This window comes from Setaria viridis, chromosome 9 (assembly GCF_005286985.2).
Source record: "Setaria viridis chromosome 9, Setaria_viridis_v4.0, whole genome shotgun sequence".
NCBI classification, from domain to species: domain Eukaryota; kingdom Viridiplantae; phylum Streptophyta; class Magnoliopsida; order Poales; family Poaceae; genus Setaria; species Setaria viridis.
Window position 1 is genome coordinate 15284369 of NC_048271.2, and position 60948 is coordinate 15345316.

The 60948-nt window shown below is 44.0% G+C and overlaps 6 protein-coding genes across 6 annotated transcripts; 3 read left to right on the top strand and 3 right to left on the bottom strand.

Annotated features, from left to right (window-relative positions):
* Positions 1–17241: 17241 nt before the first annotated feature.
* On the bottom strand, positions 17242–29526 carry LOC117840975 (uncharacterized). Its single transcript, XM_072290589.1, has 5 exons — positions 28219–29526; positions 25462–26204; positions 25303–25385; positions 24134–24376; positions 17242–21109 (listed from the first exon to the last, which is right to left on the bottom strand). Exon 1 carries the CDS (start codon positions 29435–29437, stop codon positions 28241–28243), a length of 1197 nt encoding a protein of 398 aa, XP_072146690.1. The 5' UTR covers positions 29438–29526; the 3' UTR covers positions 17242–21109; positions 24134–24376; positions 25303–25385; positions 25462–26204; positions 28219–28240.
* Positions 26002–27480, top strand: LOC140221104 (putative GEM-like protein 8; the record flags this gene model as incomplete). Its single annotated transcript, XM_072290428.1, has 2 exons — positions 26002–26216; positions 26290–27480. Coding segments are annotated over 2 exons (399 nt in total), but the record flags the coding sequence as incomplete, so codon positions are not given.
* A 1675-nt stretch (positions 29527–31201) lies between the features above and the next one.
* Positions 31202–32376, top strand: LOC117840976 (putative GEM-like protein 8). The gene is made up of 4 exons (XM_034721535.2): positions 31202–31414; positions 31515–31592; positions 31690–31964; positions 32087–32376. The coding sequence occupies exons 1-4, from the start codon at positions 31303–31305 to the stop codon at positions 32261–32263; spliced, it is 642 nt and encodes a 213-aa protein (XP_034577426.1). The 5' UTR covers positions 31202–31302; the 3' UTR covers positions 32264–32376.
* A 3889-nt stretch (positions 32377–36265) lies between these two features.
* LOC117840977 (putative GEM-like protein 8) lies at positions 36266–42567 on the top strand. The gene is made up of 4 exons (XM_034721536.2): positions 36266–36523; positions 36617–36694; positions 41802–42076; positions 42204–42567. The coding sequence occupies exons 1-4, from the start codon at positions 36412–36414 to the stop codon at positions 42378–42380; spliced, it is 642 nt and encodes a 213-aa protein (XP_034577427.1). The 5' UTR covers positions 36266–36411; the 3' UTR covers positions 42381–42567.
* Positions 42568–44484: 1917 nt separating this feature from the next.
* On the bottom strand, positions 44485–47667 carry LOC117840978 (putative pentatricopeptide repeat-containing protein At5g52630). The gene has a single exon (XM_034721537.2). It carries the CDS (start codon positions 47567–47569, stop codon positions 45473–45475), a length of 2097 nt encoding a protein of 698 aa, XP_034577428.1. The 5' UTR covers positions 47570–47667; the 3' UTR covers positions 44485–45472.
* Positions 47668–50765: 3098 nt separating this feature from the next.
* LOC117837948 (myosin-1) lies at positions 50766–60395 on the bottom strand. The gene is made up of 23 exons (XM_034717769.2): positions 59584–60395; positions 58720–58821; positions 58492–58635; positions 58265–58415; positions 58158–58185; positions 57479–57644; positions 57347–57410; positions 57226–57239; positions 57053–57137; positions 56718–56821; positions 56483–56621; positions 55301–55419; positions 55054–55206; positions 54888–54977; positions 54586–54663; positions 53409–53567; positions 53072–53275; positions 52774–52979; positions 52565–52700; positions 52221–52350; positions 51973–52119; positions 51796–51875; positions 50766–51678 (listed from the first exon to the last, which is right to left on the bottom strand). The coding sequence occupies exons 1-23, from the start codon at positions 60007–60009 to the stop codon at positions 51019–51021; spliced, it is 3585 nt and encodes a 1194-aa protein (XP_034573660.1). The 5' UTR covers positions 60010–60395; the 3' UTR covers positions 50766–51018.
* Between the last annotated feature and the right edge of the window lie 553 nt (positions 60396–60948).

Here is a 60948-nt window from a genome sequence, read left to right on the forward strand (position 1 = left end):
GGCTGCTATGCAAGATGCACTGAGGGTGCACCTATTCTCGTCGTCCCTATCCGGATTAGCCTTTCAATGGTTTACTACACTTCCACCCAACTCCATTGTTACTTGGGCCGATTTGGAAAAGCAATTCTATAAGTACTTCTATGTGGGGGTCCACGAGATGAAACTCTCAGATCTAACCAGCCTCAAGTAAAGAAGCGACGAGTCAGTAGCCAGCTACATATAGAGGTTCAGGGAGGTCAGGAATAAGTGTTATACCCTAGTCTTGACCGATATCGCTTTCCAACAACTCCTGCTGCACATCAAAGAGAAGTACGCTTCCCAGGAGTTCGAGAGCTTGAGCCAGATCATTCACCAGCTGTCCAGCCAGGAGATGCGCCCCTTTGACCAACAAAGAAATTTTTTGAAGAAGGTGGCGTAAATAGAGGGATCCGAATAGGAAGAAGAACCAGAAATTGGCCTGGCAGAGTGGGTAAAAGGGAAAAAGCCGATATCGTGCCCATTCGGTAAAAAGGAACCAGAGACATTTGGCTTCGACACATCAGAGGCTGACAACATCTTTGACTTGCTGCTTCAGGAGGGACAGATCAAGCTCTCACCTTACCACATGATTCCGTCGGCCGAGCAGCTCAAAAAGCTGAAATATTGCAAGTGGCACAACGCCACATCTCACGACACCAATGAGTGCAAAATCTTCCATCAATAGATACAGTTAGCGATCGAACAAGGGAGATTGAAATTCGAGGTCCCGGTGAAGCCAACAAAGCCGATGAAGATTGACCAGCACCCTTTCCCTACTAACATGGTCGATGTAGGAAGGGATGCGCTCCAAACCAAAGTGCTGACATCAGAATCGGCCAGAAGGAGCGGTGCAATGGACCCTAGAAACCAAGCCTCCGCCAAAGACGTTAAAGGTAAAGGCTGGATGGAAACCAATGGCGAGGGCTCAGAAAGACCACGTCGGCCCATCACGTCCCGGGACTTGCTCAGCAAATACTAGAGGCAGCGGGAGGACATGAGACGCCACGATGAGATGAAGCGCCGACACAAGGATCACTAGAGATGCCCTTTCTTCATTCACTGCTAGGAAAATAACCTCAGATTACCATCGGCCGATAACTGCCCTGAGTGCAACGGTCAATATCGTAGCAGTCGCCCATTCAAGAGATCACGTTCCAGAGATCGAGAACTAGAGCCGATCAGCAGAAATAGGCACGAGCAAGGAGATTGGCGCGTTTCAGTGCGTGATTGGCTGGGGGGCAGAGTAGACCAGCATAATCGGCTTAGGGGCAGAACCAGCACACATGATCGGCTGCGGGAGATGGCCGACGCAAGGGTCTCAGACGAAAATTCTCTGGGGCGGGAGCTAGACTGGGAGCGTGCAAAACCGCCTAGCAAACCAATAAACCCCAGATGGTGCCCAGACGGCTTGACTAAATCCCAAAAAAGGAGGGTCCAACGTTTACGATAATGGGAGCAGCAAGAAGAGGAACAAAGGCAAGCGGTGGACAAGAGAGAGGGAAGATCTCGAGTTTGGCACCCCAGAAGGAAAGCTGACGAAGAAGACAACAATCAGGATTTGGCAGCTGACGTCAACATGGTGTTCATCTTGCCGATGGAGTTCATGGCCCCCGTTGACCGTGACGACACGACAGAAATAGAAGAGAAGATGGCACAACTGGCTTTGGAGCCAATGACCACCACATTTGAGAAACCCGAAGATGAAAAATACCAGCATCTCAAGGATCTGTTCCTCAAAGGACACGTCAACGGGCGACCGGTCGCCAAGCTGTTGGTGGATGGAGGCGCTGCCTTGAACATCATGCCGTATGCCATGTTCCGCAAGCTGGGCAAAGGAGAAGAAGATTTAATCAAGATAGACATGATGCTCAAAGATTTTGAGGGCAACGTATCTCTGGCCCGAGGAACACTCTGTGTCGACCTCATGATCGGAAGTAAGACCCTACCCACCACTTTCTTTGTTATTAATGGCAAAGGGTCCTACAATATGTTGCTCGGGCGGGATTGGATCCACGTGAACTGCTGCATCCTATCTACAATGCACCAATGCCTCATTCAGTGGGTCGGCAACACCATCGAAGTAGTCACCGCCGATTCTGCCTATAGCGTTGCCACAGCCGACGCGCAACAGTGGAGCTGCGAGCACATGAGATTCATATCTGGCAGAACTTGGGACACTGACTTCTTGAAGATGTCCAATTTCAATCTACAGCCGATCCAAGCAGTCGGCTCTAAAGAATCAAATTAAATGGATCAGTTCGTTCGAGAAGATAGGAAGCTTGGGCACGAGTTTACGTCGGCCGATTCGTTGGAGATGGTGGACCTTGGAGACAGCAGCAAGCCAAGGCTAACGTATATTAGTGCTAGACCAGACCCAGAGTACAAGCGTGAGTTAACAAGTTTGTTGAGGGAATTTAAAGATTGCTTTGCTTGGGAGTATCATGAGATGTCTGGTTTAGACCGGTCCATTGTTGAACACCGGTTGCCTATAAAACTAGGGTATCGGCCATATCAGTAGCCAGCGCGATGTTGTAATCCTAAAATTCTACCTGATATAAAGGCTAAGATTACAAGATTGATTGAAGCAGGATTTATTCGGCAATGTTGCTATGCCGAGTGGATTTCTAATATTGTGCCTGTATACAAGAAGAATGGAAAGCTACGCGTGTGTATTGACTTCAGGAATCTTAATCTAGCTACGTCAATGGACGGGTACCTGATGCTGACGGCTGTCGTTTTAATAGATGCGGCCGCGGGACACAAAGTTATCAGCTTCATAGATGGTAATGCCGAGTATAATCAAATATTAATGGCAGAAGAAAATATCTCAAAAATGGCCTTCAGATGTCCAGGCCATCTCGGTTTGTTCGAGTGGGTGGTTATGACTTTCGGATTGAAAAACGCTAGAGCAACATATCAACGGGCCATGAATTATATATTCCATAAACTTATTGGCGCTCTAGTGGAGATCTACATTGATGATGTCATCGTCAAGTCCAAGGGGCATCAGGAGCATTTTGGCGATTTGCGCAAGGTATTGGAGTGCACAAGGAAGCATGGTTTGAAGATGAATCCAAATAAGTGTGCCTTCGGTGTTTCGGCTGGTCAATTTTTGGGCTTCATGGTTCACGAGCGAGGCATCGAGATCAACCGGAAAATTATAGCTGCTATCAACAAAGTCGTGGCCCCACAGAACAAGACTGAGCTACAATCCTTGATCGGCAAGGTCAACTTTATTCGGAGGTTCATATCGAATCTATCTGGGCGTATTCAAGCTTTCACCCCATTGTTGAAATTAAAGCCCGACCAAGAATTCATTTGGGGTGTAGAGCAGCAGAAAGCATTGGATGACATCAAACAGTACATGGTTTCCCCTCCGGTATTGGTTCCTCTACAGGCTGATAAACCATTCAAACTGTACCTATCGGCCGACGAGCCAGCTATCGGCTCTGCACTGGTCCAGGAGTTCGAGGGAAAGGAAAGCGTGATTTATTACGTTAGCAGAAGACTCTTGGACGCGGAAACCAGATACCCTCCAGTGGAGCGGTTGTGCCTTTGCCTATATTTTTCTTGTACCAAGCTCAGGCACTACCTGTTATCGGCAGAATGCGTAGTCGTATGCAAGGATGACGTTGTCAAATATATGTTATCGTTGCCGATCTTGAAAAGAAGAATTGGAAAGTGGATTCTGGCCCTCTCGAAATTCGACCTGAGATACAAATTGGCCAAGGCTATCAAGGGTCAAGTAATGGCCGATTTCGTAGCCCAGCACTGTGGATTGGAAATTGTTGTTGTCAAGCCAGCTCCATGGACACTATACTTCGATGGGTCTTCATGTGGGGCCAGGTTAGGAATCGGCATCATCCTCATATTGCCTCGGGGGACAAGTTATGATTTCTCTTTGCCGATTGAGGCATCCACCACTAATAATCAAGCGGAGTATCAGGCTGTTCTAAAAGGCATCCAATTGTTGAGAGAAGTCAAAGCTGACGTGGTGAAAATTTTTGGGGATTCCATGCTCATTGTGGACCAATTATCTGGGAAATCTGAATGTGAGGATGATATTTTGAGAATTTATTATGAGGATTGCCTCCAGCTACTAAAAGAGTTTAAGTCCGCAATTATTGAGCATATTCCCAGGGATTACAATGAAGAAGCTAATAAGCTTGCCTAGCATGCTTCCGGGTATCGGCCCATTCAAGGTGCTATGGCCCTAGAGCTTGGGGCCGATGACTGGAGGAAGGAGATCGCCGATTACTTAAAGGATCCATCCAAGAAAGTCGACCGACGAATACGTTTTCAGGCTACGAAATACGTACTGCTTGAAGATGATTTGTTTTATCGGACAGTTGATGGAGTTTTGCTCAAATGCCTTGGAGTAGAGGAAGCAAAGACTCTGATGGGAGAAATTCATGAAGGTGTATGTGGGCCCCATCAATCGGCCTACAAGATGAAGTGGATGATTCGAAACAATGGTTATTATTGGCCAACGATACTCGAAGATTGCTTTAAATATTATAAGGGATGTCAGGATTGTCAAAGATTCGGCAACGTGCAACGAGCACTGGCTTCGGCTATGAACCCAATAATAAAGCCGTGGCCGTTCAGAGGTTGGAGAATTGAGCTCATCAGACAGATTTATCCTCCATTAAGCAAAGGGCATATGTTTATATTGGTGGCTACAGATTATTTCACCAAATGGGTGAAGGCGATTCCTCTCAAAACCGTGACGTCGGCCAACATGATTGAATTCCTAAAGGAACATATTATCTATCGGTTTGGTATTCCTCAGAATATCACAACTGATCAGGGAACGATGTTTACTTCAGGAGAGTTTGAGGAGTTCACTGCTGACATGGGGATCAGGTTGCTAAATTCTTCTCCGTATTATGCTCAGGCCAATGGCTAGGCTGAATCGTCCAACAAGGGGATAATCAAGTTGATTAAAAGGAAGATAGAGGAAAACCAAGGTGGTGGCACGCAACTTTGAGTGAGTCTTTGTGGGCCTACAGGATGGCTTGCCACGACGCTACAAAGGTGTCTCCTTATCAATTGTGTATGGGCATGAGGCAGTGCTACCTTGGGAGTTGAGAACTGGGTCTAGGCGCACGTCACTTCAAGATTAGTTGACGGCCGATGACTATTCTATGCTCATGAAAGGAGAGTTGGAGGATTTGGCGAGTCAACGATTGAGGGCCTTGATCAGTATTGAGGAAAATAAGAAAAGAGTCGCTAGATGGTACGACAAGAAGGTCAAGGTCAAGCAGTTTTCCCAAGGAGACTTGGTATGGAAATTGATCCTGCCGATAGGGTCTAAAGATCCTAAATACGACAAATGGTCGCCTACTTGGGAAGGACCGTATAGGATATGTCGGTGTGCACCAGGAAATGCGTACATATTGGAGACCGTTGAAGGAGAAGAGTTTACAAGGGCTTTAAATGGAAGATACTTAAAGAGATACTATCCTAGCATATGGGTAGACGCCTAGCCGACAATATAGCGTGTCGGGTCCTTGTGGCCAATTCCTATTTACTCGTGTTTGTATAGCCGATGCAGGGGGGCGTCGCCTTGAGAGCGAAGAAGCAAGAAAAACCTCTGTTCAAATAGGCCGATTATTATTCGGTACATCGATTGGGTACATGGCCGACATGGTACAAGTCGCCCTTAGAGTAAAAAGTACCAACATATTCATTAAGTTACAATATGATTAATGGAATTTCAACCGGGCTTTGCTTGTATTGATCTCTCTTTGGATCCGACCTAGTTCGATCAAGACACGGGTACTCTTTTCCTCCACGTCCGCCATGGCATCTTCAAGAGCAACTTGGCGGGGTAGTTGGTGGCTCCTCTCAACTGGCGGCTGGGGTGGCTTCCTGGAGCCGTTGGCTTCAATGTGGCCCACAATCTTCTTGATGTAGGTAGGGAAATGGTCTTTAAGTTCTTCACGATGGGCTTCAATCAGATCTTTGTCCGCCTGCGTCAGTGGTTCCTCGGAATGCATGATCTCGATAGCCCGCTCGAGACCGGGGCTAAGCCGGGTTGGCTGGAGAAACAATGGGCAATCAGTCGTCGGTAAAAACCGGTCAAGAAGCGCAAGGGTGATTTCGTACCTGATTGACGGAGAAAGAAGAAGACATCTCAACACCTGGATGGAGACCTGAGAGCGTTTAAGCAGAAGATGGAAGTATGGACGTGATGCAAATGCCTCTGGAAGGGACACGGAGATCTCATATTTATAGGAGGAAAAGATGAGGGGCAACGGTTAGTAAAAGCATTCATTCAAAGTAAATGACCGTTGGACTAAAAGGCTGCGAAGAGGAGCCGTTCAAGTTCATATTCACACAGCGACAAAAAAAAGGGCATTAAATGTTTTTTTACAAAAGCGTTCAAAGGATGTTCAATATTTGGTACATTCATCCTAGGAGGGTATTAATGGCCACGATCGCCCGCTTGCGGATCTGGTCTGCCGAGTCTAATACCCGCTGGTCGTCATCAGCCGACCTGAGGATCTCTAGCATGTTGCGATGTTGCGATGGTCGTCATCAGCCGACCTGAGGATCTCTCCTGCCTCAAATCGGCAATGACGGCTGGGAGATCGTGGAGTTTCTTTTCTTCAGCGATGGCCTTCATGACCTACTTCATCTCCTTGGCTAGTTCTGCCCTATGTCATTTAAGACGGTCTATGGCGCCAACGTTGCTTGGGCGAGAATTTTCAAGAGCGCCGATTCGGTGGTGTACTTCTTGAGCTCGGTGCTTGTAGGATTCTTCCTCTTCACGTGCCTTTGCCAGCTTGGCACGATCGGCCATATGCCGTAGAGCTCTGAACACCGGGATCTGCATTGATTCAATATATGCCGCGGGTGCAAGAGCTTCTTCTGCATCTTCTGGGACTTGACCTTTTATTTCATTGAAGATTTGCTGAATCGGCAAGACGTCTTCCACCAATCGGCCGATGTCATCCTGAAGAAGGATTCGAATACTCTGGAGCTTGGCACGAATTTCTTCGGGAATTGAGCTCAGAGCCACCTGACAAGAGGCAACCTCTTCATCATCAGAGACAGCAACCGCGAATGAAAAGAGGTTGTTGTTGGGTGTGTCTTGTTCCTGTGAAAGCAAAAGAGGAAAAGTGTTTTAGCCGACAGAACTAGGGAATCGGCCGATAAGATATTAAAGGTTTCTACCTCCTTAAAGCGAATTTCCTCTGCTTGCGTTGGTGGGAGTGCTACCCTCGTCTCAAAAATCGGCACAGCTGACTCATCAGAAGAAGAAGACTCGACAATGATTGGCGCAGTGCTCCGACCAGCCTCCTAGAAAGTGACAAAGGGAAAATCTCTATAAGTATGAAGGGATAATTGGATCTGAGAAGGAGTGTCAGTTACTTTACCTATACAAATCGTGCAGCCGATGGCTGCTGGAAAGGTATGATTGATGTGCCCAGGGTGGCCTGCGCCAGAGATCGGTCAGTTTTGTTTCAGGATTGGGAAACTCGAATAAAAATGTATATTCTTTACCTCGGCTGGAAGGATTGCTAGTGGTTCGGTCTCTGCCTGAGGGTTGGCCGATTGATGCGTGGTTCGCTTCGGGAGGATTTGTGCAGCCTAATAAGAAGTGGAATTTAATATTTATAGTATACTTAGAAAGATATGCAGCGTATAAAGTTACCTGAATAGCTTCTACCAGCAAGGATGCAGCTGCCGATCTGGCTTCTGAAGCAGCTTGAGGGTCAACCTCCTGAATGGCTGGCATATTCGGTGCAGCTGAAGACTCGGTTGGCAGCGCCGCTGATTGATCGGTCGATTCTATGCGGGCACGCACCCGGCGGCTTGTTTTCTTTAAAGAAGACATTTTCAGTTTCTGCTTCGGCGGGGTGTGAAAACTAATAATTGGGAATGAAGTATATGGATCGTGGTTCTCTATCGGCCTACCGCTTCGGCTGCTCGTTGGAGGAGGCTGGCTTTCGGACTGCAAGAAAAAGGAAAATCAGTAACAACCCTGTAGCATAAAAAATACGGTATGAAATCGGCTGGGAAAATTGATACCTCTGCGTTTGGATCAACATTAGTCGGGTCCAGCTCATTGCAATATATTGCAGGGGATGCGCAGAAGAGGTGTTGTTTCCACTCACCCCACCATAACTTGAATTGTTGGACAAAAAAGGGGCTACTAGCCAGTTGGTCAAGTCAATGGTGCTGGAGTCTAGTATCAAGCTGCACAGCCGATTGTATTCGAGCCCTCTTGAGAGCCACTCCCGGAACTTCACACGGTCGACAAAGTAAATTCTAATCGGCGCCTGTCCTAGGCCAAATTGCCGAGCTGCCACCGATGGATTGTAGAACTCGTAAGTTGGAGAGTCTTTTCCAGAAAAGAAGTTTGCTGGCAGGATCCCGGGCTTGATCAAAATATCCATGAGCTCGTTCTCAAAAGAGCTGCTGGTTGAGTCAAAGCAGTCAGGATTTTCAAAGATTCATCTCTCTGATATGGATACCATCTTGTGGATTCTTCATTAAAGCTGATGTAAAAACATCTGAAAAGTACTCGGCTGTTTTTGTCGGGGTAAATCTGCTGCCAGGAAAGGAAGACACAACCTCGCCAAAAGAGGTGCAATGCCGTTGTGACGATGGATCATCCTCCGATTCAATATTGGGGAAAGTTTTGGACTCGATTCGCTCTCTGGAGATTTTGCTCATGTACAAATTAAGCCAGAGGGTGATAAACCACCAGGGACCGCCAGGGTTCCGGATAGGCTCTCCAGATGATAACTTTACGGCAATTTAATGCATCATATAATAGGCCGATCCCAGCAGATGTTTCCCCAAGGGAATAGTGGAGCCTTTCGCTAATGCTTCAGCTAGAGCTTGTGTGTTGGAGGAAGGACCGATTGCTCTGCTGCAGAAAAAATGTTTCTCTAGCCACATCATCAGAAAGGCTGTGTACTCTCTATCGCCGATGGTTCCAATCTTCATGTTTTTTCTCAATGAAGCCTTTCCACCTGCCGATTCCTTTTGTTTCCAAACGATGAGTGGGTTTGATCAGGAAATCGAAGGGCGAGTCAAGGAGGAGACGTCGAGGCCGGTCAGCATTAGTACATCGGCCAAAGTGGGGGTCATGGGCCTATGGCTGAAAAGAAATGCATTAAGGGCGTCAGACCAGAAATAAGACACCGCGATAACCAAGGAATCATTCCTCTCCATTTGGGACAGAGATAAGTTTATGTAGTGGCCGATTTTTAGTTCATCCCAAAGAACTCTCTTAGAATTGGACATCCTCTGAAACCATTCCCTCCAGCCAGGGGTTTCATTCGGCCAAGATCTGAACGCGCCTACCCAATGGTTCAGATCCATGGTCGATTGCTTAAAGGGGATCATGTGGTTTCCAAGTTGATTAATTCAGTTTGATCTAGATTCCCCATGGGGCCAAGACCGATGAGGCCGGGTGCATCAGAAATAGGAATAGTGATCCTCTACCTAAGCCCCTGAAAGGATATGAAGGAAAAATTGAGAATAGATCTAAAAATGTGTAAAACAGTGAAAAGTGAAAAGTGAAAAAAAATTGGAGTATTTACCTCCGGGATGAAAGCCATGGTCGCCAATGGAATCGCCATTGGAGAAAATGGAGTGAAATGATCAGGAGTTAAAAGAAGAGTCACCGGAGGAGTGCAGCTAGAAGCTGAAAGGGTGCCGGGATGCGTTCGGGGATGATCCGCTGGAGAAGAAAAGCTTTTGGGTTCGGGAAGAAGAAGCAACGGAGGAGGCGAGTACTTAAAGGATGGTTCGAGAGAAGGGTAAATGTAGGATTTTACCGCGCCATCTGCGCGAATTTCGGGAAGAGCGGTTCCCTGCGAGCACTTCGTTCAAAAAAAATCGCAATCATCAGGAACGAAAAGGAGTCTTTGCCGCGCTTGCTGTTGCATTTTCTTTGGGGAAAGAGTAAAGGTCAGAAAAAAATTCGGAGCAAAACATATGTTTTACTCCGAAACTGGGGGCCATGTGTTGACGTCGGATTTTGACACGTGTTTTGAATCGGCGTCAAAGGAGAAGGGAGCGGCCGATACGGTGAACAGGAAGCTACAGTTGAGAATCGGCCAATTAAAGCTACAAGGTTTTGGCCGATTGGCGATAAGAATTAATGGAGGCTGGCCGATTGGGACTCAAAGTGGTTCGGTAGGTTTGGGCCTAAGGTGGGCCAGGGTGATGATTAGTTGAAGAAAGAGATTGGCCTGTGGAAAAATAGTAGCCAACTCCGATACGAGTTGTGTTTGTAAATATTTGTTATCTTTTAAAATTAGAGATAGATCCTAGTTGTTAGGAAATCGGTTGTAACAGGGTATAAATAGCTGCCTCGTAAGGCTTGTAAACAACAACATATCAATCAATACAACAAATCTACTTTGTCCTTGTACTTTACTTTCAAGTTGGCGACTTCGCTAAAATCTTTTCCTTTCACGAGTTCGTACGAGTTGGCAGGGCTGCATCGACACGATCTCCGATCAATTTGTAAGTTCCGCTTATCGAGTAATATCTAAGCTTTAACTTCAGGCGCATCGCTGTTGTTTCATTTAGATTTATTCACCAGTCGGGCATGTCTAGGAGTTGGTGAAAATAGTTATCACCTGTCGGGTCAGTCTTGCTGAGTATTAGTTGCTAAGCCTTGTTGTGGCTTAACTTTTCAGGTAATGTCGATAGTGTGGTTGCTGGCACCACTTGGCCTACCCAGCTCCCTCTGAGCTGGACAGTCGAGTGGGATCCCTCCTCGGACGGCGAAGGCAGGGATCATTGATGTCATGATCGGCTTCATCATGATATCGTGTATCGACGTTTAGCTTCCGCCTATTTTACTTCATCTTTGTTGAACCTTGCAAACTTGTTTGGATTTCGAAAACTCTGATGTAATAAATTGTTGAACTATGTTAACGTGATGGGAATATTGTAATCTCTATGCTACTCACCTTCGTGTGAGCAATGCTTCTCGATCCTGAGTAAGTGGTTTATTGGATGAAATCCGACGAACGACCAAGTTGACTTGCTTAAAGTGCATGATCATGTGTCAGGCGACTTAAGTGCATTTTAGTCAGATTAATTTGGGGTGGTTCCGCCACACTCCGGCCTCAGGAGTTCGACGTGCGCACATCAAGAGAGGGAAAGCGAGGGGTCAGCCTACTGGAGGCAAGGCGATCCGTGGAGGGCTGGCCGGCCGGTCACCACCAAGCGGCATCATGAAGAGAGGAGAGAGAGGGAGAGGTGGAGAGAAAGGAGAAGACAATGACATGTGAGCCGTTCACAAAGGGTAAAATAGACTATTCACAATAAGTCTTCATGTTTTTGGAGCTAGAGCACTGCAATCAGCCAAACACATACATAAACTCCATGCTTTTCTGGAGTTGGTGGAGTGAGACTGCAAAAAGATGGAGTTGGTGGAGTGGAGTTATTTTTTCGGAAGTGGAGTGTTGCCAAACACCCCTAACATTAAATTTTGTAACCAAGGAACTTTATCACGGATTCCATTCATATAAACGGTTGCAAACTCAACGATATGCAATCACCTTTGAAATTTCTTAACCAGATAATTTAATGGTTCTTCCGAGTGAGAAACTGCATGGACATTTCATCATCATTCAACTTCGCTCCTTGTGTTTAAATAAATTATGGCCACAAGTGCATTCATTGGGCTGATTGAAGCAATTTGTACAACAATATGGAGCGATCTCTTCAAATGTCAAATAGTAATCCTACCCTCAGCTCAGTGGAAAGAGATCAACTCCATAACCACGAGATTGCAGGTTCGAAACATTGTAACTTCGTTTTACTCTTGGCTAATATATGGTTGCAAATTATGCGAAATACTCCTTTGGACGTTGTAGCCTGGATCATGCATTTATTTACCGAAGTTAAGTTCGACTTCGTTGCAAAAAATTTCATTTCTCTGACACGCCTTTTGACTTCGCATGTGGGTGGTCGGTTTCAGTCAGCTTTCGGGCGACTTCGTTCTGAAATTTAAATGGCACAAAAGTTGTGAGAAACTTCAAAAAACAAAAACAAACAAACAAAAATAACTTCGTTTGTGCTAACCAGACAAGTTTTTCCTTTGCTGGGGAATATTTTAATATGATGGTTTTTTATTGGTAGTTGTAAAGAACGTGCAAAAATGTCTTCGGGTGCTAAGACTCCAGCACCACACCATCAGTCCGGGATAGCCTATAAAGACCTTGTTTTCCGATGCACGCGCATAAGATTTTATTTTATTTTACCAAATTTAACTTCGTTCACTTTTGAACATCGATCCAGTGAAGACAATCACACCGCTCCCCACTGAGCTACAGTTCATTGAATATTCAATTTGGACCTTGATATTATTCAATTTACTAAGGGTTAGATATATCACTCACAAAAAATGCACCGAAGTGGTTTCTAACCCTGTTGTCCTCAAATTTATAACTTCGTTAGTTACCTCTAGTATTTGCAACTTCGGTACCCGCTGATGGGTTAAACCAGTTTGAAGACTTTTGCAAAGACATTTGTCTGTTTAAATTGACTTCGATAAATAAATAAAAAACTGGAGGCGGGATAGACCAACCAGTTCAGATCACTTCGTTTTCGTTTTTGGGTTTATGCTCTTTTATTATGTCAGATGAAGTGGTTTGTGAACCCTAGCAAAAATATCCGTGACTTGTCGCTGCTGAGCAACGTTCAACTTCGCTATTTACCAGAAAAATTGCGTGTAAATAATAGTCTTTGGAAAAAATTGTGCCTAAATAACTTCGGTTGTAGCTTGCAAGGGGCTCGAATATCAGCATGCGGTCTGTGGTCATGTGCACACACAGCAGCTGGCACACCAAGACTTCGTTTTCTTTGCATTTTGCAAAGGCAATTCGTTTATCAAAATCGACTTTGATAAAAAAATAATAAAAAAAAGGGGGTTATCAAAGTAATTCCGGTACGAAGTTCATGACACAGGACCTGTTGTTGGTCACGTGGTGGACAAGTTAACCAACTTTAATTGCCTCACTTTTTGTTACAAACATATATTCTTACATTTAAATAGTATATCGGTAATGCTCAGGAGCGGACGTCCGACGCATCGAACGCTCTAATCCCGTCACCTTTGTGTTGTTAGTTAATTAAATTAGAACAGTATAAAATGACGTGGCCTAACTTGCACCACATATTTTTCTACTTTCATTCTTTATCTCTCCCAACTGCTCTCTCTCTCTCCAATTTCCAACCATTTAGCTCGATGAGACTCCGACGAGCGCAGTGGCCGCATGGGGGGAACGACATCGGGGAAGCGCTCGGACGGGGGAGGAATAAGCAGCACGCTTGGCACTCCGACGAGCGTGGCAGCGAGAAGCGGCGTCAGTGTGGTGAGCGTGACAGCGACACGGGCAGCACTCCGACGAGCGAGGCAGCGGATTGCCGTGATTTTGCCCGATTCCCGTGAGCTTATGGATTCTGTGGGGCAAGGCCGTGGCCAATCTACGCATGCTGCCGGAGCCTGGGAAGGGCGTCGGGTGCTGCTCGAGCGTCAGGACGCGGGCCGCCGCTCCCCCGCGGCCAAGGGGCGAGCCACGCCAGCTGTTAAAGGAGTTGCTCCGCCCACAATGAGCTTGGCTGCCTGGGAGATTCACGAGGAAGGCTGTCGGGCGTCGGGGCGCTGCCGGGCGTGGGCTGCAGCTCCCCCGCGGCTAGGGACGAGCCGCACCGGCTGCCGCCATCCTCCTCCAGCATCGTTTTCTAGCGTCGGATCCCATGGTACAGTGCTCCTCTTGCTAAGGTTTGCTTCATGTTGCAAATGTATGTTTCAAGTGTTTCAGAAGAATGTTGCAAGTGTTTCATGTGGATGTTGCATATGTTTCACACATGTTTTATCTGGATGTTGCATTTTCAATAAAAGATTTGAATGTTCCATGCAACACGAAACAGATGTTGCAGCGGATTTTTTTCCTCATCATCAACGGATAGCCCCCCGACTGCCATGTTGCAATAGGTATCTCACGATGTTGTAGTAGGGATTCTTGGATGTTGCAAGCGTTGTAGATGCGCACGGGTGTTGCGGATGAACGTATCGTCTGATGTTGCACGATTGATCTTGCAATAGTTGGCTTTTATTGTTTCATCTGTCAATTTTTCATGTTGCAATATTTCTTCCCGTGCGAGCTCAACCCCAACTTAACATATGATGATTTTTTAGAAATGTTGCATGAAACATGTGTTCAATGTTGCGGTGAGAATTTTTCCTCACGAATATTATGTTTACATTGAGCTATTTTTTTCGCATCTTTTTCATGTTGCAACCATAGATTTTTGATGTTGCAGCTATTTTATTTTGATGTTGCAACGGAATGTCGGATAATTAGTGGTATTTATTGTGGTAGTACTGTAGCCGTCAGATTTAAAACGGATAGTGATGCATACGTCCGTCGGGAGTTGCTCCCGTCGAACATCCGGGCGCTAGCAAGCCCCATAGTATATATGTTTGGTCACTTCGGTTTTCCTGAAACTAAGACAAATAAAACATAGCTGTCCTCTTTTTATAAAGCAAATTTCATCTTCGGCAGCGCAAAGGTACAGGCTGGAAAAACGGTATAGTGTCAGGGAGACATCTTCGATGCTTTCAATTGAACAATTGAGCTAAACTTGCTTCTGATTGCACAAATCAGAGTTTAATATTATTTGTTTTTAAGAAAGTTAAATACATGACAAAAAGGCTCCAAAAGAGGGTTCGAACCTTGGTCTCCACTAAAATAACTTCGTCACCATCAGTGTAGCTGACACAAAAGCTGGCCATGGTGGCCAAGAGATACTTCGTTTTTCATTTGCAAGATCGGAGGATTAAATTTTAGGAAACTTAACTTCGTTTCTCTGACATTATTTTATTAGAATGTTCTTTTCATGATAATTAACTCATATTTGACTTCGGTTAATCAATAATGTGCAAAAATATTTATTTATTTATTTTTGCTGTATGCTGGAGTTGGAATATCCGGTTGAGAGCACAAAACAGCTAGCTAGTCTGACACTTCGGGTCTTCATTTCTAGTGTTACATGTATAACCATTATTATACGTAAGCTACACCATTTATGTTCATATGTATTCTCACTTCGTTTAAATATTATTCATTGCGCATGCCTCTAAAGATTATCTCTTTGTTTCCATTTTCGCTTTAAAATGTGAGTTTATCTCTTTCATTACAGAAATGAATACAACATATTCTCGATCTTTGTATCATTTTGCTAACATGCAGGTTCAATACATATTTGTTCATCTCCCTCACCGAGGATTTGATCTTTGGATTATTGGATTTCTCACCAAAGCTATTAATAATGATATAATTGAGTTGGAAAATAGTTTTCCACCCAAACTTATGGGTTAGCGCATGTCTCTTTGGCTATCACAGTGGGCATAATTAGATTCATCTAATGGACTTCTCTTATTGACAATGGACAACTTATTGGCTTCATCTATACGAAGAGGATAATACTCATATGTCACAAGAAAAAAAAGAAAGAAAAGAAAAGAGAAAATACCGAAGTGATTGGCCTCTTCGAAAACTTTTCGAAGAGGAATCACTCTACTTTTCGAAGAGGAATCACTTTTGGCAAGCGCGAGAGACTCGGAATAAGTGAATTTGTGAACAGCCACATCGTTCACAAAACTCACTTAAAGCGCACAGAAATGTGTCGCTGACTTCCTGGAGACTCAAGGAGTGCAAAGTCTTTCGTGGAAAAATGAAAGCACCTTCATGAGTGAAGGGAATAAAAAGTCAACTCGTAAAAAGCGAAGTTGCACAAACAAATTGAACTCAGGTTGACGAGCCACTTCATGTATTCTCGTACACGTTACCCTGACCAAGGAAACTTTTGTCAAAACATGAACATAAAATAGGAGAAAAAGGTTAAAAAGATTTATAAAAGATATTATACTTAGAAAACGTGAAAGTAAATATAATACTTGCTTGCAGCTGTTTGTTAAACATTGAACCAGCAAGGGGCTTGCCATCAACTTCAACATAGTCTGCTTCGACCTCGACAACATTGTACCAGAAAGGGGCTATCCAGCAACTTCGCCTCCATACTCAACGACATCATCCGGTTCGAGGGGCTTGACACCGGCGTCATCATCGACTTCACCTCCGCCACTACTTTGACTCAGGAGTTCCGTTACCATCTTCAACACAAGCACCAGCCAAGAGGGGCTAGGGTAGGATCATGGAGAACTTGCCCGGCGCATGTGAGCGAAGATTTGAAGGCGTTGATGCCTTCCGCAGGATAAAGGTAGCAGCTCTCTGCTTCCTCTACGTCAACTACATCAACAGTGATCAAAAATGTAATTTCTTCATCGACTACACAGGAGATGGAACAACTACTTCGACTACATCAATTACATGGAAGAAGCGTGTTTCTACTTCATCTACTTTCGCTACTTCGACGGGGATTTCTACTTCGATTACATTTGTTGAAGCTGAAGCTAAAAGGCGAAGCCGAAGTTGCGAAATCGAAGATGTCTAGCGAAGCCGAGTCCAGCTGGGAAGTTGATGCGGTAGGGGGCATGTCCTCATGGCCGAAGTGAAAATTGCAGCTAGGCTTTTCCCCATAAATTCAGCTAGTTCGCTTTGTTGTGTCAGCCAAACCAAAGTAGCTAAGGGTTACTGTTGGGGAAAAGGGCTTCGCATAGCACCCCCACCTTTCGACCCATGTAAAGACCCATGTATGTCGGAAGCGTTGTTGTAAATTTTGTACCCATCGGGGGCTTAGGGCTAATTGCCACCCCCATCCTCCTCTATATAAATGGCCCAAGGGGTATTGAGGAGGGGACTCACTCTTTGAGCACTCCCACACTTCTCTCTCCAAGTTATGACTTCACTTCTCCATTTGCTCTCTTCTCTCCTGTTTGGCGGAGTCAAATCCCGAACAAAGAGCTCTTTCCGGTGGAAGGATATAATGAAACTATGTGATCAATACAGAGGAATCACTGCATGTATGGCTGGAGATGGATCTACAATACTGACGTGGAATGATGTCTGGAACGGTTCATACCTTAGGGATCAACTCCCCAGATTATTTTCCTTCGCAAAAGATGAAAATGTGTCACTAGCTCAATTTCTGGTGGACAGCTCACCACAGACACTTCCATATATCACTGTCACAACAGGCATTGGAGGAACTGCAAACTTTGCAAGGGAAAGTTGGGCAAGTGCAGCAGCAAACAATCAGAGGGACGGCTGGAAATACTGTTGGGGAGATGGCAACTACTCTTCAAGAAAGTATTATTCACTATTATTCAGATCTATTACACCACCACCTCCTTTTGATTGGATCTGGAAAGCAGAAGTAACCAAAAAAAACTAAACATCTTCATGTGGCTAATTTTCAAAGACAGACTTAATTCTAAAAAACTTGCTAAGAAGAAGGAATTACAAGATTGAAGGGGAAAACTACAATTGTGTGTTATGCAGCCTAGATCTAGAGGAGACCACATATCATCTGATCTTCGAATGTCCCTTCAGCACCAGATGTTGGAACTTTGTCGGCATTTCTTGGGATCACGCAATCAGATTCTCTGACACAATCCAAAAGGCTAGGATGGAATGTCAACACCAATTCTTCATGGAAGTCTTCGTTATTTCAGCATGGGAAATATGGAAACAACAAAATGCGCAGATCTTCAGAGGAACTCAGGCCTCTTTCGAGTCTTGGAAAAGTTGCTTTGCACGGACAGTAAAGCTTCACGTGCACTGATTAAAACCCCCTCTTAGTCACAGTGTTTCTGTTTGGCTAAACAGCCTTCTGTGAAGTTTCTCTTTCTAGTTTTTTCTTTAACCTGTCTTTTTTATCTATATAATAAATAACACAGTAGGGGTTTCCCCTAGTGTATTTCGCTCAAAAAACTTTTACTTCCAAAAGCACCTCCAGTAACGCAAGCACTGAAGATTTATAGAGAAAATTTGGCCAGTAGATTTTGATATATTATATTCCGTAAGAAAAACAGTTGAGTTTTAAAAAATAGATGTTACACATTTGGAAGAATAGAACCATCTGCTGGCAGATGGAAACTGGAACCTACAGGGGTGCCACAAAGGTTGCAGCCGTATGCAGTAAACAATAGCATCGTGGTCATGCTGGCATAGCATGGGAAAGATCGCGCACAAAAAAAAATTGATTGAAGTTTTAAAAGGCAAAGGGATCATGAATTGTGCAAAAGGGATGAGGATACTGATGGACAAACCTCAAAGATATTGAATCTTGATTATCACACCAGCAAACAGCAGGACAGCTTGCCTTTTTTTTACTGTCGTCTCATAGATAAATTCCTCATGTTGGATCGAACTTCCATGGTCTGACATTCTTTCTTTAGGACATATTATTTGGTAAAGTAGCAATAAAACCGTAAATGATCATAACTGTAAAAAAACAAATGAAAAGGTTTGACACTATATGCAAATTGATCTTGTGTTGGAACAAACAAATCACCTCCAGTTAACCTTTTGGGAGCACATGCTAGGTAGACAGGTCTCGAAAGTAACAGGTGATTATGGAATTAGTAAAACAATTAGTTTACATTAGGAACCTAGAACTTCTTCAATCATAATCCTTTTTTATCATTTGAATAAGTTTCTCTAGCCAACAGACATTTGAAGCAAACAATGGTATTGAAGATGGCAGGCTAGGTAGTGGAAAAATATTTACACCGAAATGGCAAAGAATTAACAGAATAATATGAACCTTACATGAATGACATGCTCTTACCAGCAAGTGAAGCTCGAAAGAAAAGAAAATTTTACCTTCACCACGATAACATTTAGGCATTGTAAGGTCTGAACATGAACTTTGTTGGAGAGCCATATACTAGATTATGAATTTGTTACCACCGCAGAAGGCTGGAGTTTGAGGTGGGCGAGTGGGCATGGCTGCGCCTGCATCAACGCTTGGCCGTGGCCATCACTAACAAGTCCAACACCAAGCTTGCTCCCCGCTTCTATGGGCCTTTTCAAATGGTCGAACGCATTGGTCCGGTGGCATACCGTCTTCGCCTACCTCCAAAGGCTAGGATCCATGATGTCTTCCATGTGGTCTTTCTGAAGAAGCACCAAGGTCCTGTGCCTGAGCACATCGTCGCCTTGCCACCCGTGGTTCATGGCCGCGCGGTGCCTACTCCGGAGAAAGTGGTGCATGCCAAGCCAACAGCCACCTCCTAGGATCTTCTGGTACAATGGGCTGGTCGTGGAGCTGCTGATGCTACTTGGGAGCTGCTTGACACACCTTCAAGGAGAGCTACCCAGATTTCAAGCTCAAGGATGAGCTTTTCTGTCAAGGGGGGGAACCTGAGTCTGATACCAGAGATGGTATGGCTAGTTGATTGGCTAGAACACAATGGCAGATTGATAGACAACCAACTCGCCCTCCCTAGGAGGCTCTGAGCTTTGAGGTTTATCTTCTGCTTAAACTGATCTATTGCGCCTATGGCTCTTATATAATGAGCCGGCTTACAAAATCCCAACTAACTAGGACTCGACCTCTAATCTGAATCTAAACTAATTAGCCTCTTCTGGAGGAGGCGGGCCCTTGTTCCTGCAGTGGAACTTCTTGCCAAAGAAGTTGTCCACAACAAACATACAGAAAACAGTACCATGTGTCAACATAAATAATGTGTTCCTGCAAGGAAGGTCAAGAGTTTTTTCAATCTCACAAGAGAGACCACACCATTTTCTAATTCAAACATTGGCATGAATACAAGAGGGAAGAGCATCACCAATGCAGCCCAAAGATCTAATTGGAACACTGCAAAAAAAAAATCAGATGTTTACCGAGCATTATAAAGATAAAATGTCTGCATGCACTAATATTTTATATGAGACATAGTTTTATTTTCATGGAATCAGATGTGCATTGATAACAATATAACCACAAATTAGGATACCACACCTTAGACAGAAGCCACATAGCAACAAAAAATGTGTCAGTGAGTTCTACACACCACCATTTTGTGCTGTAGGTCTAAATGAACAAACAATTTCAAACAGAATCTCACCTGCCAAAATAGGCTGCACATGCCTCAGTTCCAAGAAGATTATCACTAGCAAAGCATTTTGAAATTTAAATCTAGATAGGTATTCAGTTGGATCCATTTTACGAACTGCAATGAAATGCATACGGAACCTAAAATAGAAGAATCATTAGGTATTAAAATTTAAAATATCTGTTTTGGGAGAAATCCTAGAGAAAAATCTGTTGGAGCGCATAAAGTTCCAGTTGAAGTGATTCTTAACTGATTGCATATTGGAAGTAATAAGCCATTTTGCCAAATCCAAAATGCAGCTACGATTTGGGAGTGCATACAAGCAAGATGGCATTTACAAGGGCAGCAGAACAGCAAGCATTGTTGCACTGATCAATGATCATATCAAGATCTCTATTGTTAGCCCTGCAAAACTCTCATAATCCTAAACTTACATTGTACATGGAAGTATCCTACAGAACTTTGTATATGCAGGCTCCATAATATTGAAATACTCATATTATTTGTATATATAAAAAGGACATAACTGGATGTTACAAGGAAGCTCAAGATTATTATAGACTATGAACCTATGTGTATGTTCTGCATAGGCAGTAGCTATGTCGTAGAGAATCTGCACTTCTCAAGAAAGTAACCAAACATTCTTCAAAGAAAAAGGCAATTTTATTATGAGGCAGCCCTATCTCGAAACCTTTAAGTATCTCCATGGAAAGCTTCAAGACACTTTTCACTGCAATTACGAAGAACTATATCTCCATCAGTTGTATCTAGGCATGCAAATTGAAGAACTATTCATCCTGACTTTTGAGTTCCAAAATTTAAATGCGAGAGAATATTTGACACCATAAGTGGCTAGAAGATTTCCATTAAAAATGGAACTTGAAGATGCACCACGTATGATAACTAAAATGCATAGTGATAAGAGAATCTGACATGCCAAACTAAGGGACATTTTGTAGTTCATACCTTTTGCCAAGTAAAGGTCAGATGAAGTACATGAAAACCTACAATAAATGCATTCTTTTTATATGCGGCGAAGGTCAGAAGCTCTCGCACAGTTGGGCACCATTTTCCCCTAACCTACACATAAAAGAGCAGAGAAGCATCATTAGATTGGCAGATGAAGAATGAACAGCAGGCAAATGTCAATCCAAGGACAGGAAGTACAAATCGAGGTCCGAATCCAGCACAAATAGCAAATAGAGTATGTATTTATGCAATCACTAATAATAACAAACAGAAACCCAAAACCAGCAGCAAGGGAAGATGCATCAAAGGCGGCCCGTAACGAGCGTGGTGTCGAGGCCAGCCACGGCACCTGCAGCACCGCCGCAGCGGCCTCGCTCTAACACCGCACAGCAACCAGTAGCAGCACACGAGGGGAGCCCGTGGCAATGTCCAGGAGCGGCGTAACGGTCTCGTCGTCACCAGGAGGGGCGGCGCATGGGACAATCCTGCGGTGCCAGCAGCCAGTGTATGTGAGGACGGATGCTGCCTGGACTGCTTGCCATGGGAAGGGAGGAGGTTGGAGGAAGGGTGGAATGTTGGGCTATGAGGTAGGCTACGCTACCGCAAAACAAAATTTTTCTACCGCGTAAAACCAGAAAAACTGTTGTATATGAATCAAGGGATTACCACTCGATGCACTGGTGCGAAAGATGGAGAATCGCGTCGCGGCAGCGAAGTCGATCAGCATAGTCGAACACGTAGTCGATTACGTCGATGTCGAGCAGCTCCTCAGCAGCTCGTCCACGTGCAACAAGATCGTCCTCGTGCCGCGGCTCGTCGTGGCTCGTCAGCGGCTCGTCCAAGTGCTGCAGGTGCAACACCTCCAAGGTATCCACACGTGCAGGGAGGAAGCGTCGCAAGCTGGATTGCTAGGTCCGCGAGTTGCAACTGGGCGAGGGCGTGGGAGGCACGGCAGGTGTGTTTCGACCAAAAGGGATGAAACCCTAGGGCGCCCCCCCCCCCCCCCTCTATTTATAGAGGTTCCTGACGGGCCTCTGGGTCCGAGGCCCATTAGTACTTCTAAACCTGATCCAACTCGGATCATATCCGAATTGGGCTTCCAGCCCCTTAAGTGTGTGACCCTATGGGTTCGAATACGTATAGACATGGCCCGAGTACTCCTACTTGGCCCAATAGTCGGTAGCGGCCTATAGCAAGACGTGTCAACTCCTATACGCACACGAAGATCATATCAGACGAACTGTCACAACATTATGTACATGCTATTCCCTTTGCCTCACGATATTTGGTCTAGCTTCAAGCCGACCGCTCTTTCTCGATCCTGTGATTCGGAATCCCTTTGTAGGTTAACTCTTAACCGTACGTAGCATGGCCATGCATTTCCGGATTCGATCACTCGAGGGGTCCAGAGATATCACTCTCAATCAGAGAGGGGCAAATCCCATCTTGATTGACCATGCCTCACAGCATGCTTCCTGACAAACTCGAAAGGTACCTTTTTAACTACCCTGTTACGGTGTAGCGTTTGATAGCCCCTAAGTAAGTCGATCCACATCTTGAGTACATGCGACAATCTCAGATCTAAGGACAAAGCGTACATGTTGTGTAAAGAGAGAACTACTTCTCGCGTTGGGTCAGTCGTTGCACATGTCTCTACATATGCCTACATTATTAGTTTGACATCTCCATGTCCATGACTTGTGAAACATAATCATCAACTAATACATGTACTAGTCTAATATTCATGTGTGTCCACATATGAGCTCCGACTAGGGACAACTTTTAGAATAACCATACAAGTAAAGAGTTCCACGTACAATTCACATAATTGCAGATCAATTCAAGTAGCCTTTAATGGATATTCAATTAACACAATATACAAATCATGGATACAATAAGATATCATCATCTCTATGATTGTCTCTAGGGCATACCTCCAACATGGAACGGCGCTCAGGGCAGCGGTGAGGATGGAGCGGATGCACTAGGGTAGAGGGAAGGACGAGGCCATGGGGAGGGGATGAGGAGAAGGAGATGGGCAGATATTTTACCGTGGCGCACAGCCAAAAAAAAATCTCGCGAAGCTTCTACCCAATCGGAGAGCAGCCAGGAGCGGTTAATCGTGGGTGTTGGCAAATTGAAGCCGTAAAATTGGAATCGGACGGTGGGGAAAAAAATTACTGACATGGCCACTGCGATTACTCGCCGAGGTCGCCTCATTTGATATATTCTAAAGTTAAAGACATATTTGGACATGCACTTGGAAGTCCAAGCTGATGAATATGAACCTTCTGCAAGTCTTGATCCTGCAAATAGGACAAAGACTGCTGCTGTACGAAAAATTTTGTACAATCCTGATGAGAAGCATGCTGACGTGGTTACTGTTGATGGCTTCGTTTTTTGTTTACAGGTTTCATCAGCTATAGAAAGTCATTCAAATATCTTCAGCATGAAATTTCAGAGTTGAGATGATACATGTAGTTCTGTAGTCAGGAATATACTGCATGCCATGTCGATATGGTACATGTACATTGATTGAACAGATAAAATTTATCAATCACAAAAGGAAAGCAAACTTTTTAGTGATGTTTTTGAAGGATACGTTATTCTCAAATACATTTATCAAGGCTAATAGTACAGGAGGACCTTACTAAGTACTTCCTCCATTTCAAATTATTGGTCTTTTGTCCTAAGGCAAACTCATCAAACTTTGACTGACCAAGTGACCAATCATTTGGAACGGACTAAGTATATATTTATATAAATAAATAAGCAAGGTTGTTCATGCACCAAGGTTTACAAGACGAAACTACATAATTTAATGTGTTGATCGTTCAAGGGAAGAAAAAATGTAACCCTTCCTCATGCAGGAATAGATTTCAGGCAAACACAGTGGACAATATTATTCCTATACCGTCATCACATGTCAACAAATGGTTACTGGGATCTGACACATCGATGAATAGAATGTAGAGTTGGGTAGCTTTACTGGGTCTTAGTCATATTCATGCAGAATGGATTTGCCAAATGTCAGATCAAGAGACAAAGTGCGGATAAAATATCTCTAACATAAAATAATTATAAATATCAACAATTTTAAAACTGAACAAAAGGATGTCACCAGACAGTTCATACCGGTGGCTTTATCGAGAAACATCACTTTTTGAGAGGGTTCTGTATAGGTTCCACGAATTTCAGGTCAACACCAGGCATGGGAATCGCAGCAGAGACCTGGAACAAAGCAAGATTAATAGATTATGATATCCTTAAGTCCGTATTTGCAGAAAGAGACTAGTTTACACATCAGACTAGTCCCATTGCACATCATTCACGAGTCCGAGCTCATCATCTGGGCCACCATGTTCTCGAACTATGAATCTGGCACAAAAAATGTTTGTATAATAAGTTCTAAATGATTAGAAAGACAATGCTGTGGCCCACAGGTGCAAGTGAAAAGGCACACAAATGGGGAGCCACAGCTAAAAGGAACATCTTAAGCCGAAAGGCTCAGCAGAATAGCATTGTTTTGCTTTGTGCTCATCGACGGTGTAGCATTGAGGTATAGTAAATTACTGAAAACAGCTTCAAGATTTAAATAAAAGAAACTCATAAGCCAACGAGGCAAGGATGGCGTCATTAGTGCCAGATAGTCAACTTATATCATGGGTGAGCAAGCTATACGAACTCAAATTGACTAATTACCACATTAGCATAACTGAAGCATTAAAGCATTTCTGCTTTTCCTTCCTCCCGGTATCAGTAAATACGGTTTGATTCTGAACATAAGTACACAAATATGTGATGATGAGTACACAGAAGAAAACGTCTTTTAATTTCTGTTACTCTTCTGTTCCATACTTAGCATCAGATTCATGATACACACATCTTCACCACACAGGTGGCGTCGATCTTGTCATGAAAACTTAAAATGTGCACACTTTTCTAGATAGTTTGAGATTCCAAACATTCTTCAACAAAATGTGGCTCAAGTATGCGTGAAAGGGAGACATGTACCAGAACCAAGTGTACACTGGTGTTTTGGTTTCAGTTTTGAACCAACCACTTTTATGTTTTACTTTCCTCTCCACTCTCCATGAACTTATTTCCTGAATGGGAAGAATGAGTTATGCACTATGCGTCATAGACTAGTTAGAGTTCATTATATTATATAAGTAGCAAAACCTATATGTGCTCCCCTCAGAACCTTATAGAACCAACTATAAGCTTGTCATCAACCGTCTCATCAACACCTTGTGGTACAGGTAAGCGATAGAAAGAGGATTAGGAAAGGAAAGCATTGGTACCTCCCTATTGGCTGGGTTGAAAACTGCAACTGTTCTGCTCATGCCCAGTTCTTTAGTCAAGAAAGCAGGCCTTGCTTTTGTCCCTGATGAGGCGATGGTGAGTATGCAGCATAAAGTGCTGATTCAGTTACACCACATTGTACCCTGGAATAAAGTTACCTTTTTGGTAGCTTCACCATATAAATGCACATCTATGGCTCAGACTCTGGGCACTAGCAGGCATCAACTTCTCACAGGCAACGAAGAAATCCAAGCATCCAAGCAGAATTGTAGATAGAGCTTCTCGAAGCAATGGAGAGTTTCACCCAGGAGCATGTCATTTTAATTCCATTGGTTTCGTTTGCATATGCCGATGAGGAAACACAACAAAAACCTTCCTGTTCTGCCTTGATTCACAAAAGGAGTAAGAATCGCACAGCCTGCTTCCCCAGTTCTCCTTGTGCAATAACTTTATTTTGTGTGCCCATACTGATTTGATACCCTTTGCATGATACAGATAAGAGTTCCTTCATTCATCGGATGAGTAAACTGAGCTAGAAACAGATAACTACATGCAAGGGTTCAGATCACTGATGCAAATCCTTTTTCTTTGTAGTAACTCTGGGAGCAAAAACTTCAGCAACTATTGAAGGTAAACTAAGCTTCAGTGCAAAGGTGCTCAAAGCTGGCAGTATTCATAGTCTTCAGAGAATACTTTGAAGTCGAGAAAGAGGAGAAACTAGTGAAAGCTTTCCATGCTATCTTTCAACCACAGCTGGTCCAATAGCTGGAATGCTTTTCATCTCAACTGAGAAAATTGCTTTCCACAGTGACAGGCCTTTGAATTTAGCATCACACAAAGTAGGCAGTACAAGGGTGCCTTACAAGGTAATTGAAGCAGAATCTCCTCCCCAATATAGTACCTGTAGGCTATAGTTTATCAGATAGGAAATGCGGCACAAAGATATTTGGGCATACTCGAAGTTAAAGCTAATAAAATTTGTAACCTCTGCAAGTGTTGATTTCCGCAAAGAGGGTAAAGGGTGCTTCAGTGCGGGGAAAGTTATACAATCCTGATGAGAAGTATATTGATCTAGTTACTGTTGATGGCTTTGATTTTTGGTTAATGGGTTTGATTAGCTACGAGAAGTCATTCAGATATCTTCGTCATGCAATTTCGGAGTTGAGATGATGCACGTAGTTCTATAGTCTGAAACTGCATACCATCTTGAAATGGTATATGTACATTGAACATGTAGAATTGATCAATCACATTGATTGGAAAGAAAAGTTTCCCAATGATGTCTTTGAAGGATTCCGTATTGTCAAATACACTAATCAATCATATTGAATGAACTGATTGATTGCATTGAATGAACTGGTCGATCAGAACAAAAACAAAACTGAAGGGTCAAAAACTGCTAATGAGTGTAAGAAAATGGGAAGTGTCATGCAGCTAAATGTTGTTTCAAAATAGATGCACATAAAATGTATATTACACTGTCTGAGGACCTCTTGGTCTATGTGTGTGCGTGCGTTATATGAGTCATCTTGGATTCCCTTCTTCTTCTTAGCATAACATTCGAGGAAAATAAACAGATAACCTAACATTGTATTGTCTGTGTAAAAAAGCAATCAAGTGCCACACTAAGTGTAAGTGGTTTCCTGAACTTGGTGCACATCGTCATAAATTCAGTTCTACATAGATGCTAGTTGACACTTGATATGTAATGTAACATGCAAACAAGAGGTAATCAGGTAACCATGTGTTGACAAAATCCTAGGTTTTGAGTAAAAAAATCTTTACATAGCAGACAAGATGATGACTGCAACAAAGTGCTGACTTACATGATGATGACTCTGCAGGAGAAAGTGCTGAGTTAGTTATACTACTTTATTCTATCAAACAAAGCCACTTCTGAATTATGCTGTCTCACCTTGTTTTAATGGGCAGGAGTAGGGATCATTTCTTCCAAGGAAACGAATGTTGCACAGAAATATTGCCAGGTATCAGCCAGGAAAGTGGTACGTGCAGTAAGAAGCTGAGGGATCAAATTCTTTTTTTCTTTGCCAAAAGCCCATGTGATTGCTACTATTTAAGCTAATTTTTTTCTCGAACAAGCAGGAGAACTGCATATCATTGTATTAAGAAGGCGGCTATTTAAGCTAAATTATGTGTAATTTTCACTACCTGAACCATTAAAAACATGGCTTGGTGAGAATTGATCCCAGAAATGTAAACTTAGCGAGGATAATGATGATAAAAAGCCACAGGCAAAAATCATAGCAGGAAACAACTTTTCTGTATGAAATTGTATAAAACGTAGAAAGATAGCAACCAAATTTTCTTTTTCCATTCAACAAATGAAAAGAAGTTGCAACCAGTTTGAAGCCCCATATCACGTAACCAAAAAACACCTGTGCAATTAACCTGCGCTTACCAGATTTCCATGTTCTGCGAAAAGTTCATTCAATAATTTTAAGAGGAAAGATACAGAAGGAAATATACCCGTTCATGAGTGACACAATGACAGTGCCCCAATATTATGATCTTTACACAATAGTTACAGGAATCCAAGTTCTCAAAATTGCAAATATGATTATCGCACTGCAGTGGGCTTAATGATTTCTTTTATAGGAAAGCATAATGTACAAATTAATCTAAGCTGTTTTATTCCTTTTAATATTTTCTTGTTAGGTTCTTCTACCTAACAAAATGGAGAGCACTCTTCATGTGTAAACAATTATTAGGCAAAGAGAAGAATTGTGCCTCTTCCTTCAGTTCACTATTATAATGAATACTCACAAGGAAGGTCATTTAAACTTCATTTGATATTAGAAGCACTAGAACCACTGTTACTCTGTTCCATTGCTACAAAATCATGCACTAGGCACATCTGAATCACACATATCACTGAATAAACATAGGAAACTTACGGACTGGCCTAAACATGCCATCTCAAGGGAGAAGCCAAATTGGAGACGAAGTCTTTGACGGTCCTTGCACCGGATAGCATCGTCGCACCTTGGGAGTTCCTGACTCCGACCACAGCCCATTGTCACTGCATGGGTATTTCTTGTCATCAGCACCACGAAGTAGCATCGCAGTATCGTTGAACGCACTGTCATCTGCGAAATAAACTCCTTCAATTCCACTCCAAGGATACTTAGCTACATCGTAGGACCGTGAGCATCCACGCCCAACGAACAGCATCCGACCACCCAAACACTTCAACTCCCTCCAGGTGTACTCAACCCTGCTCGTACCATCCTTGCTCACTGGCTTCTCCATCATCTCGTACACTTTAAACCCATTTGTTGGCAGCTGCCTAGAATACTGAGTAGCATACCGAGCAACCATCAAAAGTGAGCCTCTGGACTGCACTAGGTATCGAGCTGGCACCAGCTGGCTCTGCTGCTCCCTGCCCTGGAATAAGCATAGTGAGCTGGATATGCTCTGCAGGCCTCCGGTTTGGTTGACGACCGGTGTGCAGACGCGGATGTGAGCACCTTGGGTGAGGAAACGGAATGATCCGTCGTGGAACAGGACATCCTCCACTTCAAAAGAGGCATCGCACATGTCATCAGCATCCAACGCCATTGCAACTGGATCTCCCATGCGCCAGAAGGCCACCTGCCGCTGGCCGGCGATGAACTGCCACTGCATGACTATGCCAGCACCGATGCAGTTCTGGTTATCGGGCGAGCACGAGAGGGTGGCCGCGAGGATGACCATGTCACGCTGGCCATGGTTTAGGCCAGTGGCCAGCGCGTCGGGCAGGTAGAGGAAGCGGGCATCCCGATTGGGGCAATGGTCGCGGATGTTGACGACAGCATGGCGGCGGATCTGGTCGCGGGCGAGGAAGACCCAGGCGCCGTTGTAGGACCCGAAGCAGCGAGCGCCATGCGTGGCCGTGAGCTTGTGGCGGATGACGCAGGCATCGTTGCCGGTGCCGCAGAACAGGCAGCAGGCGCGCGTCGAGTCGGCGGACGGTAGGAGGAGCCACGGCAGCTGCCGCGGCAGCGGGGGATCTGGCAGCGGCTCCGAGAGCGCCGCCCGCCACCTCCTGCAGACATCGGCCGCGTCGTCGCGGTCCGCCACGCAGGGAAGGTGTCGGGAGATCTCGCGGAGGGCGTCATCCTGGAATTCTTCCATCGATAGGGGAGGGGAGCTGGGGTCCTGGGGAGGGAGCGAGGTGCGAAAGCGTTCGTCACGGACGGCGGAAGGAGGAGGTCAGGAGAGAGGAGGAGACGGAGATGGGGGATCGTCGTATCTAATTGGGCCGGTCACGAATTTGGGCCGGCTGGATAGTTTGGGCATAAGCGTACCCCGATTCTATTCTCTATACTGCCATAATAAGTTAGTTGTTGACAAATTAATATACTTGCCACTTGTCAGAACAAGAGTGACAACTGACAACGTACAGATACAATATCTCTATCATAATCTCATTATTCACCAATCAAGAATATTAAATCAAACATGGGATCTCGCAGGACAGCTAACAGCCTAACACCAATGCTTTTTTTTTCTGAGCAAGATCACCTTTGCTTTCTGACGGGGTTCTGCATAGGTTCCACGTATGTCAGGTCAACACCTGGCATGGAAAACGGAGTGGAGACCTGGAACGAAGCAAGATTATGATACCATTAAACCAAGTCCGGATTAGCGGAAAGCGAGCAGTTTTACACATCAGATTAGTCCCATCCCGCATCGTTCACCAGTCCGAGCCCATCACCTGGTGGGTCACCATGTTCTTGAACCATGAATCTGGCAGGGAAATAGTTTTCTAATAAGTTTGTTTAAGATTCTGAATGATTCTAAAACACAAGGACTGAAAAACTAATTTGGAGCCACAACTAAAAGGGAGATCTTAAGCCGAAAGGCACAACATAATAGGATTCTTTTGTTTTGCTTTGATCAACACTTTAGTATTAGGGTATAGTAAATTACTGAAAACAACTTCAAGATTTAAATAAAGAAACCGACGAGCGAAGGAGGCAAACATGGCGTTATTGCCGTTATGAGGCAGCCAAAAATGCCAGATAGTCAACTTCTCATTATCTCATACCATGGACGAACAAGGATATAAAGAGATGAAAAGGTATAACTAGCGTACTAGCATATAGCTGAAGATAGAGAAGCATTTGCACATTTCCTTCTGAACCTAATTGCACGAACAAGTAATGGCGAGAACACTGCAGGAAGCGTCTTCATATTTCTGTTACTAACAGGTGCCGTTATCAAAGTTTCAAAAAAAAAAAAAACAGGTGCCGTTACCTGCAGTGTTCTCCATACAGGTGCCATTTGGATCATCATGTACACAGTACACTTGGCATGTGCGCATCTTTATAGATTGGTCTGAGATTCCTAACAACATTCTCCACAAAAACGTGACTCAAATATGCGTCAAAGGCAGATACCAGACATCTACCGGAACCAAATGCATACTGGTAGTTTGGTTTGAAGTTTGAACAAACCACATGGTCATCTTTCTTCTCCACTCTCCACGAACCCATTTCCCAGAATGGGAAAACCAAAAGGATCAGTTACGCACGTCGTGTCATAAACTATGTAGAATTTATCATTATAAGTAGCAAAGCCTACATGCTCTCCCATCAGCACCTTATAAAGGTAACCATAAGCATTGCATCAACTACCTCATCAACAACTTGCACAGATTAGAGCAATAAGAAGTGCAGTAGGAAAGGAAAGAATAGGTACCTCCTCATTAGCTGGGTTGAAAGCTCCAAGTGTTCTTCTCGTGCCCATTCCTTTAGTCAAGAAAGCAGGCCTTGCCTTTGTTCCTGATGAGGCGATGGTGAGTATGCAGCATAATGTGCTGATTCGGTTACACCACATTGTTCCCTGGAATAAAGTTGCCTTTTAGGTAGCTTCACCTTATAAAAGCCCCACATGTGGCTCAGACTCCGAGCACTAGCAGGGACCAACTTCTCACAGGCAAGCAAAGAGAAACTCCCAGCATCCAAGCAGAACTGCAGCTAGAGCTGCTCCAAACAATGGAGAGTTTTTCCCAGGAGCATGTCATCGGAATTCCTTTGGCTTCGTTTGCATATGCCCAAGAGGAAACACAAGGAAAACCTTCCTGTTCAGCCTTGGTTCATAAGAAGAGTAAGAATCTTACTTCTCATAACATGGTTCCCCAGTTCTCCTCCTGCAACAACTTTACTTCGTATATCCATACTGATTTGATATCCTTTGCATGATACAGATAAGAGTTCCTTCATTTATCGGATGAGCAAGTTGAGCCAGAAAACCGATAACTACATGCAAGGGTTCAAAGAACACTGTAAGAATACAACCATTATCCTCTTTTTGAAGATTAAACTTGTTATGTTAGTTAGTTTAAAATTCTCATCACTGATAAATCTTTTTTTTCTTTGCAGTAAATCTGGGACCAAAATTTTCAGAAACTATCAAAGGGAAGTTAAGCTTTGGTGCAAAGGTTCTACAAGCTGGCAGCATTGATAAAGTCTTCAGGGAATACTTTGTAGTTGGGAAAGATGAGAAATTATTGAAGGCATTCCAGTGTTATCTTTCAACCACAGCTGGTCCAATATCTGGAATGCTTTTCATCTCAACTGAGAAGATAGCATTCCATAGTGATAGGCCTCTGAGCATAGCATGTCCCAAAGGAGGCAGGACAAGGGTGCCCTACAAGGTAACTGAAGCAAAATCTTCATCACAATAGAGTGACTGACATTTATCAGATAGAAAATGTAGTTCAAAGATATTTGCATCTACACATGAAGCTAAATCTAATGAAATTTGTACCTTCTGCAGGTGTTGATCCCCGCAAAAAGGATAAAGAGTGCTTCAGTGAGAGGAAATTTGTACAATCCTGATGAGAAGTATATTGATCTGGTTACTGTTGATGGCTTTGATTTTTGGTTTATGGGTTTTATTAGCTACGAGAAGTCATTCAGATATCTTCGGCATGTAATTTCAGAGTTGAGATGATACACATAGTTCTATAGTCTGAAACATACTGCATACCATCTTGATATGGTATATGTACATCAAACAGATAGAATTGATCAATCACATTGTATTGAAACAAAATTTTCCGGTGATGTTCTTGAAGGATACAGCATTCTCAAATACATATTTTTTTATGAGAACACCAGGGGAGGACCATGTGAATATCTCATTTATAAAAATAAATAAGGTTTTTTTGTACAAAAGTTTACAAGAGAAAACTACAGAATCAAATACCTGCCATACTGAATGTCTTTACCGAGCAAGAGCACCTTTCTGACAGGTTTCTGCATAAGTTCCACGTATGCCAGGTCAATGCCTTTCATGAAAAATGGAGTTGAAATTTGGAAGAGAGCAAGATTATAATATCCTTGAATCAAGTCAATATTAGCGGAAAGCAACTAGTTTTACATGTGATACGCAGCTCTCCTGCGTGTTCAAGAAAAAAAAACTAGTTTTACACATCAGACTAGTCGCATTCCACAAAATTCACAAGTCCGAGCCCATCACCTGGTTCACCATGTTCTTGAACCATGAATCTGGCAGGGCAATGTTTTTCTAAGTTTGTTTAAAATCTTGAATGATTCTAAAACACAAGGCAATGTGGAGCCACAACTGAAAAGATCTTAAGCTATTATTCTTTTTGTTTTATTTTAATCAGCTGTATAGGCATTAGATTTACCGAAGCCACATCTTCACCAGACAAGTGCTATCGATTTTGTTATGTAAATTTGACATGTGCACATTTTTCTTGAGTGTTCACGATCCTGTTTCCACAAAAAATTGATGCAAATATACGTGGAAGGTGTCACTAACCTTGGGGATTTGAGAAGGAAGACATGTACAGAATCGAATATGCAAACCACGAATATGTTATACTTTCATCTCCATTCTCCATGAACCCATTTCCTAAAACGGAAAAAGAATCAGTTACGCTCTATGTGCCATAAACTACTGGATAGAGTTCATCATCATAATTCATAAGTAGCAAAGCCTACGTGCTCTCCCATCCACACCGTATGTTATCGACTGCTTCATCAACAGTTCAACAGTTGTGGTAAGCAATACAAAGTGCAGTAGGAAATGAAAGCATCAGTATTCTCCAGCACCTCGTCAGCTGGGTTGAAAGCCCAAGTGTTCTGCCCGTGACCATTCTTTTAGTCAAGAAAGGAAGCCTTGCTTTTGTTCCTTTCTCGAGGAGGCAATGGTGAGTATGCAGCACAAAGTGCTGATTCAGTTACACCACATTGTTCCCTCTTCCCTGGAACGCACCCTATAAAAAGCCCACACATGACTTGAACTTGGTGCAGGCTCAAACTGCTCATATCTAGGCAAAGAGACTCCCAAGCAGAATAGCAGATAGAGTTTCTGAAAACAGTGGAGATTTTCGCCCAGAAGCGTGTAGTTGGAAGTCATTTGGTTTCCTTTGCATAAGCTGATGACAAAACACGAGGAAACCTTCCTGTTCTGCCTTGATTCTGAAGAAGCGTAAGAATCTCACAACCTGCTTCCGCATTTCCCTATTCCGAACAACTATACTTTGCATGTCAATACTGATTGTATCCTTTCCATGATACAGATAAGAAGAGTTCATTCACCGGATTGGCAAACTTAGCCACAAAATAGATATATATGTACGTGCAAAGGGTTCAGCGACCATCATAAGAGTTCAGTCAATTACCTTTTTTGCTCAACAAAAGTAGTGAATTACAATTAAAACTTCTGATGACTGACAAATCTTTCCCTTTCAATAACTAAAAAAAAGGGTATACCTAGTGCAAAAGCTCCCACACAAGGTGGGGGTCTGGGGAAGGAAATTCCTCAAAATTCTTTTAAAATTCTGCAAAGAGGCTGGTTCGAACAGGATCTCCAGGCCACAAGTGGAGAGTTTTACCACTGTGCCAGGTCCACCCTTCAAACAGCTCTGGTGCATTTCCCTTTAATAACTCTGGACCAAAATTTCAGAAACCTCCAAATGGAAACAGCTTTGATGCAGATGTTTTCCAAGCTGGCAGCATTGATAAACTCTTCCAGGAATACTTCACTGTCAAAAACGATAAGAAGCTACTGAAGGCTTCCTCATGTTGTCTTTCAACCGCAGCTGGTCCAGTGGCTGTAATACTTTTCATCTCAACTGAGACAAATTCTTTCCATAGTGATAGACCTTGAGTTTAGCGTCTCCCAAAAGAGGAAACACAAGGGTTCCCTACAACGGTGATTGAATAAAAATATCCTTCTCAAAATAGAGAAATATGTTACAGAGATATTTGGACATGCACTTGAAGTTAAAGCTGATGTGTATGAACCTTCTGCAAATCTTGATCCCCACACTGAGGACAAAGACTGCTGATGTACAAATTTTTTTGTACAATCTTGATGAGAAGCATACTGACGTGGTTACTGTTAATGGCTTCTATTTTTAGTTTATGGATTTTATCAGCTATAGAGAGTCATTCAAATTAAATATGTTCAGCATGTAATTTCAGAGTTGAGATGATACACGTAGTTCTGTAGTCAGGAACATACTGCATGCCATGTCGATATGGTACATGTAGAGCTGGGTAGCTTGACTGGGTCTTAGCCATATTCATGCACAATGGACTTGCCACATGTCAGATCAAGAGTGACAAAGTGCGGATAGAAATATCTCTAACATAGCATAATTATAAATATCACAAATTTTGGAACTGAATAAAAGGATGTCACCAGACAGCTCATACCAGTGGCTTAATCGAGCAAGATCACTTTTTTGACAGGGTTCTGTATAGGTTCAACGAATATCAGGTCAACACCTGGCATGGAGGAGCTGAGACCTGGAACAAAGCAAGATTATGATATCTTTAAGTCCATATTGCAGAAAGTGACTAGTTTACACATCAGATTAGTCCCATTCCACATCATTCACAAGTCCAAGCCCATCACCTGGGCCACCATGTTCTTGAACCGTGAATCTGGCAGGAAAATTGTCTAAGTTCTAAATGATTTGAAAGAAAATGCTGTGGCCCGCAGGTGCAAGTGAAAAGGCACACTAATGGGGAGCCACAGCTAAAAGGAACATCTTAAGCCGAAAGGCTCAGCAGAATATCATTGTTTTGCTTTGTGCTCACCAGCAGTGTAGTATTAAGGTATAGTAAAATACTGCAAACAGTTTCAAGATTTAAATAGAAGAAACTCATCAGCCAACGAGGCAAGGATGGCGTCATTAATGCCAGATAGTCAACTCCTTATATCATGGGTGAACAAGGCTAATTACCACATTAGCACAACTGAAACATTAAAGCAATTTTGCGTTTGCTTCCTCCCAGTGTCTGAACATAAGAAAACAAATATGTGACAATGAGTACACAGAAGAAAACTTCTTTTAGTTTCTGTTACTCTTCTGTTCCATACTGAGCATCAGATTCATGACGCACATCTTCAGCACGCAGGTCGCATTGATCTTGTCATGCAAACTTAACATGTGCACACTTTTCTAGATAGTTCGAGATTCCAAACATTCTTCACAAGAAGCATGGCTCAAGTATGCGTGAAAGGGACACATATACCGGAACCAAGTGTATAGCAGTGGTTTGGTTTCAGTTTTGAACCGACCACGTGTATGTTTTACTTCCCTCTCCACTCTCCATGAACATATTTCCTTAATGGGAAGAAGAATCAGTTATGCTCTATGTGTCATAGACTAATTAGAGTTCATTATATTATATAAGTAGCAAAACCTATATGTGCTCCCATCAGAACCTTATAAAAATAAGCTTGTCATCAGTGTCTCATCAACACCTTGTAGTAAGGGTAAGCAATAGAAAGAGGAGTAGGAAAGAAATGCATTGGTACCTCCCCATTGGCTGGGTTGAAAGCTACAACTGTTCTGCCCATGCCCATTTCTTTAGTCAAGAAAGCAGGCCTTGCTTTTGTCCCTGATGAGGCGATGGTGAGTATGCAGCATAAAGTTCTGATTCAGTTACACCACATGTCCACATTGTCCCCTGGAATAAAGTTGCCTTTTTCGTAGCTTCTCCATATAAATGCACACATATGGCTCAGACTCTGGGCACTAGCAGGCATCAACTTCTCACAGGCAAGGAGGAAATCCCAGCATCCAAGCAGAATCGTAGATAGAGCTTCTCCAAGCAATGGAGAGTTTCACCCAGGAGCATGTCATTGGAATTCCGTTGGTTTCGTTTGCTTATGCCGATGAGGAAACACAAGGAAAACCTTCCTGTTCTGCCTTGATTCACAAAAAGAGTAAGAATCACACAGCCCGCTTTCCCAGCTCTCCTTCTGCAATAACTTTATTTTGTGTGCCAATACTGATTTGGTATCCTTTGCATGATACAGATAAGAGTTCCTTCATTTATCGGATGAGCAAATTGAGCCAGAAAACAGATAACTACATGCAAGGTTTCAAAGAACACTGTAAGAATTCAACCCCTGTCCTTTTTCACAAATGAAAGTTGTGTTATGTTGTTGTGGACACCTTCTTTGGGAACAAGTTCCAGCGCAGGAAGAAGGCGTCACAACAGGAAGTAGTTGAGATTTAGTTTAGAGATAGAATTGGAAATTAGTTTGGTTTTGTTTTAGAGATAGAGTTGGAGTCGGTTTGGATCTGTTTTGGCCAGCTCATTATATAAGGGCTAAGGCCTTCGTAGGGAGAAGGCAAGCAGAGATTAATCTTAAACTCAGAGCCTCCTAGGGAGGGCGAGTAGATTTATCTAGCTGCTAACAAAGTTTATACTCAATAAACTAGCCACATCATCTTTGGTATTCAGACCTCTTTCCTCTTCCTGGAGCCTGATCACCACGCCAGGCCTGCCGCCGCCCCATCTGCTGCCTTCCAGCGCTGTGTCTGCAACCATGGGCGACTCCTTTGTCACCCAAGCCGCCTTCGAAGATGCTGTCGCCAAGATGATCTCCAAGATGAACGACATCAGTCTTAAGCTTGACAGAGAGCTGGAATCTGTCCGCAAGGAACAGAGCCGCCTTGCTTCCTCAATCAACAATGTGCAGACCCAAGTCTTGGAGAAGAACGGGCGTTTTGACGCCACGGGATCCTCGTCTGTAAGCCATGCCAAGTATGGACCACCGCCGTCGCCGGTTCACAAGCTTCGCTTTCCCAAGTATGACGGTGCCGAGGATCCCCTAGGGTGGCTGCACAAGTGTGAGCAGTTCTTCCGCTCTCAGGCCACACCGGAGGATCAGAAGGTTTGGACAGCAACCTTCTATCTGGAGGGCGCCGCCGGCCAATGGTACTATCGTCTGGAGAAGAATCGCGGCGTCCCCACTTGGCCTGATTTCGTCGACGGCGTCAACAAGCGGTTTGGACCGCCCGTGCGCAGCAACCCCCTTGGCGAGCTGACCCAACTGCGGCGCACGGGATCTGTTGAGGAGTACCAGGAGCAATTCCTCATGCTCCTGGCACGGTGCGAGGGAGTCACGGAACAACAGCAGATCGATATCTTCACAGCCGGCCTTCTCCAACCCATGCGCATGGACGTTGAGATGCACAAACCCGCGTCGTTCGAGGACGCCATGGCGCTGGCCCGCGCATACGAGCGCCGCACACAGGTGGTGGACGACAGCTCCCGCTCTTTGCCGCGTTCAACGCGCTCGTCCTCCCGCACAGGCTCGTTCTCCGCTGCTCCAGCCTGGTCGCCCTCAACCCCTCCTGCCTCCAGTGCATCATCTGCCACGCCGGGCGCGCCTGTCAAGCCCGCGGCCCCACCTGGCGCTAGATTCACACGCCTCACGCCGGAAGAGATGGCTCAGCGGCGCGTGGATGGGTTGTGCTTCAATTGCCCTGAGAAATTCTCCCGCGAGCACGCCCGCCAATGCTCCATGAAAGGCATCTACTGAATGGAATTGAATGACGACCAAGACACTGCTGACGGCGCGGCTATCGACGAACCAACTATTTCAGTCAACGCCATCACCGGAATCCAATCCAGCGCCACCCTGCAGCTTTCCACCAGCATCAGGGACGCCACCCTCACAGCACTAGTGGATTCAGGTTCCACGCACTCATTCATTGCTGAAGCTACAGCAGCCCAACTTGGGCTGCTTCCAGAAGCGCGGCCTGGCCTCACCGTGGGCGTCGCCAATGGTGACCGTGTACCATCTGCGGGGGTCTGCCACAATGTGCCTGTCCGCATCGGTCGGGAGGATTTCTGCATCTCCATGTTTGTGATTCCACTGCAAGGATTTGAATTGGTCCTAGGCTGCGACTGGTTGCGGACTCTTGGCCCAATTCTTTGGGACTTCAGCCATCTATCAATGACCTTCTGGCGCCACGATCACAGGGTCCAATGGGTGGGCGTCAACGCCACTCCCCCTCCCCGTCTTGCAGCCACTGAAGCCTCAGACCTCCTGGCACTGCTCATTCAGGAGTTCGCGGACCTCTTCTTAGCACCATCAGGTCTGCCCCCGCCACGGGCATTTGATCACAGGATCCACCTGCTACCAGCAACGCCACCTGTGGCAGTCCGCCCCTACCGCTACCCCCAACTGCTAAAAGATGAAATTGAAAATCAGTGCCAATCCATGTTAGAGCAGGGGATCATCCGGGCCAGTACATCAGCATTCTCATCACCAGTGCTGCTCGTGCGCAAGCGGGATGGCGACTGGCGTTTCTGCGTTGACTACCGAGCACTCAATCACAAGACGATCCGCGATAAATTCCCCATACCCGTCGTGGAGGAACTGCTGGATGAACTCAAAGGGGCTGTCTTCTTCACCAAATTGGATCTCCGCAGTGGCTACCATCAGGTCCGCATGCATCCTGATGACATTGAGAAGACAGCGTTCCGCACCCACCATGGGCATTTCGAGTTCCTGGTCATGCCTTTCGGCCTCACCAATGCACCATCCACATTCCAGGCGCTAATGAATGCGGTGCTCCGCCCCTTCCTCCGTCGCTGCGTTCTGGTGTTCTTCGATGATATCCTCATCTTCAGCAAGACATGGTCAGAACACCTGCAACACGTCCGTGCTGTCTTTGCTGTCCTACGCAGCCACGGTCTCGTCCTCAAGAAGTCCAAGTGCCTGTTCGGAGCACGCAGCGTCCACTACTTGGGCCATGTCATTGCCAACAACGCTGTCGCCATGGACGCCGAGAAGATTGCTGCAGTTCAAGCATGGCCCGTTCCTCGCTCAGTTAAGGCTCTCCGGGGATTTCTGGGTCTCACCGGTTATTACCGCCGGTTTATTGCCAACTACGGCATTATCGCAGCTCCACTGACGGCGCTGCTGAAGCGGGAGGCATTCCAGTGGAGCCCAGCAGCAACGACGGCGTTCGAAGCCCTGAAGACCGCCCTGACTACCGGCCCTGTTCTGCAGCTCCCAGATTTTGACAGACCATTCGTGGTAGACTGCGACGCATCCGGTTCTGGTTTTGGCGCCGTCTTGCATCAGGATACAGGACCAATCGCTTTCTTCAGCAAAACAGTGGCGCCACAACACTCCAAACTGGCTGCTTACGAGAGGGAACTCATTGGTCTGGTTCAGGCAGTGCGCCATTGGCGGCCTTACCTTTGGGTTCGGGACTTCATCGTTCGCACAGACCATTGCAGCCTCAAATATTTGTTGGACCAGCGCCTTTCAACAATCCCGCAGCACACCTGGGTCAGCAAGTTGTTTGGGTACACCTTTCGGGTTGAATACAAGCCCGGCAAATTGAATGCTGCCGCAGATGCACTGTCCCGCCGCGACGAGCACGATCTGGATGGCCACATCCATGCCATCTCTAGGCCGACGTTTGCGCTGTTTGAGGAATTCAAGAGGGAGGCGGCTACCCTACCAGAAATTAGAGCCAAACAGCAGGAAATTGCGGACGGCACAGCAGGAGCAGCCTGGTCCATAGTCGATGGCTTTGTGCTCCATCGGAGCAGAATTTTTGTCCCTGAGTCCTCGTCTTTTTGGCCACAGATTCTAGCCTCAGCTCACGGCGCCAGCCATGAAGGCTGCCAGAAGACTTTGCATCGTCTCCGCTCTTCTTTCTTCAGCCCGCACGCCTCTAAACTGGTGAAAGACTATGTCAAAGGGTGCGCCGTTTGCCAACGGAATAAGACCGAGCATCTGCATCCAGCAGGACTGCTACAGCCGCTGGACATCCCCAAGGCAGTCTGGAGTGACATTGCCATGGACTTCGTGGAGGGTTTTCCCAAGGTGGGCGGCCGTTCAGTGGTACTGACAGTGGTGGACCGGCTGTCCAAGATGGCGCATTTCATCGCATTGAGTCATCCATACACGGCAATGACAGTGGCACAAGCGTTCTTTGATGGCATTGTTCGCCTTCACGGATTTCCCTGCTCCATAGTTAGCGATCGCGATCCAGTGTTCACAAGCACACTATGGAAGGAGCTCTTCACGCTGGCTGGTGTCAAGCTGCGCCTCAGTTCAGCCTTTCGACCGCAGACAGACGGCCAGTCCGAGGTTACTAACCGGGTGCTGGGGGTGTACCTCCGTTGCTTGGCTGGCGACCGCCCAAGAAGCTGGCTGCGGTGGCTTCCTTGGGCGGAGTATTGCTACAATACATCATACCAGACAGCCCTGCAGTGCACACCGTTCCGGGTCGTATTTGGTCGCGATCCGCCGTCTCTGCTGTCCTATCAGCCAAGTGTGGCACGAGTAGTGGCTCTGGATAAGCAACTTCGACAGAGGGATGAATTTCTGGCTGATATCAGGGACAGACTACTTCAGGCACAAGATTACATGAAAGCTGCCCACGACAAGGACCATCGTGCCCTGGAGTTTGCCGTGGGGGATTGGGTATGGTTGCGGCTTCACCAGCGCTCCGCCGTGGCCATCACTGAAAAATCCAGTGCCAAATTGGCTCCACGCTTCTATGGCCCATTTCAGGTACTGGAGCGTATTGGGTCTGTAGCATATCGGCTTCGTCTTCCCCCCAAGGCCAGGATCCATGACGTGTTCCATGTGGTCTTCCTGAAGAAACACCAAGGCCCAGTACCTTCAGCCATTGTCGCTCTGCCTCCGGTGGTTCATGGCCGTGCCATCCCAACTCCAGAGAAGGTGGTTCGCGCTCGACCCACGGTGGACTCTTGGGACCTGCTGGTTCAGTGGGCAGGACGCGGCGCTGCTGAGGCCACATGGGAGCCTATAACGGACTTCAAAGACAGATATCCAGCATTCAAGCTCGAGGACGAGCTTTTCTGTCAGGAGGGCGGAAGTGTTGTGGACACCTTCTTTGGGAACAAGTTCCAGCGCAGGAAGAAGGCGTCACAACAGGAAGTAGTTGAGATTTAGTTTAGAGATAGAATTGGAAATTAGTTTGGTTTTGTTTTAGAGATAGAGTTGGAGTCGGTTTGGATCTGTTTTGGCCAGCTCATTATATAAGGGCTAAGGCCTTCGTAGGGAGAAGGCAAGCAGAGATTAATCTTAAACTCAGAGCCTCCTAGGGAGGGCGAGTAGATTTATCTAGCTGCTAACAAAGTTTATACTCAATAAACTAGCCACATCATATGTTGATAAAGAAATTCACATCACTGATACAAATAATTTTTATTTGCAGTAACTCTGGGACCAAAACTTTCAGCAACTATCAGAGGGAAACTAAGCTTCGGTGCAAAGGTTCTCAAAGCTGGCGGTATTGACAAAGTCTTCAGAGAATACTTTGCAGTCGAGAAAGATGAGAAACTAGTGAAAGCTTTCCAATGCTATCTTTCAACCACGGCTGGTCCAATAGCTGGAATGCTTTTCATCTCAACTGAGAAAATTGCTTTCCATAGTGACAGGCCTTTGAATTTAGCATCACCCAAAGGAGGCAGTACAAGGGTGCCTTACAAGGTAATTGAAGCAAAATCTCCTCCTCAATATAGTACCTGTAGGCTGTAGTTTATCAGATAGAAAATGCGACACAAAGATATTTGTATATACTCGAAGTTAAAGCTAATAAAATTTGTACCTTCTGCAGGTGTTGATTCCCGCAAAGAGGATAAAGAGTGCTTCAGTGCGAGGAAATTTATACAATCCCGATGAGAAGTATATTGATCTAGTTACTGTTGATGGCTTTGATTTTTGGTTTATGGGTTTTATTAGCCATGAGAAGTCATTCAGATATCTTCAGCATGCAATTTCAGAGTTGAGATGATACACGTAGTTCTATAGTCTGAAACATACTGCATACCATGTTGATATGGTATATGTACATTGAACACATAGAATTGATCAATCACATTGATTGGAAAGAAAAGTTTTTTCAGTAATGTCTTTTAAGGATTCCATACTGTCAAATACATTGATCAATCATATTGAATGAACTGATCGATTGCATTGAATGAATGGTCGACCAGATCCTGTCGATCCTTTTTTATGTAACCAAGAGGTTATCTTGGAGAGACTCAGCTCTCAACAGAAACTGGATAGGGATTATGCTGAACTAAAGGTCTCACCCAAAGTAAATGTATGCTTCCCTTTCCTCTTTCCTTTCTTTTTCTTGTTCGTCATGTACAGTTTTCCCCTCTTTTAATTTATAACAAGTAGGGGGGCACCCCTCCTGTTTTCTTAAAAAAAAATAAATTCATTCTTATGTGAAATTCTTAAATATATTGCCGTCATAAACTAGTCTATGCTTCATGTGCATGTGATAGTGGATTATCATGTTCCACGCACAGCTTTTTATTTTATTTATTTATTTTTCTATGTGTTTCTTTTATTATATCATTTTAGCTACATCAGATGTGTGATGGGTGGTAAAATTTTCTGGGATTCAGTAAATTAAAGGGTATAAGGCATTCAAGCACAAAAACAAAACTGAAGGGTCAAAAACTGTTAATGAGTGTACGAAAATGGGCAGTGGAAGGAGTTAGAAGGAAATCACTAATGCTTTCCACATTGTAGCTAAATGTTGTTTCAAAACAAATGCACAGAAAATGTATATTACACTATTGTGGATAACCTTTTGGTGTATGTGTGTGCATGCATTTTTTTTCTTGAACGACGCAAGAGAGCTGCGTGTCATTTCATTAAGAGAGAAAACTGAAAAGAGTGTACAACGAATCCGGTTAAGGACCAAAATCCGAGCACATGAACACACACCCACACACCTACACAGAGAAGCTTACAGACGTGCCACAACAACATACATGACCTCGACCAAAAGCACCCTGACCTAGGCAGGTGGGGCCAGCGACCTCACTGGGAATTCCTGTGCTCGGGTTATATGAGTCATCTTGGATTCTCTTCTTCTTAACATAACGTTCGAGGAAAAAAAAACGATAACCTAACATTGTATTGTCTGTGTAAAAAGCAATCAAGTGCCGCATTAAGTTTATCCTGCAGTTGGTGCACATGGTCATAAATTCAGTTTTACATAGATGCTATTTGACACTTGATATCTAATTTAACATGCAAACAAGAGGTAATCAGGTAACCATGTGTTGACAAAATCCTAGGTTTTTCAGTTAAAAAAGAAGAAGAAATCTTTACATAGCGGATAGGTCTTAAATGACTTGCTAGCTATTCCAACAGCTTCCTTTGATGTTTAACTAAATTTATCTCAGGTTTAAATAACATTGACAAAGTTCAAGGTGCAGTAGTATAGTATAGCAACTGAATACCATTTCACCATTTCTCTGCTGAAGTTAGTAAAGTATTTATGATCCTGATGACCAGATGATGACTGCAACAACGTGCTGACTTACATGATGATGACTCTGCAGGAGAAAGTGCTGAGTTAGTTATACTACTTTATTCTATCAAACAAAGCCACTTCTGAATTCTTTGGCTGTCTCAACTTGTTTTAATGGGCAGGACCGCAGGAGTAGGGATCATTTCTTACAAGGAAAGGAACGTTGCACAGAAATATAGCCAAGTATCAGCAGGAAAGTGGTACATGCAGTAAGAAGCTGAGGGATCGAATTCTTTTTTACTTTGCCAAAAACCCATGCTATTGCTACTATTTAAGCTATTTTTTTTCTCCAACCAGCAGGAGAGATGTGTATCATTGTATTAAGAAGGCGGGTATTTAAGCTAAATTATGTGTAATTTTCGCTAACTTGACCATTAAAAACATGGCTTGGTGAAAATTGATCCCGAAAATGTAAAATTAGCGAGGATAAAGATGATAAAAAGCCACAGGCAAAAATTATAGCACGAAGCAACTTTTCTGTATGAAATTCTATAAAACATAGAACGATAGCAACCAAATTTCCTTTTTCCATTCAAGAAAATTAAAAGAAGTTGAAACCACTTTGAAGCCCTTATCACTTAACCAAAAAAACACCCATGCAATTAACAACCTGCTCTTACCAGATTTCCATGTTCTGTGAAAAGTTCATTCGATAATTTTAAGAGGAAAGATACAGAAGGAAATGTACCTGTTCATGAGTGAAATAATGACAGTGCCCCAATATTATCATCTTTACACAACAGTTAAAGGAATTCAAGTTCTCAAAATCGCAAAATGATAATTGCACTGCAGTGGGCTTAATGATTTCTTTTATAGGAAAGCATATTGTGCCAATTAATCGAAGCTGTTTTATTCCTTCTAATATTGTTAGGTTCTTCTACCTAACAAAAAGGAGCACAGATTTCATGTGAAAACAATTATTAGGGCAAGAGGCAAAGAGAAGAATTGTGCCTCTCCCTTCAGTTCCCTACTATAATGAATACTCACAAGGAAGGTCATTTAAATTTCATTTGATATTAGAAACACTAGAACCACTGTTACTCTGTTCCATTCCTACGGAATCATGCAGTAGGCACATCTGATACTGATCGGATAATATTGATATATTTTAGACACAAGATTTTCCTATTTGACATGCTTAAGACAAAATAAAAGCATGCATGAAACAATGACACGAAATATATAAATATAGACTGAATATCTGACGTTCTGTCTGGCTCAAATTATTTGCATACCTTAGGAGAATGAAACACTTCAAATGATGACTTTTTTAATTAATTAGCCATTGAATCTTTCATTAAGTAAGCACTGGCAAGCAAATCACTGTTATTGCAATGTCATCGCAACTTTTCCTTTTCTAAATAGTGTTCTAGTTGCATTTTGTCTGCAGCATCAAAATTGTTATATCTGGTAACTGTACATTCACATTCAATGGGCCAGTGGCACTGTGACATCAAGTAAAGTTTAAGCATTGTGAAACAATCAGCTGGCAGCAATGTAAGAATGCCATATGTATCCTTTCTAATGCCAACAGAGTGGTGGATAAGAGTTAATCACCAGTAATCTCCACAGAAACACCTCCCTTTAACAAAATGGTGGAACCTGGAATTATCTCTAACGATAATATCCCTGCTTTCTACCTTAGAAATGAACTTCAACGCAGAATGGCAGTCTGCACAGATCCGTAAATTCTTCTTCACAATGATTGGTTTTGTAGCTGGCATGCTTATCAAAGCAAAAGCCACGGCAATCCTCTCACTGTGATAGCGCAGAAGCCTCTCCTTTGCACTATCTTCTAGGTTAAGTGGCAAGGAGGTTGTGTCCGGGACATAACCTTCCTCCTTTATCCTCCCGGAGAGGTCCTCAAGCTTTTTATATATCTGCTCCTGCTGTGGGTGTGACCAATCCTCAGATCCAAACACATGTGTTTTCTTGTTAGCATCTACCCAGCTAAAACCTGGCAGCTTCTTAATCCTGGTATCCCTCATCAACTTCCTGACTGCCTTCACATCCTCCCATTGGCCCAATGATGCGTATATTCCAGAAAGGGATACATGAATACCGGTGTTATCTGGCTCAAGCTTCATAAGATTTTGCGCAGCAATCTCTCCCAGCTCCTTGTTTCCTCGCATCCGGCAAGCTCGAAGCAAGGAGCACCAACCATGTGCATTGGGTTTGACAGGCATCTCACCTATGAATTTTTCTGCTTCCCTTAGTCTCCCAGCTCGACCATACATATCAATGATACATGAATAGTGCTCCTCTTTAGGCTCAATACCATGTTTATCCTTCATGGAGTAAAAATATTTTAGTCCTTCATCCACTAATCCAGCATGACTGCATGCTGTCAGCAGGCTGACAAATGTAATGTGATTTGGCCTGATACCACTTGAGGTCATCCTGTCAAAAGCTTGGATTGCTTCCCAACCATGACCGTGCTGTGCATATACATTTATTATCGCATTCCAGGCAATCTCAGTGTGATATCCAATCTCATTAAATAACTGAATGGACAAACTCATGAGGCCGCATTTTCCATACATATCCACAAGGGTGGAACCAACAAATGAGTCATCGATCAAACTTGTCTTGATCACTTGAGCATGCAGCTGAGTACCTTGTTCGAGCAGAGCTTGCATGGCACAGCCCTTAATCATGCTCGAGAAAGTGAATTCATTGGGCTCAATACCCTGCCTCCGCAGCTCAGTATATGTTTCAAGGGCCTCATCAACACGATCAGTTTCAATGTAACCGTCGATCAGCGAGGTGCCGGACACAACATTCCAACCTCCAGGATCAACCTTCACCGCACGAGAGGCATTCTCCAAATCCCCAGATTTAGCATACATGTCCAATAGCGCATTCCTCAAAACAGTCTCCAGTTCAAACCCTGCCTTAATTATACAACAATGCAGGCTACGACCCAGCCATACATCCTTGAGCCCTCCTGACGCACTCAATGCACTGCAGAAGACATGCTGGTCAGCTCCAATCAGCCCCTCACATTTCATATCCCGGAAAGCCAGAACAGCTGCCTGGAGGCTCCCGTTCTTGGCATAGCCGTCGATCATGGCAGTCCAGGCGACAGCATCCTTTTGCGGCATTTGGTCAAACACCCTGCACGCCTCACACAGGAGACCGCACTTGGAGTACATGTCCGCGAGGTTGCTCGCAACGAAGAGCTCGGTGTCGAAGCCGAGCCTGATGCCGACGCAGTGCAGCTGCGCGCCGGGGCGCGGGGCCGCCAGGCCGGCCGCTGCTCGCGCGGCGCTGGAGAGCGCGAACTGCGTGGGCACGATGTCCGCGCGGCGCATGGCGGCGAATGCCGCGAGCGCGTCGGCGTGCATGGAGTTCTGGACGAGACCCGAGACGAGCGTCGTCCAGGATACGAGGTTGGGGCGGGGCACGGCGCCGAACACGCGCACGGCGGAGGCGGCGTCGGCGCAGTGGGAGTACATGGTGATGAGGTGGTTGGCGAGGAAGGTGGACGCGGCGGCCGCGCCCGAGAGCAAGAGGTGCGCATGGAGCGCGCGGCCGCGACGGAGGTCGCCGGCGCGGCCGTACGACTGGAGGAGCGCGGCGAGGCGGAGGGTGGTGGTGGCGGCGGCGGCGTCCGGTGGGTGCGTATTCTGTCCCCGGAGCTTTCCCATATGCGTGGTCGGGGCGGAATGGCAGTTGGAGCACTTGCTCCCGCGCGCAAAACCTTTACGAAATCGGGCAAATTTTCTATTGGACACTCCGTCGAAATAAACCACTGTAACACTAAAAATCACTGTTCGTAACATAAAAAACATATATTAAAATGACTATGTTGTCCAATTTTAAGATAAAAAATTCCCACCATACAAATATTTCATGCAACATTCTTGAGAAAAAATAAAGTACAACATCGATACATACCTTTTGAAACATTTAAAAAGTATAATCAATATTATTTTTAAACTATAGTTGCAACATTATAAAATCATTTTTAACAATAATATCTATAAAACAAAATGAATTAGTTAATTAGACTAAAAGGTTGCAACAGGATAAATCAACTATTGAAATATCAAGAATAACTTTTTGCAACATCCTAAATCAACAGTACTCAACTGAAACCTTCTACAATATCGTCGCGTACCTATCGCAATAAAAATACACGTAGAAAATTTTCACCGCAACAGCCATCTTCTCGCGCTGCAACATTATCACGTGCCTATCACTACAAACGTATGCGTAAAAAATCACCACCGTAACATGATCGCCGAGTTGGGGGTATAGAAAAAAAGTCGGACCGGTGATAGAACCAGTGAGGCCGCTGGTTCACTGGTTTAGTAGTCTGACCAGTAGGTCAATCGGTTCAACCACGATTTAAATAGGCAAGAATATATTCTTGTTGTTCACGATCAAAATCGTGGTCAGGTGGCTTGTGTAGGTGAACTTCATGGAGTTCGAACCCTACCCCGTGTCGTAGTTTTATCCCTGTTTTTAGTTGGTTAATGCTTTGGGCCCTCTAATTGCTTTGTTGGGCCGGCTGGTGGCCTGCTGTTACCCCAAAACGTTATGAATATGCTGTTTAGATTTGATTTTTTTTCCTATGGTTGGGGGTGTCCGATTTTTTTTATCGGATGCCCTATTCTTTGATACCGTTATGAAATTGCTAATTTGCACATGTTCACAGGTTTCACATATCTTTTTTTTTTCGAGGAGATTTCACATGTCTTACTGCGACTAGAGCTGAGGCCGCTTGTAAGTCAGTCAAACACGACTTTGACTTCTGCAACACATTTATGCTGAGACGTTGTTTAGTTGCCTGAATTTGGATGTCCAAAATCACTGTTGTAGCACTGTAGCACACTGTAGCGTTTCGTTTGTATTTGTGAAGTATTGTCCAAATATTGACTAATTAGGCTCAAAAGATTCGTCTCGCAAAGTATAACAAAATTGTGCAATTAGTTTTTGATTTCGTGTACATTTAGTACTCCATGCATGTACCGCAAGTTTGATGTGATGGGGAATTTTCTTTTTGCATAGTGTCAAAGTTGGAAGTTTGGGGGACTAAACAGGCCCTAAGTTGGGAGGTACAATAGTACGAACACCCCCATAAATCACCTCAAGTTTGATATTGCTCTCCATAAATTATTTTATTGCATACTCAACCCCCCTTTAATTCTGTTGCAAATACCTACTTGTTGTACGCAAACTTAACTGATTTAACACGTTTTAAAAAATTGCAAGTGGTTTTTTAACAAAATTTAGTAAATGGGTATGTGGGGGCAATGTCAAACTTGAAGCGACTTACAGGGATGTTTATGCAATTTTATCAAGTTGGGATGATGGGATCACGTTTGTCATTATTTAGCACAATGGCTGAGAAGAAAAAATATGTCAAATTTAGGGTGTGTTTGATTGGGCTGTGACTTTTGAAAAAGCTACTATGAGCTATGAGCTGTGAAAAAGTAGCTGTGAGAAAGCAGCTGTGGAAAAAGCAGAAGACCGTTTGGTTAGAGCAGCTGTGGCTTTTGAATAAACTGTCAAGTGGATCCTACATGTCATCCACAGTTCACTCCCCTCAACTCTCTCACTCTCTCACTGACGCTCGTCAGCCCCTCTTTCTTCGTCCCGCTGACCAACAGTTCTCATCTTCCGCTTGGGATGAACAGACGAACGAATCATGTTCTGCAGCAGCAACCTCTTCAGCTTAGAAAGGGCATGGATTAAGTTATTCTATAGAAGTGTCGTAACTTTCGTCCAAGCTAATGATTCATCAGCCATCAAGTTGATCAATCCTCTGTTAACGAATCGCCAATTGCAACTTTGAGAACAGTACTGAAGGAAATATCCCGATTTCAATTAGCGAAATTAGGACACCTACTCACGAACTCAGTAATGTCTTACTCAAACATAACCTGCACTGGACCAATCGATCGGAGCATTGCACGACAGAAGCAAATGTTCGATGGGTAATCGCTACGGATCGAGCGGGTAGGCGAGCTCCTTGAGGACCTCGGCGAGCGGCTTGCTGATGCCCTCGGTGGGGGCGGCAAACTTGCCGCCGGCGAAGTCGTTCTCCTCCTCCGACGGGAACTCCGGTTCCTGCGGGAGCCATGGCAGGGCGGAGGGACGAGGGAGCTCCGGTTCCTGCGGGAGCCATGACGAAGCACGGCGGCGGAGCCCGCACCGGGCTTCTCTCACGCGCCACAGAAAACAAAGGAATCAAACTGCCTACTCTCACACGTCGGGCTCCTCTCACGCGTTGGGGGCAGTGGACGGAGGGCCGGTGGTCGGAGGCGGCGTGCCGCGGGGGGAGCGGGCGGAGGCGGTCCTGTGGGAGACGGACGGTTCCGCAGGGGAGGAGCGCTACGGGAGAGAAATAGAACGCCGAAGCGGTATGTTTCATAAACAGTGGTAAGGTGGGTCGGAGGTGCTTTTGATTTTGTATTAGATCAAAAGCAGCTTTTGGGCAAACGCACATATGGTTTTTTAGCCCTTTGATGACTTTTAACTTTTGCAAAAGCAAAAGCAGGTTCAAAAGCCCAACCAAATGCACCCTTAGTGTACTACTTTTGTTACAGAATATAACAACGTTTATGTTTATGGTTGTCCTAAGTCAAAAATTTTGAACGTCTGTTCCGGAATTTGAAGTATTTTATTATGATATCGCTACGAACAAAATATTATAGGAGAAAATAATTGTCAACGTCTGCTTTTCAAAATATTACCAAGTAAAACCATATATTATATTTTGAAATGGAACGCGTATTTACACAGGCCACACAGATGGTAATAGGTCACACCGTGCCAGATTCAAAACGGCTAATCTACAACGTGCTGAGAGTAAAGCATTGACTGACTGCATGAGAATGCGGAGCAGTGAGCAATCTCACAATCTTCCCTTTAACAACTATTTCAGCAAGTAATTACATCACAACTCAGTGGTCCTTGACTTCAAAGGAAGCCCTCGTGGAAGAACTATACAACTCGCCCTCCACGGATCACAAATCCAGCCCAACACACTGGACTTTCACAACACCCGTAGAATATAAACTCTAGGCGCTAGGAACCGCGCCGGCGTGTAAAATACCGGCGCATCTACACATCGCATTCACACATAAATTCACGAAAACTTGGAGGTGTTCAGCCTGCCCCACCATTTCCGCTTCACGGAGTTGGGTGATGACTCGTTGCCACTCCCAAGTTTGTTCAGGATCACCTTCGTCTCCCTGATGCGGCCGCCGAAGTCCTTCTTCCACGAGTCAAAGTTCTGCTTCAGCCTCCGGAGCTCCATGTCCGGGTTCAGGCTGGCATCCGCTTGCCCGGACTTGACCTCAACTATGAACGTGGCATCATCAGCAAAGACCTGGCTCCGCTGCTCAAATTCTTCTGTTAGGCGGTTGATGACGCTGAGCCCCGCATTCATTTCCCGCCCGGCGGTGCGTGGTACCAGCTGAGACCCACTGCCAACATGGTTTCCATTGATCTCCCAGCTCTGATCCACGGATGAGTCCGACATCCTAGGGGTCTCATCCAGAGCAAGGCTCTTCTTTGCTACTGAAAGGCTTGATTGCAATGACCGCATTTGCTTCTGCCACATTTCCTCCATAGCTTTCATTTTCTGCTCGTACTCTAACCATCGGTTTTCATATTGTTGAAGCCGCTGATGAAGCATCTCATTTTCTTCATCCTTCTCTCGAACTGTGGCCTCGGCTTTTAATATCCGCCTCTGTAACTCAGCAAGGACTGATGCCTTGATCAAAATTTGGTCACCCTCTGCCTCCTGAAACAATAACAATGTAAAATTCATGTAGTTCTGAATTAAATCAGATGGATCAGAAGCAACAGTATGGAGCATATGACTACCAGCAGCACCATATAAGGCGCCCATTTTACATACCTGTTTTGATTCAAACTCTCTTAACACGTTTATTAGATCAATATTGCCGTTACATCTTCGAACAAGACTACCACGAATACCTACATATTAGAATATAGGAAGAAACAGCAACAATGTGTCAGATTACCACTTCCCTTCGATGAACTCATATAAAATAGGAGGATTGAGTCTTCATACCAGACTGTATTACCACCGAGGCCCTCCGGATATTTGTGAAATACCTTCTTGCAAGCCAACATCTCACACTTCTCTGCAGAATAATTGCTGCCCTATGTTTCCTTGACAGAGACGAATAAATTTGTCGTGCATTCTCACCACGAATGACTGCAAGTTAAGAGTGGATCCAGTCCGTACAGTAAACATAAGAGGAAAATGCACCAAGAATAAAGAGTAAATATGTAAAGACCATAATTTGGGAGAATTACATGATTGAAGATCCAAAACTCCTCTTATTCGTTCTCTCGCATGATAACGTGCTTGATGCCCTCTGAAACAGCTTTGAACCCTTAAAATACCGTGCAGAGTACGATTCCGAGTATCTTCAAGTTTGCCAATCTTCAGTTCACAAAATCAAAATGAAACAGTAACACAAGATTATTTTCACTAAATGTTTTCAGAAAAGGTAATGCATTCATATATACATCAGACATGTACCGACAACATGTACTCAGAATCAAGTACAAGACATGGTTTGAAAATATGTACTGAAGATAACAACTTTACTTTCTAATATAGTCATTACCAGGAAATTTAAAAAATTGACACTGACCTGACCAGTTCGGAAGAACAATTTTGTGTAGCCAACTTGATACATCTCAGGCAAAATATTGAACTGATGAAGAATTGCAACTGAAACGCTAAGTGGCTCTTGGGATGCAACATCCTCAAGAAGAAGAAAGCCATACCTGAGAAAATTAAGTATAAACTTTAGAAAAAGTTGACAGAAATTTAACGCAGCTGTTAAGATATTAATCTTACCGCCTAGCAAACTTCTGATGAGTCATCCTAGTTGGATATCCAGATCTTGAAATCCGGACAACCTCAAGAACCCCACAACATTTTAGTTGTTGAAGCACAAGTCCTTGTTCGTAAATTGCAGGAAGTTGTAGATTATTTGGTTTAATGCAGCGAATAAAGTGTGGCGTTGTACTTTCCAGTCTTTGCATAAGTTGGAACAGTTGTCCCTACAAATATAGCACACATGTCAATTAATAATTGATCTAATTCATTCAAGACCTAGCAAAGAGGATATTCTTGGGAGTACAACAAACTGCACCTTAAACTTCATAGCAACACTTAGTTTTTGAGAATCGGCAGCACTAGATCTATATGGAACAGATATAGAATTATCCGATTGAGCTAGCATCTTAGATGCAAAAAATTGTGGCAGAGAAGATTTGCATTTGGCAAGGAGCTGTATGGAGTCCATGTGCAATAAATCTCTATTCTTCTCCAAAAAACCCGAAGTATCATAAGCCACCTGATTATCAAGAATCAGAACTAATGTTAGCAAATGGTTGAACAGAGAATGTATAGATTCTAAACAACATATTTAGTGGGATTTCCTACTGTTTACTGTGAAAAAGAACATGGAATATGTAGCAATTTCCAACCTCTCCTGCGTAGTGACGAACAGCAAATGCCTTGCCTCTTTCTCCTCTGAAGCAAGAATTCGAGTTAAGATGTTGCTTAAGCTTGTTTGCAAAAGTAAGATCTGTGGCATTGGGGAAAGTAGATTCCTCGTCCAGCAGAGACAATAACCCCAGTGGTTTCTGCATTAAGTAACAACATTAGACAGCAAGCTTATATATGTTGCGACATGTTTTCAGGTCAAGTTTGCAAGATATACAAAGCAAGAGAAGGTAAGAGACATCATCCTTTACCAAGTTTTCAGATTATAATAGAAAAGATGTAAGTAATGAAATTATGAAGCATAATAAGAAAAAGCCACAAACACTATGATTTGTCTAAATGTTATTGAATTATTTGAATCAACTGAATATTAACCCAATCTCCACCCTGTATAAGAAACACAGGATCTAGTGGCTCCAAGCCATAACCTTGCTTTATCAACTATCATCGTGGTTTGATAAACCAGCAGCTCCTTTTACTTGTAATATTGGTCAGGTCTATGAACGCCAATCATCAAAGTTTCAAAAAAGATCTATAGAATCAAATCACCAATTTACATCTAACAATGAAAATTTCTGCATAGTGGAGTATTCTAGAACTCAGACTTAGCTTTCAGCCCTTTGGACACACATTCTTACAATTTTTTTTCATTTTGGTTAGTATCATTTTAAACAGACTGTGCACAATATGGGAAGACGGTAGGTACAATAAGTTCAAATCTTCCTCTTCTGACACTGTCATGCTTTTCAGCAAAAAGAATAGGTCTCTTTTTCCCTCATCAATAATGGACTAGGCATCCTAGTAGGCAATAGCGCCCAGCTTTGCTTATTATGAAATGAAGTAGGAAAACGTTTTTCTGCTAAGGGTGTATTGCAGATTTTTTTTTCCCAAAGAATTGGTATATGAGAACCAAGCATCAGTAAAGCCCCCATTGAGGGGATGGCCACCTGGGTTTGAACCCTTGGAATCTGGTTTCCAGATCCTGGCCAACCAGGATTCGGTACTCTCCTACCTCAATAAATTCAGAGCCTGGGAACATCTCCCCCATGGTCGAGCAGGAAGAAAAATGAATTGCTGCTTAATGACTTTCCAGAATTTGTGGACTAATATAATCATTAGCAGGTGACAAAAAAGAAAAAAAAATGTAGTGGCTCATACTTTCTCAAAGAGATTCAAACAGTCTTGATTGTCCTCAAAGTCAACCTTTGCCCAATCAATGCCATCCTCAACATATTCCTGTCCACAGAAACAAGTTCTTCCTTAGAGAAATGTTCGACGGTACTTTGTTTTTAAAAGCATGGCCTGAATGAATCACATTTCAAGTTCACTACTTTCCTCACAATATAGCAGATTCTAGAAGCACAAACGAAACAAAGCTATTTTGAGTAACATAAAGTTGATAACAGAATTGTGACTTGACAGCATAGATTCTGCAAGTTAAAAAATAAAAAGTAAACCACCTCTTGTTCAAGCTTAAACAAATGGCGATTGAAATGTTGTTGTAGCCTCTCGTTGGCATAATTAATGCAGAACTGTTCAAAACTGTTCTTCTGCAAATGCAATCATGTCATGAGTAACCATTTAAAAGTCAATATGACGACTTAAGGTCAAAAGGAAGTACATTACATCAAATGATTCAAAGCCGTAGATATCAAGAATACTGATCGATCGCCCAGTCCGGCGCTTGCCAACTGAGAGAGACTTATTAATTTGTTCTACAAGCCACTCAAACAAACTTGCATAGACTGATTTGGCCAGTGCATCTCTTGTATCAGTGGCCTGAAATATTAAAAGGAGTGGATCAGATATGCAAATTCATTAGTACTTCAATAATTATGGTTGTTACCTTGCCAATAGTTGAGAAACAACTAACCTGGGCAAGGGTAAGTTTCTGGACTATATTTTCATTATTGACTTTCATGTGGCGCTTTGACAAAGCCAAATTGAGATCTTCAATACTGCAGCCAAGGAGTTCTGCGACTGTTTTCGAAGCTGCAATTGCAAGACACTTTTGTTAACAAATATAGTAATGACTCATACTGACATGACTTGCTATTTTACGTTCAAATTTCTAAAACAACATCAAGCAGATTCCTTGAAACCAAGAGTTAAGTTGTATGTGCATGCACTGTCACAACAAATCTCATGCTGTCAAAGATAGGGCAATTCTGATCATATGTCAACAGTTCCACGTTGAGGCTAAACCAGGCTAAACATATGGATTCTAAGTCTCATCACCAAACTTGTGGTTACCTTTTTCCTAGTAAATAATCTCGGTAGTTCTTCATAAGAGACCAACAAAAAAATATATTTTGACCACAGGGAGAAGACATCCCCTCGGAGGATTTGCCTCAAGGAACGGGGGTACAAACCATTTGTAAATGTATTTACAAGACCTGCAAGCACCTGGGTTCGAGCTCTGGTGAGCGGCCTCTCAACTCGAGGCGCTACCAACCAAGCTATCACTCAGTTCAGTTGTTGACCATAACAAATAATCAGGATAGCTTTTAAACACAGGACCTCATAGCTCTAGACTATGGTACAAAGCTAAGTTTCATAAACCAGCCATATTTCCCCAAAAATCTTGACCTTCTAAGGGAAATCAAGCACCAATAGCCATAGCTCCACACCAGTAAAAAAACATTATTTTGCATGGCTTAGCTAATCTCAGTTGGTAGGAGGTGTTAGTGTATACCACCATAACCTAGGCTCGAATCCTCTTCGACTCGCATTTGGGTGCCTGTTTCTTCTTATTCAAAATGCCACCTAGTTCCTCCTAGGTGATTTTTTTGTAAGCATCTGATTAAGGTTTGTGGAAAGGGGGAACTTCAAACTTCAGGATTCCAAATGGCAAATAAAAAAGTTAGACCAGATCCAATAAAAGGTACTATTTAAAACATTACTGCTGTTGCTATATACTAAAAACAGAAAGTAAAGCAAACTTCCTGAGATGAAAAATTAGGAAATGACAGCCAACAAAATAATTAGTACAACAAGGATCAAAATTAGAACAATAAACTATCAATTACTGTGAAGATCAAATGACTTCGTTTACCTTCATCTACAATGATTTCAACATGATTTTCATTATCAATTACTGTGAACGAAACATCCCCCAGCCAAAGCACAGCAGAAACCATTGCAAAAACATTTTCTTGGTCCTCTTTGCTGATATGGACAATGTTCATAGCTTCCTAAAACAGAAAGATGTCAGTAAATGTGACAGGAGCAAAGAGCAGACACAACAAAGGGCATGTTCCATGTAATGAGGTATAAAAAAAACAAAGTACCGTCACAGTTCGAAACATTTGAGCATCATCCACACCAGCAATTGAATAGCAACAGCTCTGCTTGAGATATTTGTACTCATCCACCTTTTTCAAATTCAACTTCTCTGTATCAAAAGCATTATAAAGAAATATATATGATTAAATCATGGTTTATGCAGAGGAAAAGAGAGCAGTACGGAGTTGTCGTTGAGAATTATGAAGGCATGAAATTCTGCAGCAAACTGAGCTAAACAAATAATAACTCTTTCTAATATAGAACAAATTGGAATGTATTGAAGGATATAATGAGATCTCAGCATCATAGTTGTGTCTAAATGAACCGATAGATTATGTACCTCTAAGAGACGCAGGTGCACCAGCACATAGCTGATAAAATATATGGTAGGATCGCTCGCCGACTGCACATTGTACAACTCGGGACTGTCATGGTGAAAATATTGCACATTAGACTATTTAATGCGAGATGCTATAGTTGTTTCTTAAGGACAACCGTAAAATTAGATGTTACCTTCTCAAGTAAAACTGCCCATGCAACGAATCAGAAAATTTCAACAACCATAGTTAGAAATTTAATATTAAACCAGCAAAAGCTAATGATATTGAAAAGAGGACTCAGTGGATCTGCATACATGTTTGAATCATGGCACCACATATTCTTCCAGTGGTACTGAAATGAATTTCGATAAGCTTTCCCTGCAATTAAGAATAAGGATTAGTATTTGTTCAAACTGCAGTATAGTGATCCACAGAATGAAACTTACAAAACGACTTGAGTTATCATTTCTCAATGTCTTTGCATTGCCAAAAGCCTCGAGTATTGGATTGGTCTGCAGAATTTCATATTCAATACCACTTCCACCTCCAAGAGAAGCCAGATACTGCATAGCAATTTTTGCAGTTTCTGTTTTTCCTGCTCCACTCTCACCACTGTATCAAAGGAAGAAAAACGGGATCATCTATTTGCATAATTGATAATGGTGATATTAGAATACTAATGCAATCAATTTGTCAAATGATCTCAACAAAACTAACAATCTAGTATAAAGAAAAAACTGTAACTTGTTTACTGAAGTAAAATGTTTCTACCACATGAAAGATATATATTTGCTGTTGAAGACCACTCAAATCATGATTCTAGTAAGTCAAAGAACAACACATATTAATCATCTCAACAGGATGAGCAACGCAAATATTTGGTGAACATAACTGATGAACACAGGGATTTCTCTATCAGTGAGGCAAATGGCAAAAGCAAAATACACTTGGGTGGAGAGAGTATTTATTCAATTCAGCTGAGGGGAAGACTAGTACAAATGAAACAGTGACATTCTTGAAAAAGAATATTTTCTTAGGTGTGACTCTATTTACCATTATTTGTTATCAAAGTCCATGGCGTTATTACACAAATAATACATCACAGGGGAAAAAAAGCTTACCCACCTTATAATTATAGACTGGTTAACTTCATCTGAAAATGAATTGAACACTTAGTTAGGCACAATGCAGATGTACAAACAAGATTGATGTATCAACATTTGTGGACTGACCTCTTTTCATTTCACGAAGAGCTGCATCTGCTATTGCATAAACATGTGGACTGTCCATTGTTTTATTTCTATATGCATCAATGTACTCATTACCATATAGTGAAACCTTCTTGAAAGGGTTGACAGCCACCAAAACTGGGCCTGCTTTAGTCTACAATACAATAAATATCAATAATGATCCATTGATTGAATCCCATAAAAAGGGCAAAGTTCACATCAATTCTCACATAAATCAAGTCTTGGGAGTATCTGTACTGCAAATTGTACAGTACTGATGGTTCACTTAGATAACTTAGCTGCATAAGATCATCCACTCCATCAAGAATTTCAGGATTTGCAGGTTGAAGACTCTCTGTTTTTAACCGCAATACCTTAAAATTGGAAGAATGGGGTCAAATGGTCATGCTTCCAAGTGATAATAGTATCTCTTAGGAAAAAAAAATTCCGGAACTTACTTTCCCTTCAGAAACCTTTAGGACGGACTCGTCACCAGAGGTTGTAAGTACAGTGCACAATGCCCAATCACCATTCGGAAGCTGACAAAAAACTCTATGCTTCTGCAACGCGGGTAGGGTAGAATTTGAATTGACATTGTACTCCAAGTCCAGTTATTAAAAAAGACAAAAGCAATGAAACTAGGTGCACATATCAACAGGTGAATCTTCAAACAGGCATGCCCTGAGTTGGGGAATCATAAATATAGAGACTAGAAATCAACTGGCTGAAATCTGAATAACCTACCAGATGCTTCTCTTAGTTTTAACATGCTACAGCTACCAAGATTTTATTACTACGATCTAGTAGGAAACACTAAGGTTTTTAACTCTTTGAGAGATAGAAGACAAAAGATTGGTTTGTATTAAATTGTAAAATTTCCTGGTCACAACAAAGGAGATACATCACTTCCTCATGTCACATTTATGCTACTGTGGGAGACAGGTTTACGACAGATTGCATTGCACTAACAACCTAGAAGGATGGAAGTAAAGAATTCAAATTCAGATCTAAAAGCTAAAAAACAGGTTACCAAAGCTCAGCGACAACTTTCATAACTTACTTTGCAAATGCCATGCAAGAACAACCTAAAGCACACAAATATCACACCTTTGCATGCGCCCAAAAAATAAAATGGTACTAATTGGCATAGCTCATCCTAGTGTTTAGTTTCACATATTACTGGAAAACTATCACCCATAGCAGATCAGCATCACATTTGCGTGGTTTCACCAAATTAGTTTCCCAATGTCTGAACTCCCCAAGTCCCAACCTGTCGTTCGTAGAATTTCAAAAGCATCAGAAATGGAAATGGAGCAGCTCACCTTCTTAGCACCGTACGAGCTGGTGTCACCCCACCTGGCGTCGCCTTGGGTGGGGCTCGCAGCTGCCGTGGGCGACAGCCGCCTCGGCGTTGCCGCAGCCGCGGAATCCACCTCCTCTCCGCCTCCACCCTTCTCCGCCACCTCCTCTGCCTCCTCCGCCGTCGCGGCCTTGGAGCTGTACGGCGAGTCCGCGTCGTCGCCCTCCAACCGCACCACCTCCCCTTCCTTCTCCTCCTTCTCCGCCTCCGCAGCAGCAGCTCGGCGGCCGCCGCCGTTCGCCGCCGGCCCGCCGCCTGTACCGTTCGCCGCTGCCGTCGAGTACCTGTAGTCGAGCGGCATGGACCGCGCCGGCTGCAGCTTGCTGGGCCCGTTGCGCGCCCGCAGCGCCGCGGACTTCCGCACGGACCGCACGTCCGCCGACGCCATCGCCTCGTCGGCCGGCCGGCACAGCGACCGCCGGAATCAGCTCACAGGCCGCGACGAAACCGCGGCTCTCCGCGGGATCTCCGCCCCGGCCACCTCAAATCGGCCCCCAAACACCTCCGCCCGACGCCAATCCACGCTCGCACCCAGCAAAACACCTCCCAAAAACCGCCAGAGGGGAAAAAAAACCCACAGAAAACAGCCGATCTCGCGGGCAGCCCACCCGGCCGCGCCTCCCCAAGAATGGCGAGCGAGGCGCCGCTAGCCCGACCCCCTCCCGGACGCGAATCGCGCGGCCGCGGCTCCCCGCCTCCACCAAGCTCGCGTCGCGAACGCCTCCTTCTGCCTCGCTCCCTCCCTGTCTCTGTCGCTGGAGAGAGAGAGAGAGAGAGAGAGAGAGAGAGAGAGAGAGAAGGAAGGAAGCAGCGGGCTGGGTCGGGAGAAATAATAATTTAATAATGGAATTAAGGTGGCCTGCGAATTTCGTGGGGGTGGGTTTAAAATGTTTAAATTTAAATGGGGGGCAGCGGTGGAGGCCCGGGTGGGTGGAGGCTGCCTCGCTATCGCATCGGGAAGGTTTTGAATCCGCCACATGGCGCACGTAATTCGGCCGCTTCGTCAGATCCAGGAAAAAGCGAGTGGGAGCAGCACCAGTCACAGGAAACTGGTTGCTAACGGCTGCCGGGCTCCGCGTTAACGGCGCTAGCGGCGACGCCAGAGTAGCGCGCGCGCGCCCGCCCGCCCGTGCTGCTGCAACGTGCACTGATAATGGCAGGATTACCCCCGGGGGTTTGCCAAATTTGCAAAGTGCAGAGATAGGTGGACTTTGGCGGGATTTTCTTTGTTTGTCTTCTTTGCAAAATGCTCATAAACTGATGTTGCAAGCTACTGCACCTACGATCTAAATATTAGTTGATTTTCCTCTTGCATTTCTAATTTTTC

What these genes read in the sequence shown, in the direction of transcription:
- LOC117840977 (XM_034721536.2), top strand. Translation starts at nt 36,412, where the DNA reads ATGGAGAGTTTCACCCAGGAGCATGTCATTGGAATTCCGTTGGTTTCG. An exon ending in GCAAGGTTTCAAAGAACACT is followed by an intron (nt 36,695 to 41,801) that starts GTAAGAATTCAA and finishes TTTTATTTGCAG; the next exon opens with TAACTCTGGGACCAAAACTT. An exon ending in GTACAAGGGTGCCTTACAAG is followed by an intron (nt 42,077 to 42,203) that starts GTAATTGAAGCA and finishes TACCTTCTGCAG; the next exon opens with GTGTTGATTCCCGCAAAGAG.
- LOC117840978 (XM_034721537.2), bottom strand. Translation starts at nt 47,569, where the DNA reads ATGGGAAAGCTCCGGGGACAGAATACGCACCCACCGGACGCCGCCGCC.
- LOC117840976 (XM_034721535.2), top strand. Translation starts at nt 31,303, where the DNA reads ATGGAGAGTTTTTCCCAGGAGCATGTCATCGGAATTCCTTTGGCTTCG. An exon ending in GCAAGGGTTCAAAGAACACT is followed by an intron (nt 31,593 to 31,689) that starts GTAAGAATACAA and finishes TTTTCTTTGCAG; the next exon opens with TAAATCTGGGACCAAAATTT. An exon ending in GGACAAGGGTGCCCTACAAG is followed by an intron (nt 31,965 to 32,086) that starts GTAACTGAAGCA and finishes TACCTTCTGCAG; the next exon opens with GTGTTGATCCCCGCAAAAAG.
- LOC117837948 (XM_034717769.2), bottom strand. Translation starts at nt 60,009, where the DNA reads ATGGCGTCGGCGGACGTGCGGTCCGTGCGGAAGTCCGCGGCGCTGCGG. An exon ending in TTCGTCACTACGCAGGAGAG is followed by an intron (nt 53,276 to 53,408) that starts GTTGGAAATTGC and finishes CTTGATAATCAG; the next exon opens with GTGGCTTATGATACTTCGGG. An exon ending in CTCGGTGGTAATACAGTCTG is followed by an intron (nt 51,876 to 51,972) that starts GTATGAAGACTC and finishes TCTAATATGTAG; the next exon opens with GTATTCGTGGTAGTCTTGTT.
- LOC117840975 (XM_072290589.1), bottom strand. Translation starts at nt 29,437, where the DNA reads ATGGAAGAATTCCAGGATGACGCCCTCCGCGAGATCTCCCGACACCTT.